General features: G+C 41.0%; 4 protein-coding genes across 7 annotated transcripts; 3 read left to right on the top strand and 1 right to left on the bottom strand.

Annotated features, from left to right (window-relative positions):
• The first annotated feature begins 21,283 nt into the window (after nt 1-21,283).
• slc35c1 (solute carrier family 35 member C1) lies at nt 21,284-25,346 on the top strand. 2 transcript variants are annotated; one of them, XM_084008092.1, is made up of 3 exons: nt 21,284-21,408; nt 22,385-22,899; nt 23,481-25,346. In XM_084008092.1, the coding sequence occupies exons 2-3, from the start codon at nt 22,416-22,418 to the stop codon at nt 24,059-24,061; spliced, it is 1,065 nt and encodes a 354-aa protein (XP_083864218.1). In that variant the 5' UTR covers nt 21,284-21,408; nt 22,385-22,415; the 3' UTR covers nt 24,062-25,346. The 2 variants fall into 2 exon arrangements, with proteins under 2 accessions (XP_083864218.1, XP_083864217.1); XM_084008091.1 differs by lacking the exon at nt 21,284-21,408 and having other exon boundaries at nt 22,219-22,899.
• A 4,024-nt stretch (nt 25,347-29,370) lies between these two features.
• Nucleotides 29,371-36,983, top strand: pamr1a (peptidase domain containing associated with muscle regeneration 1a; the record flags this gene model as incomplete). The annotated part of the gene is made up of 10 exons (XM_084012350.1): nt 29,371-29,557; nt 29,650-29,775; nt 30,931-31,045; nt 31,604-31,821; nt 33,216-33,413; nt 33,517-33,708; nt 34,090-34,156; nt 34,803-35,059; nt 35,366-35,706; nt 36,295-36,983. 10 exons carry the CDS (start codon nt 29,371-29,373, stop codon nt 36,862-36,864), a joined length of 2,271 nt encoding a protein of 756 aa, XP_083868476.1. The 3' UTR covers nt 36,865-36,983.
• A 10,347-nt stretch (nt 36,984-47,330) lies between these two features.
• On the top strand, nt 47,331-58,934 carry LOC311017931 (excitatory amino acid transporter 2-like). Its single transcript, XM_084016599.1, has 11 exons — nt 47,331-47,602; nt 49,842-49,981; nt 51,241-51,393; nt 52,618-52,868; nt 52,959-53,067; nt 53,335-53,461; nt 53,571-53,804; nt 54,433-54,627; nt 55,234-55,368; nt 56,423-56,630; nt 57,570-58,934. Exons 2-11 carry the CDS (start codon nt 49,852-49,854, stop codon nt 57,633-57,635), a joined length of 1,608 nt encoding a protein of 535 aa, XP_083872725.1. The 5' UTR covers nt 47,331-47,602; nt 49,842-49,851; the 3' UTR covers nt 57,636-58,934.
• Nucleotides 58,935-61,637: 2,703 nt separating this feature from the next.
• On the bottom strand, nt 61,638-65,650 carry LOC311017938 (uncharacterized protein). 3 transcript variants are annotated; one of them, XR_014597664.1, is made up of 5 exons: nt 65,484-65,650; nt 62,733-63,911; nt 62,550-62,628; nt 62,069-62,458; nt 61,638-62,035 (listed from the first exon to the last, which is right to left on the bottom strand). XR_014597664.1 is itself a non-coding variant. In XM_084016609.1 (4 exons), the coding sequence occupies exons 1-4, from the start codon at nt 65,548-65,550 to the stop codon at nt 62,281-62,283; spliced, it is 1,503 nt and encodes a 500-aa protein (XP_083872735.1). In that variant the 5' UTR covers nt 65,551-65,650; the 3' UTR covers nt 61,638-62,280. The 3 variants fall into 3 exon arrangements, 1 of the variants encoding a protein (XP_083872735.1); XR_014597665.1 differs by having other exon boundaries at nt 61,638-62,068; nt 62,122-62,458; XM_084016609.1 differs by having other exon boundaries at nt 61,638-62,458.
• Between the last annotated feature and the right edge of the window lie 6,096 nt (nt 65,651-71,746).

Here is a 71,746-nt window from a genome sequence, read left to right as displayed (position 1 = left end):
TATATATAATAGCATTGGTAAGAGAAAAAAACTGTATGACAAATACCCCTTTTGTTATTTCTTTATAGGATATATTATCTATTTAAGGATATATAATAGTAAAAATCTACATAGTATGTGTTTTGGTTTTATATTGGACCTCCAGTTCTAATTATATCTTTTTGCACGGCATGCTAAACGCAGTGAATGATCTACATCACTCTTTGCTATCTTACATAGACAGACAGAAAATAAATGATCTCCTTTTGAATGAACCTCATCCTGGACGACGGCTCAGCTGCAGCTGGCGATAGATTGATTCTGGCTCTGCTGGAACACCTCCAGGAACTCGCTGTACTGGGCCCGAGCCATATTTTGGCGTGCTCCATGCCTCCGCCTGCCAAGAATGTGTCATAAAAAAGAAAAAAAAAGAAATATGTATAGTACGGGTGTCGCTTGTTTGCATACTGCATGTTGAATACGCTGCTAGGACACACGCAGGGTGATATCAAGCCTGATTTCACAAGCCACTCAACACGCATCGCTCCTCCCAGTAGCTTGCAAGCCGACCCCCCTCATCTCAGGTCAGATTATAAATCACAAACCACAGTCATCACAGTTTAGTTTATCAGCAATCCCGCTAATGAAACCGCCGAATGGCTGCAAGCTTTTACTCAGCAAACAATTAGAGCCACTTAATGCGAAGAGCATAAAACATAAAAATGTCTGTAGGAATCTACAAAGGTATCTGCTCATAACGGCAATAAACCATGGGCGTCCTGAACTCGGTGATTTATAATGGTGGAGAGGAAAGTTAATTCCTATCGACTCTGAACCTGAGGGAAAGAGGGGAGAAAGTGATTAAAGCTAGCAGTATGCTGAGTTCATTTAAACCAGAGTAATGTACCAAAGGAAACCCTCAGCTGCAAAGGTACTCATATCACTTTTAACTGTTCTCACTCTTTTTTTTATAATAACTGGATATGACCCGGACCTGGGTAGGATTATTAATATCTAATATAAAAATGCTCGAACTACAAATCAAATAAATGTATGCTCTCCACTTTCCAACACCCATGATGGATTTGTTTTTCTTTTGGTCTGAATGCATTTTCTTATGTTCGAGAAGAAATAGGAGGAGGTGCATTGAAGTGTCAGTTAAAAGCTCCTGACAAAACAGCATCCGTAAAAAATATCTAATTCCCACATTACACATTCTAGTTCTTATGAAGTCAACAGGAAATATTGTAAGAACTTATGGATTTCGTGAGAAGGAAGGACAGGCAGGAAATGCAGCATTTCAACGGGCTTTTAAAATGAGTGCTGTCAACTCAGTAATGTATTATCCCATACTTAATCAATAACTACTTCATACTGTATGCTCCGAGAGCACCGAGAAGCTCAGATAACAACACACACAGAGGGAAAGCAACCGCATTCTCCGCTCATGCAGACATTGCTCCGCTTTATCTGTGCATAGTAACGATTGATTCCTGCAATGTTAATGCTCTGAATCAAAAATGTCTTTCTACAATGACAAATAACATGTGTTTAAATGTGTTTACACACAAATAAACAACATGAGAAAAGCTGCAAAAATGCTAATTTGTGACAGTTGCTGCATTTTTCAATACATTTTTTTTTCAACAACTACCAGGATCTTTCATTGAGTATATATTTACGTGCAATAAAAACTTAAAAAAAATTCCCCCGTGGTATAAAGGCCTCGGTTTTCTTACCCATCCATACAAATGCCGTTCCTAACACTGAGACCAGACTGAACACTGTGACACTGTGAGTTCTCCTGACTCACAGAATTCAATACAGTCCATATGACAGAATTGATTGAAGATTTGTACTGATGTACACAGAGCTGCCGGCTGCATGGCGGTTAAAATGAAATTAGTCCAGAGTCCCCCACCCCCCTCTGCTCTCAGTCAAGAGCCCATTAGTAAACCAGTGACAGACTCCATTCTGTTCCAGAAATATATGGCCCTTCACCGACCTTGTTTGATTGCATCTCTGCTCGCCATTTCTCTTGTGTGTCCAAAGAAGGAACCCTTCCTTAGTCGAGTTACTTACCCGAGTATCTGCTCCGGGATTGATTTCTGGGGTCGCTTCACTCGTCATTAGCATCGAGTGTGAGAGGATCGTGTGAGAAAAGCCATCAAAATGGATGGGCTCTTTGCATGTACTTCCCTACAATTTACCAGGACAATGAAGACCTTTTTTTTTTTACTGCCCCAAATAGCACAGAGTGACTACAATGCAGCTGTCAGTTGTGTTATTGATCGATGACACCGTTAAAATCCCCCCTGGGATTGAGAGACAGTGATTTGGTGTTAATTATGCAGCAGAAAGTGTGATGCAGATGTGAGGAACCATGACAGGGCTTTTCTTTTTACCTCTTAAGAAACTTTTTTTTTTTAAAAGATGGATTTAGATATAGTCGTATTCCTATTTGTAAAATCTATAAATTTGACTATATCTAATGGCAGAAAACTAGAACAGAAGATCAGCAGTAGAGTTAGGGGGATAATATGAATAAGAAAGCAGAAAATAGAAGCATAAGAATAACAGAAGTGGGACTGATAGAAGTAGCAGTGGGTGTGGAGCCGGCCAGGCAGCATGTCTGACCACGGTCCAGCTGCTACTGCGAGGCGAGAAAAGCACAAAGACTCCTGGGTAAGAAGTCCAGTTAGTAACAAGCATCAATGTGACATGAATGCATACAGATGGAGAGGAGGAGGAGACGAGCTCCGTATATCAGAGAGTCCACTGGCAGACCAGGCCTGTTTAACAAGGCAGAGTGTAGTACACGCTGACTGACTATGCAGTACTCCAGTATGCAGTACTTTAGTAGGCAGTAGGCTACTTTAGTATGAAGTACTTTAGCATGCAGTAGGCCACTTTAGTATGACGTACTTTAGTATGCAGTAGGCTACTTTATTATGCAATCATTTATTATGCAGTAGTCTACTTTAGTATGAAGTACTTTAGTATGAAGTAGGCTACTTTAGTATGCAGTACTTTAGTATGCAGTACTTTAGCGTGCAGTGGGCTACTTGAGTATGCAGTACTTTAGTGTGCAGTAGGCTACTTTAGTATGCAGTACTTTAGTGTGCAATAGGCTACTTTAGTATGCAGTACTTTAGTGTGCAATAGGCTACTTTAGTATGCAGTAATTTAGTGTGCAGTAGGCTACTTTAGTATGCAGTACTTAAGTATGCATTACTTTAGTATGCAGTACTTTAGTATGCAGTACTTTATTATGCAATTAGGAATGGGGCCTTCCCCTAGCCTCGGTTGCCCTTTCCCCGGCCCACGATCTTCAAGCTTGGCCTTTATCTCAACCAACTACATGCCTGTTTTGGATCTGCATGTAATTCACCAGTTAATTCCTGTCTAACAAGGTGAAAATGTCAGTGTTGGTGTCTCCGGCTGGGAAATATAAAAAAAGGACAGAGAATCTTCAGCATGGCAAGATGTGAGATACGTCCACTAATCTTGTCTCCTCGGTGACACCCCCCCCCCCCCCCCCCACCCCCCCGAATGGCAAAGTGGTGGAAAACAGGATAAAAGCAGAGGCTGTGATATCGCCGTTTGCTGCTCAGTCATCAGTGTCACATTTCACCAGAATAAAAGGAGGATCCCCGGCAGTTCACTCGAGCCAGCACCCTCGGCTCTCAGTGCTCAGCGGCGATAACAAAGGGCCGAGTTAAAACTGGCCATTTTGTCTGGCGACAGGTGGCTGAGTGGCGTGTTTGATTTATTTACGCCACACTTCATTGTGCTTGAGGGGGTTGAAGCCGAAAGACGGGAGACCATGTTTGCATCACCCACCCTTTTTTCTTTTGATGCTACATATCAAAGTTGATGACAGGATCACAGTACGTGTCTGTACCGAAAAGGAAGACATCTACTTCTATAAGAGTCGTATCGCTCCACCTTTTCTGGAGGCGCTTTGGGAAATTTGCCCAAAAGTGAATCTGCATGCACCTCAAACAGTTTGTCGTGTGTTTGTTTATCCCATTAAAAAAAAGCACCTTGACACCGACATCATCAACATAAGTGCAGGCCCCTGACAATCTATACAACATCAAATTATACTCATGCAAATATTTGCACATCTTTCCAATCTAAACGATTTAAAATGCACGGCGATTGTAATCATCTACAGCACCAGGAAACCATCATCTGGTAAACATGAGCTGCCAAATATTCACTCATCCTTCAGACTAAACATTAAACAAGAGCCCTCAAACCTTTTTCTCATCACCAATAACTGAAGCAACATTGTAGCCTTGAGTCGCACATGCGGCTCTGGAAACTTTGTGAAAAAAAGGGTCATTCAATTACTTTTTCTTCTTTTTTTCAACTCCTAAAGTAATGACCCACCGCTGCAAACAAACAGACGGATCCCAACGACAAACAAACAGCGCCCATGTTTGCCCCGCAAGCTGAGCGGCTGTGATAATTCTCCTCTCTCGGCTTGTTATCTAAACGGGTGACAGCATATGCATACATTACCGGTTTATAGCCCCCCGAAGTGTGCGGGTTGATACCGCAACGATAACAGCGGCGTGATGACAGACATTTTTTTTTTTTTTTGTCTCCTTCGCGTGAAGCCAGAGGTCGGCTGCAGACGTCGGCCCCATCCGACTAATATAATATTTTTATTTCAGAGCTAAACTGCGAATGCTTACATGCTGTCTTGAGTTAAGTAGCTCCACCGTTTACTCTGAGATGGATGGAGGCATCCTCGGATTAGCTGTAAATCCGTGTTCGCTCCGACATTAGCGATGCATGGAAAAAACGCTGCATCCTCAATCATTTTGATGAGAGCAGTCCGTTAAGAAGAAAAAAATATATATAAATCATTTAAAGACACTCTATTCACGTTATATAATGTCGACTTTTGCACTTTTATTGTTAGTGACCAAATCACTAAGACACATTTCTTTGCAAATGTGCAAAACTCAATTGAGCTGGAAGATCATCCGAGACCTCTGATCTGATTGGATCTAGCACCTCGTTCGTCACCATCGAAATCTGTGAATACATTTTGAGTAATATTACATTTTCTGTCAATCTTTTTCTTTTGAAAAAGAAGAGAAAAACGCCAGTCGCTCCGAGGAGTTTTGTGCACATGAGATACGGCTATAATTACCAAATACTTTGAAGCTTCATTATTAAGTTCTCTTATCTCACAAAAACGTCAATTTAATTCATATTTGTTGGCATTTAGCCTTTCCAAAAAATGACATTTTCACTACGATCAAGTAGCAGTTCTCTCTTCCAGTTGCCCCCATGTGTTAAAGGGGCAGTCACATAAATATAACCACAATAACACAAAATCATTTTTACACACATTCAACACTTCATTTGAAAATGTCAATAGAATCTTAAAATATTAAAAAAAGGAATTTGATGCATGTAAGGGCAGGAGATGCAACAATATTTTATATTATTAGTATTATTTATGATGTCAATGTGTTTAGTTTCAGCACAGAAACACAGTTTCTTGTCTTTGGGTCAGACACTGTGGTTTCTTGATGATGTCCGAACGTTTTCCTCCTCTTACTCTACGTCTTTGATTTGTGGTAAATTCTTGTCACGCATCAGTATAAACTGCTGTGTTTTTGCAATTCAAAAGCTTTCAAAAGCTTTCAAACTCATGACTTTGCTACTGCAACCGACCTTCGTGGATCATCATCGCTCGTGTTAGCCACATATGCTAATGTTAGCATTTATCTTACTAGCCGGTTGGTTTGGTTGGGAGAGAAGAGACACATGAATCCATTTATCTCGAACGTGTCTCATCGAGGATCATAAATGGAACGAGGCTAAATTGCATTTAGCAGCAGTATTGTCAGTTTTGTCCTCAAACATGAAAGAGAGCGATAAGGACATCTCATGAGGAGAGGCTTGAACTGTCTCGAGATCATGGCTGTATAAAGAGAGCTGGATGCATAGCAGCCAGCAAGCTTCTATTTCTTACTCTTTATATTTATTACATTTATAAAAAATTGGAGAAAAAAAAACCTTGTGCAGTGGGATCGAATATATGGAAGCAAACCAAGCGGAAAAACCTTTTTGGTGTATGCAGCTTTCATTAAATGGTTTTTGAGTCCAATGTCAAGTTCTTCTAATGCGTTGGAGATAGATGTGACCTCACCTTGCTGTTCCTTTTCCCCGTTCATCATTTGGTTTTATGCATAAGTGATGAAATAGTCACTAATTTTCCTCAGGTGCTGCTTCGTCAGCAGAGTGTATTCGTAAAAATGTTGAACTAATCAAATTGAATTGAAAACTGCTGACAGAAAATGAAATTGGATACTGGTTTTTGTAAGCAGTAGAAGAGCTTGATGTACGTTGGAAACTTAAAACAATACAATGGTAGCATATTTTATCTTAGCGTAACTTGTAAAGCATCTTTGAGAAAAATGCAAAACAAATGGTTTCCAATATGTCAACATGAGTGAAATGATGTATTTTATGATTGAACTTTGCAACCAGACAGGCTGTTTTCAAATACATTTCAGTCAAATTCCTATAGACGTTGGTTTTCAGCCGATGTCATCAAAAATACCACTTTATTATTTTTAGGTCTTTTTTATCTCTTTTTTTTGGACCCCTTCCGTCTTTATTTATCAATCATCCACATTTTATGTCTCTGTTTGTTTATATTGCATATATTATAGTCATTTTTGGTTTATTGTTGTATGTTTGTGTACAATGTTATTCACCAAGACAAATTCCTCGTTTGTGTAAAATCCTTTTTGGTAATGAATATGATTCTGATTCTAAATATGTATGCTGAATCTCAGTTAACTTAAATCTCTGTGGTTCCTCCAGCAAATACACCTTCCATCTAAATAGTAGGCCGCTTGTTAAAGTAGTCTACCCATCTTCTAATGGCTCATTGTTTAGGTTGCCGTGGCGATCTTTGGTGGTTAATGCCCTTATATAGTTTGACGTCTGTTTGCTTAGTGTAAGAGGGTCGATACTGTATGTGTGAGAGTCTATGCATCTACTTTTTCAACAATACTTAAGTCCAAACTCATAAATCGCTGCAGCGACTGCCATCTTTACTCCCCTCATCCCACTCATTGCTGATCGGCTGATGACAGTAGGGCAGATTGTTTTTTTGTCCGTCTCATCAATCAATCGCCCGCCGATACTGTGAGTTTGCACATTAAAGGCATACACGCTCGGGTGATGTTGACGTGCGACATAATTCACGAGTAGTCGGTGTTATCTGAGATTATCGCTTGACACAATGATGCATTTCCCCGATTCGTGCAAAGGTAATTTTAAATGTTGTGCCTCGCAGTGTGTGCAATGGATATATTTAAATCCAAAGGTGTTCTTTATCCTGCTAATCTGTTCCATCTTGTCTTTTTTTTCTCCATAATTTCATGTTGAGCGACATGTTGCCTCCGTGAATCATCCGTGAGGGTTCATCACGGATTTCTGCTACAGATACGGTGCTGATATATTGTGCACCTTTAGATTGACACCGCTTGTATTCTGAAATAAGTTTGCAGCTGAACTTTCGGTCTCTAAAATATCTCCATGTACTCAGGGACATTTCATTGGTGGAATGAAAAGGATTAAATTACACTTGATACGTCCATGGCAGAGAAATAATACGTTGCTTGGACATTATGCCTCTCCTCTGGGTTTGTAATTGTTTTTTTGAATGTTCTCTTGCAGAGGTGTCCTTGAACTAAACAACTCTTTTTATATAACTTTAAAAAAAGAAAGCACTGTCTGTCGGTTTGGTCTGTCACTCAGTTCGCCACTTTGGTCCAGTCTGAAATATCACAGTTAAATTCACATTTTAACAACAATTAAATTTCGATAGCGCCATCATGACATTTACATTTTATTTGCTTTTTAGTGAAAAGTCTTGACTAAATTTATATTGCCGTGACATTTGGTACACTTTTTTGATGGCTAGACATTTCATTTAGCACCACAAGCAGTTTATTCACATATTCTAGTGGAATATCACTTTAAATATGGATTGATGCAGATTTCCCCATTTTTACATTCATGGTGCCCAGACGATGTACTCTTATGACTTTGATGATCCTCTGGTTCCCCCCCAGCACCTCCATGTCTATGTTAGCTATTTTTATACTTATTTGACATTGCTTGGCATTCTGTGAACATCAAACGAAGAATTTCATTATAGAGGTAAACATATTTATTTACTGTGCATATGATATTAAACTCTTTGAATCTTGAATGTGGTTTAAAAATGTGGTTTTTAAGTTAAATGTGTCCATAACAATTGGATGTCATGAAAGGATAAATTCTGGATAAATTGTAATTATTCTGGTGATCCCTTAAGTTTCCGTCTATCATCAGGTCAAATTTTAAATGTGTCCTATACTTTGATCGATGACCAAATATCTATGTATATCAATTTATGTATGCTCTATGCATTAGCTCTTATTATTCTTGAATCTTAACTGGAAGCAACTGAAGTGGATAGAACTAGTTTTTGAAATAAACATCAACTAGTTAGAAATATTCCAGGCAGCGATAACTTTCCAGTATAAAAATAACAGGACATAGTATTCAAAATACCACATGTAATGCCATTACAAGTATTTCATAATACCCAGGTCTATTACAATATCCCCCCTGACACCAAAAGGCTCAATTTCATTGAAGCTTCCAACAAAAAAGGAATTCATGTTTTAAAAGCCTGTGAACCGCGGCATCATCAGAGGGAGCAGCCATATGGCTCGAATCAAAACCTCCCCTCGACCGGAAAGAAAACTCTGCTAATTAAACGCTTCCCGATTAATTCAGCCACTCTAATTAGACAGGAATTTATTCCACATCGATATTTCACCATGTCAGCTGAAACTCCGCCTTGGCCAGACAGTGGAGGATACGGAGGCCCCCACCTCGCCATCACACTATACACACACACACACACACACACACACACTATAACTGTGCACACGCATCTCTACCCACTTATTTAAACATGTGTCTTCACACTGATGAGTTATTTTCCCCGATGACCGATGTTGAGGGATGAGGCTGATGCAAGAGATGAAAAGTCAAAAGTTGATCAAGTATTCGAAGCCCAGACTGCAAACCGAGGATCCTCCAAAATTAAATTCACACCATCTGAGTAATTGCCAACATGGAATTAAGAACTTTATGATTTATAATTTAAACTGTGAATAACCTAACATCTCTTGGCTTACAAAGTACGGCTTTTGAGGTTGAAATCATTGATATTTTAAAGCAAAATATTGTCTGATTCATTTTTTCTATTATATAGTGTCTGAACAGACCCGTCTGCTGCTGGGTGACGGCCCCCGTTGAAAGGTCATTAACACATGTTGAGTACACGTGAATTGATTAACAGTCTTCTTCATTTCATTTTTCTGACACTAAGTGAATGTCTGTGACAACGTTCCAACAGCTGTTATTCCTCCGATGCTGGAGGCCCACAAAATAAAACTTTAATGAGTTTGGGCTTCAGTCCATTTAGGAAAGAAGAAAAAAAGACTTTAAGGTAAAGCTGATTTAGGTTTATTTAAGACTTCTTTCAAGTGAGTTGGAATTGTGCGTGGCACTACATTTGGCCCTATAGGCATTTATTAACTCTGTCTTTCTGCCCATCTGTGGTCAAAGACCCTTAAATCCCGAAGAAGCAAGGAACAAAGTGAATTTGAAAGGTTTGGTTTTGCTGTTGATGTGATCATCCAGGACTGAATGGGAATGAAAATTTGACTCTGGCTACAACAACCATCAACCATGATGTCCCGCCCCCTCCAGACTGTGATTGGTCGTTGAACTTTTTGGAAAAATGTTTCAACAAACAAAACGAAAAACAAAAATCGAGGTTATGATGACATCTCTTAAACGAATTTCCATGTGTGGTCATGTGATGTCGACTGAACCGTCTCCATGACAACTGAGAGCCGTAGGATGCCGCTGAAGAAAATGTTACTGGACGGTCACCATCAAAATGACTACTTCAAATATAAATAGCTGTGAAGAAAAGATTACAAATAGATCCGTTGAGGCTTAGACATTAATATATTCCTACTGAAGGCTAAAAAAGAAGAAAATATTGCAACTTTTTTGTATGTGTAATTTTTGTCTCATTTTACTTAAAGTCCTATTGAGTTGTTCAATTTCAGTTTTTTAAATTCTTCCTATACCTTTTGAACATGAACTTTATTATTTGAGTCATGTATTTGTTACTTAGAATAAAGGATCCCATTTGCTTGTTTTTCTTTTTTTGCTTTCCTTTTAACTGCTCATACACTTTATTTAGTTTGTATTATTATTATTATTATTAGGCTATTATTATTATTTTTAACATTTTCAATAAAGAATTTGCCCTGCGATAGACTGACGACCTGTCCAGGGTGTACCCTGCCTTCGCCCAATGATAGCTGGGATCGGCTCCAGCCCCCCCGCGACCCTGAATACAGGATAAGCGGTAGACAACGGATGGATGGATGGAATAAAGAATAAAAAAAAAACGTTATGGTGTTGTTGTAATGGTGCTGTATATTGAATTAACATGCATTCACATAATATTCAACATTCATGTTCATGGTACAAACATATTTCTACCCCTCCCAGAGGGACTCCGTATTATTCAAGGTTTTACCATAGAAGTGGTATGATTATCCTGCTAATCATGTCTCCGTGTGAGAACTTTGCTATAAGAAGGAAAACGTTGGTTTAATTTGCTCTTTTTTCAAGCTACAGCCTGAAAGTCAGAAAAGCCAATAAAACCTGTGTTTTTTTATTATGTGCGTTGGTCCCTTGTCAAAGAATGACAAGTAATTGGAGCCGGTTGGTTTTTACTGTAAAACCATATTTAAATTTGACAAGTTTGAGCTTTTTCTGCTTTTAGTAAGACAGCCACTGTTTGAATGTTGAATTATTTTATACAATATTCACTTTTGTACCAGATTACCAATGTTTTATGTTACAGTACTGCAACCGGGCGCTCAGTATAATCGGCTCCCTCTCTCCACGCCACCCACTCCCTCCCTGAGAGGCATTGATGTGATTATGGCGGCCAGCACTAATAATCACAAACCTCCCTGTATGGCACTTTACAAACAAGACCACAGACGATGCCCTCCAGTTCCTTAAAAACAACACAGCAACACAATAACACAATATCCATCCTTGGTAACACTCTATAATAACCATCATTAATACATTGATAATTGGGAGTTAATTAAACTAAGTAAATCATTGTTTTGCTTTTGACAAACAATTCAATGCTAATGACTTTATTGTTGCACATATTATAAAAGTTTCTGTAAATGATTACCAAATAAGTTCTAAACGGTTAACAAATGTTTTTTAAAACATTTTTAAACATGACATATATAGATGCATCACATATTTCTTGCACTTTTTTAATGGTTGTAAACCATCTATACACATTTGGATTATTGTTATAATGGCTGTTAAAATGATTTATGATTACTTTGTGAAATATTGATGTTATTTATTAAGGCTAAAACCTTGACAATGGTTAATAATTACTTTATGGTCCCTGTGTCTATGTAATGTGTATAGATGTTCATTTGGTAATCATTACTTAATATAGTATATATAAATATTGAATAAAGTATATACAATGTCACATTGTAAAAACAATAAACTGTTTAAATAACAATAAATATAGCATTACGAATGATTAGTTAACATTAATAATTATAAGTTCATTGTAAGCAGTAAAAATAACTACTAAGTAATGTTTAATAAACTATCAAATTGCCATTTATTAAGGGTGGTTGTTATGAAGTGTTCCCCAACTGAGTGATGTAAATCTATAAAATGATCTATTCTATTCCATTCATGTCAAACAAACCTAACAGCTGTGTAAATTGCCATCACCTGGACTTGAAATTGGGTTTTTCACAGAAACGAAAGCAGGAGAAGATTAAGCAGCAACGTGTCGAAGGGAAAAAGGAACACAAGAGATAAACAGCAAAGAAAGGGAGATTGGATAAGAAAAAAAAACAGGTGGGAGAAAGTAGGATTTGCTTCCTGCCACACAGGAGTCCTATTATTGATCAAGCACAAACCACTCACTCACCCCCGCTAACAGCACATTCAAGGCTGGTGTGAGAACAATTTTAAACAAAGGAGATAATTAACTAAGCCCTTGGGCAGCAGTGCAGGGGAATGGAAACACAAGCGTGTAGCACACAGCCACTTTAGCTTCATTAGCGCCGTTGTAGCCAGTGAGTTACTCGCTGAGGTGTAGTCCGCTGGTGACCTCTGTAGCTCAAAGCAATGCTGGGTTCCATTCTGCAGCATGAACTCGCCAAACACGACTGAAATGACGGTATGAGAGTTAGAAAAATAGCCATACGTCGTGCGTGAGTATTTTTCATTTCCACTTGAAAAGCCTAAACATAAATTAATGACAAGAAAATGTGAAATACTTGTCTGTAAATAGAATGTCTCAAGCTTTTATTGTGAAAGGGACTAACATAAGGCCTTAAAGTCCAGGCTGAAACGCCATCTAGCTTCCGTACGTATGTGATGTATCATCTCACAACTTTAAAAGGTGCAGATTGATTGATAGATGGATATCATATTATTAAATGATTAAATGAGTTGGTCATGATGTAAGCATGCATCATATCCAGGAAGAAAAAAGCATTGGATTTTAATAGAAAACTAGGAAATAATTTATATTTTGTCATTTTCCCCCCTGCATTTATTGTGACATAGCTTTTAATCCACATATCGATTCCGACTTTCCACAAAATCAACATATTTTCCGTCCAAGAGGAAGACATTTCATAGATGTTATTTTGAAATATTGCATGGTGTTGCAGCATAGCAACAAACTCCTTTCCTGTGGCGACTAATTCCTGTGGAGAAACCTTTAAACAACGACAAACACAGAACTAGTTGTCTTAGTGACTTGAAACCTGCAATAACAGATTTTTTTTTCTTGGCACTTGGGAGTAGCTGCAAACACAACACTGATACTGTATATCAGTACTTGATGTCTTTTCCCAAATCCATTGTCAGTGAATGTCACTGTTCCTCAGAGTTGATTGGAGGGTTATTCAGATCACCTGTTGTGCCGGGTGTGGGGGACCGGCTCCTGATTAGGAATTGAGGGCAGCTTGCTGCATGTCCCCTCTCGGCCAATGAGGGTGTGATGGCGATGACGCCCCTTTCTTCTGGGTTTAATAAAAGGTGGGGAATTGCACTTCCAGGGTGTTTTTTTCTTTTCTTATTCTTCTTTAAAGTGATGCAGACCTCCTTTTAGCACATTCAGCAAGAAGCTCTGGTGTTGAGGCCCCTGTTTGAGACTTCTTTGCTGGCTTTTGCCTTTCTGATTGAGGATGATTTTGTCCTTTCTTAATGAAATTAAGAAATATCTTTCCACTCGGTTACCTGCGCTCCCTGGTGCTAGGTAGTAACGACGGGCCGTGGTCCATGCTAGGAATGTAGTTTATTTCGGATCTCCTGCTTCTTTATGAACCCTCCAGACTCCTCATGTCTGCTTTCTTGGTCCAAACTAAACTTCTCTGTTAATACATCATATCTGGAACAAACTCGGCTGCAACTTCCATCTCTTTCCAATCAAGGCTGAAGACTTTTCTGTTTGGTTTTTATAAATAATATCTGTTAACTCTTGGATTTCAACTGCTTTTATGTGTAAAGATTTAAAATAGATAGATAAAGGTTTCTTTTGGGTGTTTTCTGCAAAGGACTGAAAATGGGTTATATAAATAAACGTGGCTTGCCATTCAGAGTGGATTTCCCATCTTTGTTCCTGTGGCTTTTGCTTCACTTTACCCTCCTTGCTCCCAGGACATTAAGTCGAGTGTTGTCTGACTCTGTCATGTTGTTTGACTGCCGACCGACCAGAGTGTTTTTTTTTTCCTGTTATCGCTGCATGCTGGGATACATTCTTGCCCTCGACATGAATGGAAAAGGAGAGTACACGAGTGGATGGATGGATGGATGGATGGATGCGGGGGGGGGGCTTTACTGAACAAAATGGCAGCATCATTGCCATTATGTCGCTCCACACTACGACTGCTGCTCCTGAGTGAACGATGAGTCATTGCGCTGGTCTCGTACTCTGATGACAGGGGCTCGGAGTCTGCCAGCGCGCCGGACAAAGCCAACATGTCAGCCTGACAGTGACAAATAGTACATCTGCACACCGCAGCTGTATTTCATGTTGCAGAGCGGCGAGGACGATGACCAGATGAATAGTTAAAGGGATCCTTAATGGCTCTAAGGTGCTATTTAATTCTGAGAGGATAGCTCATTCATGTTTTATGGTCTTAGTTCTTTAGGAGGACGTCCTTCTTTCTTGGCTCTAAAAGTCGTACAAGGATGAGATGTTTTATGTGCCGTAATGGACGAAGAAGTGTCCCCTCAATTATACGTCTTTCACTTAACTTCTCACCACAGGAAGTGGCTTCAGACCCACTAGGGGGGAAATAATTAAATAAAGAAATTACAGTGAAAAAATCAGCAGCATGAACACTTAAAAAGCTCAAACATGCATAATGACATGTTTGGCTTAGATTGTTTCTAATTAATATATTGGTATATTGTGTGACAGGGAAGAAAATCAAATTTAATATTTAGTGTCTTGGCAACAAATGAATAGCTTTACTAAGTCAAACATTTTATACTCAATATGCCAAACTACAGCGATTCAGTGCTTTTGCATGTATGTGTCTTTTCGGACGTGCTGAACTGTAAGAACCACATCACTTCCTGAGAGCCTCCTATGTGCGGTGCAACCATGGTAACCCATGCCAACCCAAATGATTATTTGTGAGAATAAATGTCTGAATTTAAAAAAAATAGATTACACTTTAGTGAAGTGAAATCTTATCATTTTCTCATTATTATTTTTATTAATTTATTATTAATATTATTATACTTTTAGTCACATACAGTTTAAAGGTTGTATCAGCGATTCTGGTTGCCCTCACTTCTGTTGCGAGATCCAAAACAAACGGAGCCAGCTAGCCCCTCCCTCCCGTGTTTTGAAAATGATCATGGACGTGCATTTTCATGAACGTGCCACCCACCCCTTGTCTGTGATTGGTTGGAACACTGTTTATTTTGCTTTTAAGGTGTTGGTAGTACCATTTGTTTTTGTGTGCGATCTCGGAGCCTAGGCTGCCGAGAGAGACGCGTTTTTTTAACGGCCTGCTTATGGGGCGGGCAGCTAGCGGATCGTGAGGTAAAAACAGATGAATGTGATAATTTATGTTTCGGCCCAGAATCGCTGATACAACCTTTAAGTGTACTAAATAGCACGTTGGTTGGAATTTATGACTCAAAGAACCAAGAAGCAAGGGTTATTAGGAGACCAGAAACAAGGAAAAAAACACATTTATTATTAATTTAGTTGAACAAAAAAAAACATTAACTACATTTTTTTAATGGAAGCATGTTTCTGTCAAAAAGGTGAAACAACAGATGTGATGGTTTTTACTGGGATTGACCATTAACTTTAAGATAAAACTGGCACTAATGCAAAATTCTAATGTTTTTGACCAAAACGTTCACGGCTCTGTCTGCAGCTGCATACAGCTCAATTGAAGATAGCTACATCATGATACATGACCAAAGTACCTTCACTGATGAGACTGCAATTATAACAAGAGCAATTTGTTAATGGCTCAGATTATAACTGGCTGGACTTAATGATATGGTCGGTCCGAGACTTGACCGTGTGCTAATGCCTTGCAGTTTGCCTCAATGATTTACATTGGTGCTAATCATCTATCCTATATCATTAGCTAGCGCACACAAGACATGACGGTGATTAAGCTCGAGACGCTGCAGCATTCAGAATCAGCTTTATTTAGCCATACACGGAATTTCACTCGGTTCTTATTATTTTTGCTTCTCTCTCAATGTTCCCTCCAGAAAAGGAAGTAAAAGATGCTATAAATAAGATGTCTATGTTCTGGAAGTTGTAAACAAAACGACTAGTGCAAAGAAATAAACAGTGACCATGGCTATATAGTCTGGATGATTATAATCAGTATGAACATGGAAACATGTCTATATACTGTATCCTACAGTGTGTAGGATTCTTATCGACAGTGACAGATAATCTGTGCATGTTAAAAATCAAATTCTGCATGAACAACTGTAAACTGTATAATCTGCAGCGGGAGCATTGTGTGACTGATTAGCAGTGATGGCTTGTGGGGAAGAAACTGTTCTTGTATCTGGTTGTTTTTGCCATTCTGTGTTCTGTAGCGCCCCCCAGAGGGTAGAAGCTGAAACAGGCTTATGTCCCGGGTGGAAAGCGTCTGCAGTGATGTTTCCTGACTCTCGAGGTGTGTCGGTCTTGGATTGAGGGCAGGCTCGCATCAAGAAGAAGAGAAGACGTGAAGAACAGCCTGGATAATTGCAGCGTTGATCCCTGAGGCTGAGTGAACTTCCTGAACTGGAGCAGGAAGCGTATATCCTCTGCTGGGCCTTTTTTTCCTGTTTGTGTCTATGTTGGCAGTCCACTTGGGGTCCTGGGAGAGGGCGGATCCCAGCAACGTGAAGGCTCGGGTCTCCTCCTGAAGTCCACTTTCATCTCTGCAGGTTTTATCATCATCCGGCTCCAGGTTGATCTGAACCGGACCATTGAGTTCAGTTACATACCCTTCAGCCTTTTTATCACTTCCTTGTTGTAGTGTATCAGCTGACAGGAAGTAAACGTGGACTCAAGGTGTTGCCTAGCAATGGCATTCTGTTGAAATGGTCTATAATGAGAACGGCAACAGGACTGGTTGGGGTTCCTGGTCTTGCTAGTTTTGTCCCAATTCAGCGTCCACCCTTGGTGGATTTGAAGACCAAATGCGTCCCATTTCGAAGACTCCTTTCAAAATGCGATCTTCTTTTCCCAGATTCGAGGGAATCCAGCTGATGGATCCTTCGTGGCCCAACCCTTATTCAAGATTCATTGCATGGCGGTGCCAATTTGGACTTTAATCATCATGGCAACGAGCAACGCAGGCAGATCAGCAGCGGGAGATGTGGCAGAAATTGCACTCTTACATGAAATATATCACACAGCGGTGCCACATCCTTCATCATGATATATAATAAAAAGAATAAAATACGATCGCTGGCTCCATTTTAATCATACAACATAAGTTACTACTACTATGCTCCTTCCTGTCAACCAGCTGTCAAAGCTGGTTGCTAGGCAATCAAAGGTGATTGGGACACAGCTTTAGTGTTGTAAAAAGATAAACAATAAGTCACATCTGACTTAAAAGTAAGGGTGTTTTTGTCTTTCATAACATGACATATAAGAGAAAAAACACATCTTTACGAGTCTGAATGCTAGCTGACTCTCTTGCGTGAACAACAGTGACGATCACTGAGATTTGTGTCTCAGACAAACGGTCTGTTTTTAAATATTCATGCGACTAAGTCTTTGGCACATTATCTGTACATCAGACGATCCTGCTTCAACCCATAGAATATATAAATGGAGGCACCAGTTGTAGCCTACTGTTTAAGAGATGCTATCTTTGGACCGTTTTGTCACACAACAAAGGTCAAAATGTGTGTCACTGGGGCCATAATTCATATTCACATTCTATTTAAGTGTTTCACAGACATTCCAGTGAGTCAACATGCACAATACCGGGCCCTTGCCCAACTAAATGGAACAGTACACCTGGTGTCAAAATGACTTCTGCATGAAAAAGGGCCTATTGTTCATGAAATCCAGGGCACAAACTCACTACTGTGCGACTGTGTACTTACTGCTGCCGTTCCAACCCTTCAGTCAAACAACATACATAACAGGGCCAATTTATAACTCAGTGTTACATTTTTATGTTTTGTCCTTTTTTTTCTGTCTTTCCTTCAGGCCGGCTTTAACACTCCGATCGTAGGGGAAGTATTCTTGAGGAGGGGACCTCCTGCTCTTTCTTTTCACTCGGCGATAAATAAGAGGTTCTTACAACCGCGGGGAAATGAAAGTCTTAACAATCAGTATAGCTGAGAGGAAAAACCCAACTTTGGTCCACAAAGTAGGATTATGTGTTTTAAATGAAGCCGCCCTGCGGACTGTACCACGCAGCTCACCCTCGTGACCTAATATCCGTTCACTCTCACTTGCCAGAAAATTAATTACGAACAGCAATTACCTGTAGACCAGCACAACACAGGCGTGGGGTTAGCCACGCGGTATCACCGCCGCTGTAGCCACGGCAGGCTCGTTTAACGATACCGCCGTCTTTAATCATAAAAACCAGTGGTTCCAGTAGAAGGCAGCTCTGTTGTGTTTGGTCTGGGAGAAAGGCTGCTTCCTCGACTTCACTGAGCCCTGTACACATTAATAATGCATCAGCCAATTCTTACAAAATAGCTGGTTTTCACTGTTTTGACGCTGCTCTACAGAGCAGATTTGTTGAAAGGTGAAAAGTATGATTGGATGCCTTTTTGTTATGTTGCTGCACAGTGGGAACAGGTGTGCGTCATTGTAGACCGGGCACTGTTAAATGGTTGGAGGAAGATGGGGGGAATTATTCCAATTTTCTGCACAAAATTGTGTTGGACTTGGTATGTTTGCACCTGTTGAACTCACTGCTGTGCTATTATGAACAGCTGGTCCAGTTTAGGTGTGTGTGTGTGGCTTCTTGGCTTTCCCTCTGCTTTGTTTGCTGGATTTACTTGTTTGTTTTTGCCTCTATTCCAGTTGTTGCACTGCTCATGACGCCTTTCAAACATTGACTACTGGATTAACCTTTTCATGGGTTGATTTAATGTGTTTTTTTCCCCATTTCACAATGTTTTTAGGGTGTTTTTTTCCTTATCCAATCAAGGGTCTAAGGATAGAGGCTCTAAAGCCCCACGATGCAAATTTGTGATTTTTGTATGAATAAAACTGACGTGATTTGACTCGACATTTACCGTGTCTCATGTTAGGAAACTAGAGCAAAAAGCAGCAGAGGAGTCTTTGGGGGGGTATTCGTCATGTGGATTATCAAGTGGCTGTCAGCACGGATGTTTGTTTTAACGAGATGTTCACATCTGTAGAAGGGTTGAGAGATACGTCTGCCAATTATACCCGTGATGCTTACGTTGAGTCAGTACATATACCGTGGTGACTTTCAATGAATATCTTTTTGTCATTAAAGAATTCAACATTATGCTCACAATAATTGTTCTGTATATTGAAAGGTCACGGAAGGACACGGTGGAGGGACCCGTATTGCATATTGTATAAAATTGTGTTGCTCATTAAACCGGGCCAATAATAATATGGAGTGCAGCCTAAAGTGCTATGAATTAAAGTACTTTGTAATGTATACAATGCTAAGACATTTAAAAGAATAATTGTTGACAGATTTATATATTTATAGAACATATTCTAATTCTTTATTGGCGATTGTACATCACAATTTCACAACATAACATTAAACAAATAGCAAGATTTATACTTGCTTATGAAAGGTTGTATACAGTATATGGATAACTGTGTATTTTTGGAAGAAAATCAGGGACCCCCTGATGAAGATCACTGGTCTAGGGGCTATAACATAGCATCTTTGAAGCTTGTAATTCATTATTTTATGAATCACACGTGCTTTTTTCCCCCGAGACATGAGCATTTCACTAAAATGATGTGCAGTGTCGATGCTGCAGAGCATCCGTGATCCATTATTCCACCAGGGGTATCTTCCCTCCCATTATTTTTTTTTTGTGCTTCCTAATAAAGTGCAGACAATCTCCCCAGCTCACAGGGGTCATGGAGTCAGACCTCCTTACGAGAAAGCTCCGGCGGGGCATTTCTCCCCTTTCCAAAGCCCGAGCAAAAAGGGAGCACGACGAGGGGTCAGACATCCCCTGATGGATGTGCTGGACGGACTGAGTCAGACTGCACAAATACGATGATGGAGTTTTACATCCTTGCTGAGAGCAAGTCCACGGGCGTTGCTGCGTTCTGTTGCAGAAAACGTAACCCCAAAAGACAGACCTTCGCTTTCGGCAATTTCCCAGCAACTGAGCAGGCTTTGCAACTGAGGGATGGCAGCAGGAAGATGGCGTTTGTTACAAGGTTTGGAAAGGAAATCCAAATACACACGGGAATACTGAACGTTAACATAAATATATACAAAACAAACAAAAAATAAAGAATTTAGCATTAAAGCAAGCAGGCAGCTAAATAGTGTATAAATGTGTGGTAAGTCAGTTCACAGATGGATGAAAAGATTGGTTTATTAAAAACAGCAATATGTCATACAGGAAAGTGTTGTTTTGAGTTGTTTTTGATTTTTGAAAAATACTAATTTCCCATTATGTAATGTTTCATTCACTACTCAAAACAAATTATGCTCATCATCAACAGCAACTACAATATGTCTGCAGGACTTTGGTGACTGAGTTCATAATCCTGCAGCCACATAATCAACATTGATTATCTGCTGCCACCTGCTGCCTTGAGGCTTCAGTACAGTTATTGGTGAATCGTGAATGCCTGCTGCTGCTGTCCAGGATAGGAAGATTAAACAGGCAGAAAAAAAAAAAAAAATTCATAGTGAAAACATTTTGGTTTTTTTTTGTTGTTGAGGTACATCTAGGTGTAATTTAATTAATTTAGGAGTTTTTACATTGGATGAATTAAAACTACAATAATGAATCGCGTATTCAAACATCTTAATTTATTTAAAATTAAACCCTAAAGTTGATACTTGACATTTTTCAAGATAATTTTTTTTAAACATCCACTCATTGCAGTATTAGGGCTGCAGGGATAATGTGAAAACCTGGATAATAAATGCTCAACTGCAAGTTTTTGTAGTGGTAACAGATACATTTACTCATATCACGTGGATAGGATAAATTTGAGTTATTTTACCTTGTAATTTAAATAATTTATTAAATCAAATGTATTATTTATTATTATTATTATTATTATTATTATTATTATTATTATTATTATTATTATTATTATATGTGCCAGACATGTTCTCAGATCATGCGTATACAGTGAAATGTTATTAAAATCATGGTTTACATATATCTATTTAAGCTTTTGTATTAGTGTGGATATTTTATTAAATGTAAATACATACTTTTATTTCCTTTACCTTTCCTTCACCCTTCTGTAAACAGATGCACAGTCACAGCTACATTGATGGTGTTATATCAACAGTTGTCGGTCAGACAGATGGATGTGGACCTGCTGGACCTGAAAAACTGGCATAACCGCAGCCCGTGCTCTGTCTCCTTTGTGTCCCCTCCTATTCTGCTTCTAGAGGCGAGGCTTTATTCTAATTAAACATTCACTGTTCGGTGTAAGCCACATAGGTTGTAAGGTTTAATACTCTTGTTTCCTTGGCTTGGATTACTTCCTGGATTTGTTCGCTCAAGTTTAGAGCAGATCATCAGGTAGACTTCCTCCTCTCCTGACAGGTTTCTATGGCTATTGCATTGGATTGTATTGCATTATATCAGTGATATATTATGTTATGATGTCCCTCCATGCACTGTGGTTAGGCATGTTGTGTGTGGGGTTCATGAGGGGTAGGACAAGCTTAAAACAACAAGATTTGTTTATCATATACAGAGCAATCTACGACGACTAAAGGTAAAGCCCTTATTAAACAGTTATTCATAAAGGCCGATCTAATCCAGAGAAATGACAAGGCGAGGTGTTAATACTTTTTGGCAGGGAAAACGTATTAGTTACTAGAAGCGGTGGGGGGGATACATAATTATAAGAATCGTGTATAATATGTGGACAATAGTGTTATCATTGATTATATTTTTCTCGAGGACACTATCTCTTTTAAAAAAAAAAAAAGTTTGTTCAAACAAGGAAGTAGTCACGCTTAAGGAGATTCCGGCTGGAGCGTCTACCTTCAATATAAAAGTCGGGAATTTTAAAACAAATGAGTTCGACGGCAACAACACACGCACAGTGGACGAACTTATTAATAATAACTGTTGTCAGCATAATGACGGCATTATGTTGAAATAGTGTCATGTTTTAACTGTAGAAGCCACGAGACTTAGTGGTCGAAAAAGTGTGAATTTTGATCACGCCTCGTCTTGCTAGCCGCTAAACCGCCTAAGTTCATGAATATTGAGTCTCCAAATGTGAAAGTATGGTTTGATTGATTTGTTGTTTTGTTTTGTATGCGTGTGCAAACTAGTTTTAGCCGGTGTTAGATATGCGTAGATGTACTTTTATTCTGGAAAAACAAGACCGGATGTGGCGTTGACGTCGCTGTTGGCGGAAGAGGGTCGTCATGTTTGTATCGTATAGTTAGCCGGTGGCCTGTAGCTACACGTTAGCTCGTGTAAATGCTACAGTCTTTAACCTCGGCTGTTTGTTCTTTTCTTTCCCCGTAATCATGAACAGGACGCAGCTGAAGCGGTCCGTCATCTTGAGGATGGCTCTAGCCGGCTCGGACGCGTTGGGCCAGGGGGAACATGGCGGCGAGACCTTCATATACCGGGCTGTCAAAATAGGAGCCGTGGTCGCGATTTACTGGTTCGTCTCGATAACAATGGTGTTCCTCAACAACTACCTGCTGGACAACCGGGACCTGGACGCGCCGCTGTTCGTCACCTTCTACCAGTGCGTGGTGACGGTCCTGCTGTGCTGGCTCATGCAGCTGCTGTCCAGACTGTGCCCGGGACTCATCGACTTCCCGTCGGTCAAATTCGACCTGAAGACGTCGCGCGAGGTGCTGCCGCTGTCCGTCGTCTTCATCGGCATGATCACCTTCAACAACCTGTGCCTGAAACACGTCGGCGTGGCTTTCTACACGGTGGGCCGATCGCTCAGCACGGTCTTCAACGTGCTGTTGTCGTACGTCATCCTGAAGCAGACCACGTCTTTGCAAGCCATTCTGTGCTGTGGGATCATCCTGGGTATGTTGACATGTCTTTATCTCCAATGCTGCTGTGTGAATTATTTATGTGTCACTTTGCATTTGGACGGACTCTTGATAGAAGCTGAAAAAAATGTAGAAATATTAAAAAATGTATATTATACAACATATATGACATTATAACAAACATCATTCATAAAGTTGATATTTTTATGGTGAGACATGACAAGCATTTTTTTGGTAATTTTATTAACCACACATTAAGTATCTCTTAACGTGCCAATTTGCTGTTTCTCTGCTTTTATTAAATTGTAATAATTCAGGTATACATGTAATGTGAGATACATGTAGGCCTAATGTGATTTTTTTCTCTTTTTATAAACAAAACAACAAAACAATTGCAGGATATGCCCTTTGACTCTGGGAACTTGGTAAAAAAGTGACATTTTGCTCCTGAATTTATAACATATTTAAATTCTTGGCTTAAAACTGTGGCACAAATCCAATAAATATAACATGTACGCAACATTGGCATATTTGGAAGTCTGGAAGTCTGTTGTTAAACATGCGTTATTGTGTATTTCTGGTAACACAGTCCTGCTTGTGTCCATGTATTCTCAGGTGGATTCTGGCTCGGTGTGGACCAGGAAGGTGTAGCAGGGTCCCTCTCCTGGTCCGGCGTCTTTTTTGGTGTCCTGGCCAGCGCTTGTGTCTCTCTGAACGCCATCTACACTAAGAAGGTGATGCCAGCAGTGGACGGAAACATCTGGAAGCTCTCCTACTACAACAACATCAATGCCTGCGTCCTGTTCACCCCGCTCATTCTCATGTTCGGGGACTTGAACCGTCTCTCGAGCTTCAGCCGCCTCACCGACTTGGGATTTTGGGGCATGATGACGCTGGGAGGAGTGTTCGGTTTCGCCATTGGCTACGTCACAGGCCTCCAGATTAAGTTCACCAGTCCGCTCACGCACAACGTCTCAGGGACGGCGAAGGCCTGCGCGCAGACTGTCATCGCGGTGATGTACAACTCCTCCAGTAAAAGCCTGCTGTGGTGGACCAGTAACATGATGGTTCTCGGCGGCTCGTCGGCTTACACTTGGGTCAAAAGTCTGGAAATGAAGAAAACTCCCCACAGAGAGCCTCAGGACTCAGCGAAGGAAAAACTGCTGCCAGGGGAGAAAGGCAATATGGGAGTGTAACCATGGTAACGAAGCTGGGAAACTTTTATATACATGGTGTGAGAATGTGAAATGATTTTTCATGACTTATGAATGATTGAAGTGATGCACACATGGAATCAGTGGTTTTATACAGTTTGATTTTGAGGCCTGAAGGAATTTGTATATATATTTTATTTGAAACTATTCACATGCAGTGGGGCCTTTTTTATTTTTTACAATTATTTAGAAAATGAAATGACTGAAAAATGCATTCATGTGGCTTTTATGGTGCAAAATCATGTTTTTATTCACAGATTAGGGGTGTTTGGAGTCATAGTGACTTTTATTTTATTTTTTTACACCTGTTTTAAATGCGATTTGAAAAACATATGAGCAGGAATGTGAAACATACAAGTGCATGTCACTTGTTAAAGTTTTAGCCTCTGGCTAAGGACACGTCTGCTTTCTAAAATGTGCACTAAGTCAAGAAGGGAGGATCTGGAAACCTTGCCTAGGTAATCAAATCCTTGTGTCAGTGGGACAGAAGGACAATAGGCCTTATCTCCAAAGAAAACACTCCTCCTGCATTTTAAACTGTCGCAGTCATAAACTCGTACATTATCTGCTGTAGCATATGGTGTTTCTGAGCTGGTGGACATTTTAAATCGCAAACCCAGATGATGGTTTATGAAAATATATTTGCAGGTTTATGAAAATATATTTGCATTTAAAAAAACACCAACTCAGTGGTCTCTCACATCTCATGTGTTGTTTGTACATTTCCATGTGTCGGTATATTTACACGCCACGTCAACGTACGACTGCACCCCGACTGAGAAGTCTCTGTTTGCGCGTCATTCACTCTCTAAACTTGTGCTGTGAGATTCCAGGTATCTTCTTTACCAGTCGGAAAATTGTCTGTCTTCAAAACCAGCTTTTTAAAATGTTTTTGAGTCTCTGTAACATTTACATTTGACAAAAGCAGAGGAAGCTTACTTTCAAAATAAAACATTGATGATGGTGTCCATCTGGTTTCAAGGGTTCTTATTCATAAGGAACATTGTGATTTCACTGTTAAATAATATCATGAAGAGGTTTTTTTATCTTGTCAAAATAAGTACAGTTTACATATTTTATATGCAATGCAAATTTTGCATTTGAGAGGGTGAAATAATGTGTTCATTTAACTGATTTAATTATTAAAAAATGAGAATATATTGTCTTAATGTAAAATATGGCAAATTGAAGAATATGTTTTCATGAAAAGTTATTCAGTCAATCGTTTTCTTTAACATTTCATTTAAAAGGTCCTGTATATCTCTCATCTGTGGCTTTAAACTGGGCGTGATTCTTCATGTTTGACGTTGGAGCTAGCAGTTTACCACCAGTCCAATTTACTGTTAAAGAAATGTAACTTAAAGCTGCAGAAATGGATCATATGCTTCAGATATTTGTCATTACTTTGAATAGCTTGTTTGGATTGGATGAGATGCAGCAGATGAATTTCAACATATTTTATATTTGAGGATTTACCATTTAGAGAAAATCCCTAACGCAGGTTAAAAAGATTACATGGGTGTGATTTTCCTCATTTTATTTAATATTCAGCCACTGTACTTAATTCTAGCTTATGTCTGCAGGCAAAGACACTGATGAGTGGGTGTAACTGCTGCGAAGCTGAATATCTATCTGTCCTTGTAATGATTGCTGCTTCTGGAGGCTTATTTAAGATGATGAGTCGCGTTTCAGTGAGACGTCCCCTCCATATGTCACTGTTGCTAATGTCGTTTGGTTATTGACAACACAGGATGGAGGTGAGGAAGGTTAGTGGATGTCAGAGGGGAGTCGCTGGGCTCCAAATGGAGTATTTCTCTAAGCAACAGGGGAGCTAAAAATAGCTGACGGAGCACCACAGGCAATTACAAGTACCAAAAAAAAAAAAAAGACCCACTGGCGTCTGATGTCAAGAACTCATTTCGACAGTAAACGTGGCCTTGTGACACCAATGAAAGTTTGATAACTTTGTCATAATGTGGACTACATAATCTCTCCGCTCCCCATCTGTCTCTCTCTCTCCATCTCTCTCTATCTCTCTCTCTCTCTCGTCTGCTTGGGTCAGGTTCAAAATGATCGACAGTTCAAAGGCTGCAAGTATCATAAGCAGTCTGTCATTAATCTTTACATGTGTCAGCTCAAAGCGGTGGTCAGAACGAGGTTGTCACTTGAGTTGATGCGGACGTTAATTACTGCTGTCACATTTTCAGTCAGAAAGCGTGACTTCCTTCTCTTCCTGCTGCGTGTGGAGACATGCGGAGTCCATGCAGACGCAGTGAGTCACATACTTTGTTTCTAAAGACCCGTTAAGTATAATTTTCATGTAGTTCAATATCTTCAGCCTTGTGATTGAATGCATTTTCAACCTGCATCTGCTGATTTTTTTTTTCTTGGCCACTTGAGGGCAGCAAAGCAAGCTGTAAACAACTCCCTGGTACAATGTTGCCTCATACGGTTGATGCACCTAATGCTTTAGCAAACAGTTGCTCATATGGAGCAATGTAAAACATTAATTTGTAGTCGTGTTTGTGGCCAAAAGACTGATCCAAGTGCAGTATTCACTCTCCTTCTTGCTCTGTTTTGGTCTCCACCAACTGCAACCGCTAAACGCTCCATAATGTTCACCAGTTCATTACATTGAAAGGAATTATTGGAGGTCTATGTACTTGATTTTTTTCCCTTATGCAATAAAATATTATCGGCCAATCTGGGGTATCCACATTTTTTTGCCCAAATATATATTCTTTAATATGATTTTAAAACTTGATTGTCAGTCCTGTATGTGTTCAGGCTAAATCATTATATATGTTGACTTCTGGACTTGAAAGTGCAAACTTTCATTCATTTTTTTGCGAAAATTATGGCGTTCATGCTAGAACTTCAAAATGAAAGGGTGATCTGACAATTATTTCTAAATAAATTCCAATTGGTATGCAGCTTATATCTACCTTGTACAAGCGCCAGTGGCACTAATTACAGCTTTCATTTTCTCTGACACATCTGTTATTTTCACATATTTTCCTCCTGCATGTTTGTTCACACTCAGTTGAGCTGGACAGTTTTCACATCAGCTGCCAGGCAACAAACGGCATTTAGAGAAAGAGAATGAAAGCTTGCGAAGGAAAAATCCAAACATCAAAAATCCAAACATCCAGCAAACGAGTGACCAAATGTTCTATGTCGTGAATATTGACCTTTTGGTTGTTTTGTTCCACATATTCTATTTGTGTAAATTATTAACTAATATTAGCCTTAAAGGTGCTAAATTTTAAATTCATAGCATATCTAGTGCCTCAGCATGGCAATGGCTGAACCGGCGGCTCTCAGCTAACGGTGCTAGCAAAGCAATCAAAGGCAACGGTGCTGACAGAGCTAACAGTGTTGAGATGTGTTAACAAAGCACAGAGAAGCTCGGATTACAACACACACAGAGGGAGAGGGATTTCATAGACACCACATGGGGTCCAAATACTCTTCTCTGATGGCCTCAAGAGACTTTGACACCGAACAGAGAAAATCCCCATCATCATCTCTTATGATTACAGTTTACAATTCACACCCATCTTTAGTCATACCAGAAAACTGCAGGATAATGATGATATCACAGCTGCAGCCTTTGTAAACAGCAAAGAAGTCGTGTTATATTAGCAGCCCACAACCGGCTCTAATGGAAAGGATGAGAACAGATATGAATACATGGAAAGTCCTAGGTAACGGCTGAGGTAATGGAAAAGCAACCTTGGACATGAAATGGGCTGTGACGATCCCGTCAGCCCCTGTTGCTCGCAAATCTATACGGCCCGACATCACGAACGTTTCATAGAGGGTGGACATCTGTTATCCGTCTTGCAAATTGTAATTTCCTGGCGTGACAGCTGGTGTATGATGAAGCATCAGTAAACACATTTGTCTTGACGCACCTGCAGATCTGTATTTTTTTTCGCAACCTTTGAAGCATTTGGAAAAAGATTTCCTTGAAACCTCTCGGTCAACAGATTTTTTTTTTTTTTCTTTCTTCCTTCCCTCTGGACCTCCTTCATCGCTTCTCCACTGTTTTCCTCATTAGCATGTCTTTATTCCCCTCAAATGAACTTTCCATTTCGTTTGCCAACAAGTATTTTCCTCCCCCTGTTACATTCAGCAAGCAGCACTCCTTCTGGACTCACGCCGAAGAGCAGAGAAACAGGGAGTAGTTGTAGACCTGCCGCTTTATTTGGAGCTGAAGTTCAAAGCAAAATACAAATGACAGCGTGGAAGTAATGGGTTAATCCGGAACCCTGTCCTTTATGGCCCGAGATGGGAGAATCCATCATCCATAACTGTGTTGCATGTCTAGCAGCCTAGATAACAAAGCCGGTGCTACTTTCTTTGGACGTCTTTGGAAGTTTATTGCTGCGCGTTTGGCCGCCAACATGCTGCCTTTCCTCACAAGGAAAGTGTCCGCGTCAACACATCTGGAACCTAAACTCTACCTCCTCCTAAATCTCTGTCTTTGTCTGACAGCTTGGCCACATGGTAAGTAGTAAGGACATTTCTTGCAGGTTTTTTTTATTAAATAGCGTACTTACTGTACAATATCAGCTAGTCTTTAAATGATATGCCCTCTTCTTTGTGGCAATGTTAACTTCACTAAATGCTGACTAACTGTGGAGTTATTTCATGACGATGAGTCACTTCTGCTGCTACAACTACTCAGTTTGCGCTACAGCACTCTGTGTCTCACTGAAATATGAATAACACATGATTTATCTTCTGATAGCTCGCAAACAAGCATTTCCATCGCCAATTAATGTAGATATTGGACATAGTGAGGGTTCGATATCGGGGGAGGCTTTTACATTTCATTTAGTGCAGAAATCCATAACTATTGAGGGGTAGAATTAGGATGGAAATTGGCTGTAGCCCCCGGTGAGCTTCATGAGTCACTTTGCCTTTCCTGCTTCGTTAACTGTTCATTCAAGATTGGCTTCACTTTTCACAACCGGAGGTTGCCGCCTGGTCAAAGTTTGCATGGCGGCTTCAGGTCTGACAACTGGTTCACAGTTGAGTTTGGTAGCGTCATCTGCCACAGAACCACATGCAGAGACGGAAAGTCTGTCCAGTCATCATGAAATGTTTCCCCTGTGCAAGAAAGTCTGATCTGCATCATGAGATAAAAGGGAAAATATGCCAAAAGGACATGTTTTGCACTTCTACATGTCTATAAGCACACGTAGAAAATTGCTGGGCTGAATCAGTTATATGGATAGAAATATCCTAAATGTTATTTCCTCGCTGTTATCCTTCATATTTTCATGTGGACTGCCTCCTTAGAGACGGGGGACAACTGCCCGAGCTCTAAGTGGAACGTCATGTGTCGTCCATGTTGTGAGTACCATCTGATCCAGTGTCGGTGTCCCTCAAAGGGGTCAAAGGTCGGCTACACTGTCCCCTGCTGCCGCAACGCTCTGGATGAATGTGACCCCTGCATCTTTCACCCTGGTACTACTCTCATTATCTACGTAGATATTCCTTTTAATCTGTAATAATCCGCTACAGGAAATACACCAGTTTCTGCTCGTTGTCATCGACAGGCTGCAGTCTGTTCGAGAACTGTAAAACCTGCCACAACGGAACGTGGAAAGCCAACGACGACTTCTTCGTCAACGGACAGTTTTGTACGGAGTGTCGCCATGGCTGGAGTGGAGGGGACTGTAGAAGTGAGTTTGATGTGTTGCCGAACTTTCATGTTTGACTGAACATTTGGAAATATTCAGTCAAGTAGCATTACATTTCACAAATGATCTAGGATCACCTTTCTGGGCCAGAACAACAAATTCATAAGCAATGGGTATTTGGTGCAAATCTTTTTCGATTTAAAAAAGAAAAGAGAAACCCTAACCCCAAATTTTTGAGCAGCAGTGTAAGTTAAGGCAACATTTTCAGCTAAAGATAAACCTCGTTAGTATCTATGCCTGTTATACAGTCACAAGCTTCACATTGCTGCGCTTATTTGCAATACACCATGAGGACATGTGGTGGCGACACCGCGTTTTTGTTTGGTTTATACTTAATCAACTGCTAGTATAGTTCATGTCCACTAAAAATGTTTTATAATGATTGAAAACATATTTGTCACTGTGCCATACAGCAGCCACCAACTAAGTTATATCAAGCGTGTAAATCCCAGGGCAACATGATGCTATTAATAGAGGCAAGCAAAACAAGTTTACCTGCTCTCCTCTGCTGTTATTCACACTCCGGATATTTTCCTATTGTTATTTTTTCATGGCCCGAGGGGAAATTGCCACATTCTGTCATGTACTATCAGTTTGACGTACACAAGGGAAGGCATGAAGCCAGCAGCTCCTGTCGTCCAATATAACCTGTCTTTTAGAGACTGCATAGGTCCAAGTGGCCGAGCACTTACATTTAAATATATCTGCCCACATGATTTTAATAAAGCTTTGCTAAGGGGTGTGTACAAAAACTGTTGACACTCATTTGATGAAAGTAAATAATAATAATAATAATAATAATAATAATAATAATAATAATAATAATAATCCATCCATCGTCTACCTCTTATCCTGTATTCAGGGTCACGGGTGGGCTGGAGCTGATCCCAGCTAACATTGGGTGAAGGCAGGGTTCACCCTGGACAGGTCGCCAGTCTATCACTTAGTAATAATAATAATAATAATAATAATAACTTTATTTATATAGCATCTTTAAAAACAGAAGTTTACAAAGTGCTTTTGACAAAGCAAAGCAGAGCACATAAAAATCCATACACATCAAAAGGGAAACAATGAGCTGAAAATACATACATTTATATAAATACATAAATAAAAATACGGTTGTGTCGTGGGCAGCATGCGGAGGCGTCATTCAGCGGGCTCAGGGCCACATAGCCATGGAGAGTTACCCGACGAACGCCCGATGTGAATGGACACTGCAAGTGACGAGGGACAGCAGCATTGAGCTGAGGTGGGTCACTTGTTTTCAAACGCTTTGAGCAAACATGGAAAAGGTAATCAATGGCCTGAAACAGAAGAGAAGAGAGGTCAGTCTTTATCTGCAAATAGTGATTAGTCTGTGTTCGGATGAATGAAAGGGCCGGCGATCGGTTAATAGTGGAGTTAGGATTTATATTGGGCTAGTCTCGCATAGTCAGACCTATTTCCAGAGAAAAGGTCTGGCTCTATTATCATTCTGTTATAGGCTCGTTTCTATTTCTTTAAACATGTGACAGGTTTTATTCACAGCAGTTAACTCAGAATCCTACTTTTATTTATAGACCAGGAGTTAATGGCTAGGTTTCATTCATGTGCAATGGATACTCTTTACTCAATTTGCAATTGGCCTCACAGTCGACCAGCTCTGTATCACTGTTAGCCGAAGGGGTTTGTACCTTCAAATCGAAAAGGCTTTTGAGAAAATAGTTGAGGACAAAGAAAACTCTCATAGAATATGGAAAAAAAGTCATAGAACCACCATCAACTCAGCTGATGCAAATCTATTGAACACAACATCTGTTTGTTTTAGGTTTTCACGTCTCAGTTTGGAGTCTGACCATAACTGTCGCTATGACTATGTTGAGGTGCGTGACGGCAGCGATCTGAGCTCCTCCGTGATTGGCCGCTTTTGTGGGGATCAGCTGCCTGCTCCGATCAAAAGCTCGGGGAACGTCTTGCACATCCTGTTCGTCTCAGACGGCTACAACAACTTTGACGGCTTTGTTCTAACCTATCAGGAAAGTTCAGGCAGGTACAATCATTGTCTGTAATGTCAACTCTTCTTACACATACGCCTTGGTGTGTCCTACTGTATTGCACTGTAATGTGCGGTGTTGCTCTTATTTTGTCCACCACGCGCTCAGCTGATGCGTTTTATGAGGTGGTCTCGCCTCTGGAATCCACATAAAATAGATTAAGAATGTTTCAGTCTGATATATTCTCATTCATGATATACTGAAGGTATTTACCTCAGACACCGTTATCATGAATAAATGATGCAGATCATAGTCCTTCCATGCATGCAGCGCCTCGTTTTGATTGCATGCAGCATATTTGTGTGTGTGTGTGTGTGTGTGTGTGTATGTGTGTGTGTGTGCAGCCTCTCCTATACAGAGCAGCCATGTGAGACGGACAGTCAGCACAGACACAGATTAATCGTACTCATCCCTCTCCGTTTGCTCTCTTTGATGTAAATTATGCATCTAACTTTTAGATCCCATTTATCCAGCTTGAACCCGTCCTTGGAAATGAACTCTTGCAAGCAAAACGTACCATATCATAGAGGTACTGCCACAGTTGCACTGTTAGCCACCCTTGAGCAACATTTCTGTAAAGAATATGGTCACAAAAGGGTTAGTTGAGCATATAAACAATTAGCAACCACATATTTAGAGTCACAAGTTAACATACAGGAGGACACAGCTGTAAATCACACAGTTACCACGATTATTATTACGCTGGCTCACTACGACCGCTGGATGGTGGAAAACACAAAGTGGTCACCAGATTTGTCTATTGGGAAGCTCTCCAAATAACCTGGAACTTGTGGGGTCTCCCAGGGCAGTGTCCTGGGACCATTATTCTTTCATACTATGTGCATTAATGATTTCAAAGGTTATTTTAAAGCAGGTGAAACTGCAGTACTAGTATCACCTGAAAGACATCAACAACAACAACTTGACAACAAACAACAACTCCCCTTGACTCATTAAAACCACACTCATTACCTCCCCATCATACATCTAAACATTTTTTAATTCTTAGGAACGGAACAAAGAGATGTCTCTCTTAGAGAACTGTAAATAATACACTTTCTGGTTCCATAAATCTTTAGATCTCATAAGGGATTGTTTTATTTATGCACCAAGAGGGGACTCAACTAATATGTTTACTATTTAGGTCCAGCCAACGCTTGACTTTTGCACCTCCAGGTGCTACACAAAGAGTGGTCGGGGTGGCTGCCTGCAGAATGCACTGAGAGAAACCTTGCGATTGTATTCCTCGACCAACCAAGTACTAACAGGACTAACAGCAAACTATTACAAAATGTAGTTAAACCTATAGTTTAATTAACAGCAGAACAATATCTGAATCTGACTCTTGAGTTTGCTTGTCTTTCATCCATCAAAATGTATCAACAGTTTCAGCCGTCAAGAATCAAGTGTGCGCTCTACCAGAGAAACTGCTGAATGGCTATTTGATGCCTTTATATGGAATGAAGGAGGAGCTTGTGTCGGTGAACTACCGCTGCCACACGTCTTTCACGCTGATCGGCTCCAAGCAGAGAATCTGTCTGCCTAATAACGCATGGAGCGGCACACATCCCACATGTGTAAAAGGTACTTTTATCCACCAGGACTTCGTCAGGGTTTGTACAGTATGAAAGCCACATGATGTATTTATTTTGTGAAGTTCATTCCTTTTTCTCTCAAACACATACAGAGCAACCCAGAGTCTGGTGTTCCCCTCCACACAAATTGCTCAATGGATACCACAGAACTGTTCCGGATACAGCCGGAGGTGCAGAGACTGTTGAGTTTTTCTGCAAAAATACGTACATTCTGAGTGGAAGCCACCAGAGTGCCTGCCTCTCTAATGGATCCTGGAGTGGCAGGCCTCCCAAGTGTGTGAGAGGTTAGCCCATTTTCAAAAATGCATTAGGGCTGGGGACACTGTCACATAGACAAAGTTACCTATTTCCCCACGTCTTTTCAACGTACATTTAGCCTCACTGTTTGTTTTTCTGGCAGCCAAAAGTAGTTGGGAACTTAAAATTATAACACCATGATGAATGTATAGTAAACAATCTGTTGTGAAGATTAAGCAGTCATTCATCTTAATAATTAATTGTTTTGTCCCTTTTTATATTTTATGCATGGACCTATTTACTCTGAATAACTCCCCGTTCTGCTCACAATTAGTCATGTTGCTTAAATCGAACTGTTGATGCAATGGAGTATCAGAAAGTGATTCTTGTGCATTTATAGTCACCTGCTTGATTTCCTCCCATTACAGCATGTCGAGAGCCCAAAGTTTCCGAACTTGTGCGACAAAATGTTGTGATGCCAAATCTGATATCAAGGTAGCCCACTCAGTTATTGTGTCATGTGTATTTAGTCAACTTAATTCCTAGCCACGCTAGCAGCGTTTTTAGTTTGTGTTTAGTTCATTATTCATCTAGGTCAGCGTTGACATTCACCATTTGAGTTTAGTGTGTTAGCATGCTAACATTTCTGATTAGAAGCTTATGAGAATATGGGCTGTTTTCGAAATTGCATACTAACAAACTAGTCATACTAAGAATGACATACCATTGAATATGAGGCATATTCCAACTGCGCAGCATCTGGATTTTATGCACTCAAGAAAGGTCCAGATGATAGTCAGAAATGCTTGCTAATCTTGTATGAGCTTACTCGACACACTCAATCGCCCCAAATGCAGGCAGACTGTCCAATGACTGTGAGGAAGACACTAAAAAGAATGTGAGGCAATGCATACAGATTGAGTATGTAGTATGCAATACGTTTAGTATGCAATTTTTGATCGCAACCCTAGTAGCCTAGAATGCTCAGTATCAGCATGTTAGCATTGTCATTAAGCGCATGTTTTTACGAATTATTCAGTACAGTGAATATGCAATACAGGTGGATAAGGAAGCAACTTATATAACCATAAATATGTGAAACTGAACAACCGATTCAAACAAACCTTTTTCTCGTCCACAGAGAGAATCCAGACCAGAGAATCCTCCTCTCATCCAGGTTTAGCGTGCAAGGTTTGTTGTCGGCGGGTTTTACTCCACTCTCGTTGGATAAACAGTCAAATGAAGACAATGCCGTGGAGCTTCCTCGTGGCTTCCACCCGGTCCACACCAGCATTGAGTATAAGTGTGCCTCAGCACTATACCGCCACACGGGGAGCTCCCGGCGCACCTGTCTCAAGTCTGGCAGGTGGAGCGGGCGCCATGTTTCCTGCAAGCCAGGTGAGAGCAGCATAGGCCCAGCTTCAGACCTCAAATTTACCCCACAATTTGATCTCACTTGTGGCCAGTGGCTGCTGCAGCAAAAGTAACACCAACATAATTTGACATTTGGGGAATTCGTCGAGTTAGACCGAAAAGATCGATTTCACTCTATCAGAAAAATCAGATCTTCTGGGCCTTGAAGTGTTTCAGAACATTTTCCATGCAGAAAAAAGAATTGTTTTCACTAGGTGACATGTTTGAACCAATAATGTGTACACCTTTTTAGTAGTTGATGAAGCTAAACTCTTTTTTCCCTTCACACAGTTTGTGGCAAATTCAACACTTCCCGCCTCAACAACCTCACAGACGCACCGTGGCCGTGGCACGCAGCCATCTATATCCGCTCACCTCCCCACCACACTGCCACCACCCACAGGCCCCGTGGAGTAACGTCGTACAGCCAGCAGGGGGCCTCAGAGGAGTCCACATTCTGGTACCTGGCCTGCAGCGGGGCTCTGCTCAGCCAGCGTAGCGTCCTGGTGGCAGCTCGGTGTGTGGTAGACAAGGACAGGCAGCAGACCCTTCACCCGGCACACGTGAAGGTTGTCATAGGCAAGAAGTACCAGACCGCCAAGGACCGGCAGAAAGGCCCGCACCACCTCAGGGTACAACACTAGTCTGCTAACACCTAGTTTTGTGTGAAATTCCATCATTCGTTTCATATGTGTCCTTTTGTTCGGTCACTTTGTAGAAAAATGCCCTGAATACGTTTAAAAACTGAAAGATTTCTTAGGTTTTTAGGTTCCTATAGTTAATTACGTATATATATTTCAATGTGTGAGGTCTAAACTCATTTATTAATTTAAACGGTGGTTTTATGGAGGTTGGAGTATGGAGTCTTTTTTATTTTCCCGGTCATACTGTACACAAAAGTTTCCTTTCACTGAAAAAGCTACCAGACAGCAGATGCAGTGATAATATCAAGCAAGGAGTCCTCATTAAATAAGTCTAATCTTTCGGATGGGTTTCTTGTTTGTCGAGGCAACAGGAAGGAATCCTTCAGCATTTAGTGCACTTTAAGCTTTACTGGGATGTTTGGTTTGGATTTTCAAATCTTGACGCATCTTGATGCACGTTCTCCAATTTCTGACAAATACTACAAAAATAAAAAAACCAAACCCAACAACAGTTGGCACATTTTTTCTCAGGTGTTCTAACTTCCTGTCTAACTTCTCTCTCACTTGCCTCGACAGGTTTTAGACATTTCAGTCCACCCACGTTTTTCCTCTGCGCCGGACTCTGTCGTGGCCGTGCTCAAGCTGAGAGACAAGGCCAGGATCAGTGAGCGTGTGCTGCCAGTGTGTCTACCCAAAGTGCAAGGTGGAGAGGTGACGCCGCCGGAGGCTTACGCCGCCAGGTGGATTTTACCGAGTCGCAGCCACCTGAGCCGCGACGCTCCCTTGAGTCGGACGAGACTTGTTAAGTTGGGCGACGTTGCTCAGTGCGAAAGAGACTTTGCTCGCGGAGGAGCAGATCCCGCTTTGATCAGAGACAAGACGCTGTGTGTCATTAGGAAGCCGTCCAGTCCTCAAAGCCCTTGTCCCGGGGTTATTCCGGGTATCACCACCGTGCCAGCCGCGTCTTCATCCACGAGTGGTGTCTGGTCGGGTCACGAGGAGACTCGGGGAGACTACAGCGGAGGCTGGCAGCTTCTTGGTTTAGAGAGTTTCAGCCATAAGGAAGAGAACTGCTACCAACAGACTTACACAGTTCACACACGAATAGCCAGCTTTCGAGACTGGATAGAGAAAAACACAAAGTAGATTTTTTTTTTCACTCTATCTCTTGTCAAGCTGATTTCCACTGACTTAAATCTTAAATGGTCATTTCTTTCCAGTTTTGTAAGACAGATAACCTTGCTAACCTAGCTGTCAAAGATAATCTACTCTTCTTAGTCTTTCCAAAAAAAAAAAAAAAACTAATAGATATTCTAAAATGTTGAGTCTTTCAGGGTTTCAGAACTTTAAAAAAGGAATGAGAATTATTTCACTCGAGTGTTTCAAATGAAAGGTTTTAAGCATTTTTTTTTTTTTTTTTTTGGATCAGCCAATATTTGCTGAGATATATGTACCTGCTATCTGCGGCAACATCATGTAAGGTGAGAACTTGTTTCCTGGCCCTCGGTTTGTATCGCTCATGTGTGCGTGTTATTGTTCTGAATTTGGGCCACCTCCATTTTAAACACAAACACACACACACACACACATACTTGTGATCCTTGAATGTTACCTTTTTATGATTCTGCGAGGTGCATGTGCCCAAATTCTAAAAGATAAAGTCTGCTCTTAATCTAAAAATAAAAGCAATCCACCAGATGACATTTTGGGTCTTTGATGAATTGCACTCCGCCAAGCTTGAACATCAAGGAAATGACATTATCGCTGGCAAGAAAGAAGTTCTTCTTAAATGTACTGATTATCTTTTAAGCACTGTGCGCATCTGGCTATCTCTAGATCCAGGCTGACAATGCAAAGTGAGTTGACCATCAGTCATCAGCAGTCTGATTCTTATTGTATTTATTTTGTATTTTCTTTTTTATCTGCTGTATTACTTCTATCTGCTTTACTCTGTGCTTATCTCCTGATTTCGCTTAGTTCCAGTCCATTTTTATGGTACTGTGTAACTTTTATTTAGAAAAAAATCAAATGTACCATTCCCGTCATGAACTAAAAAAATACAGTATCATATAATAAAAACGATAAACTAATTTTAAAAGTTTCACATCCAAAAACTGCTTTAAAGCTGAGTTTCTCTCTCCCTCCTGCCGCAGTTCCCTTGAGCAAGTCACTGAATCATCGGCAGGCTCCAGGCCTCTGACCTCTGACTATCTTGGAGATAAATACTTTCCATGAAGGATAAGTCATTAAGTATGTTTATCTTATGCTCAGTCAATACAAGGACACTTTTTAAAAATCAGTTTCCATGCTTAGTTTCCAATTCCAAATAAAACATTTGCATATATTAAATGGATTTCTCTGTTTAAAAAAAATCATGAATAATTTAGAAAGCACCGCCGGCTCATTTCCCCTTATATGCATGGTTTTTGTGTGTGCATGTGCTTCGGCAGAACACCGTGTACGGGACTGCATGTCCGTCCGTCACGGTAAAATAACGTGCATGCTGGTACCCGGTGAGTCTGCGGGGGTGTTTGCATGTGAGGCTCTGCCTTCGTGAGGTTCTCCGTAGACTCTCCGACATGTGCTTGTCATTGAGAAACACACTGAGAGGATTTGCTAAACTTAGCTCTTACTCCTGAGATGCAGACGCCCGCTGTGCTCCCCCCGCGGCTTTGTGCAGGACACCTTTTAAGCTCGGCTAATTAAACAATGAGTGGCTCTGGTAGTCTGCCTCTGCAAACTTGCAAACTGATTGTAACGTAGCAACTGATGATCGGGTTTGCTATGAACTAAATGACAGAACAACAAGTCAAGACTAAAACACGGATTAGACGGTGACTGTAAACGCATTAGTGACTCTATCGCACGTTGAAAAAATCCTAATTAGAGCCACATGAGTAAACACAAATGATTACTAATGCAAATACATTCTCAACTTTTTTCATCTGAATTGATGTGACAGTCTCGGGCCTTTTAATTTTTTTTTTCTTGCGCTAGCAGAGGTCTCCATTTTATTCGATGATGTCACGCTGCTAAAAATGGGGGGAAAGTCTGCTAATCTATAACTCATTAACTGAGAGAACACCAAGCCCACGCCTTAGAAGGGATACTGCGCGTCGCTGTGCACACTGTGCATGTGCAGGGTGTTTGTTTACGTCGGCGAGTGGGAGGGGGAGGGGGGTGTGAGGATTTTCTATACCTGGATCAGGAGACGAGGAATATGCTGCAACACCTGTATGATATCGCCTCCCAAAAACTCAAATCTTCCCGCCACTTTTAATTCAACCGCACACTTGAAGACACTTTAACGTTACTTCCTTCACAAATTTAGCGAAGACACGACCTCCAAAGGTGAGCATTGTAATTTATAGATGCAAGAGGCTGATTCTTATACTATTTTGCATGTAGCGAAAGGGGAAAAAATGCTAAGGGGGAAAACTTCATGCTGCGATTTCCCTCAAGGTGACCCCCGGCTTCATCGTCTGGATTCAGCATGTTGATGTTATGTAGCTATAAGGGAGGAGGTGCTACATTTCTTCTAGCGCTGTGACCCAGTTCTACCTGAATGTAATGGCTGGTGCTGCCTGTGGTTGTTTTGCCATTCCTACTCCTGAGTGAATGGCTCATTGTAGGTCAACTCAGGATACTGGCAAAATGCCTTGAGTGAAAATCATCAGTGCACAAAGTCTTGAAACAAGCCGCATTGGTCCTCATCCGCCTAATAATGCTAGAAAACACACTGTTAGTGAATTTAAAGATAAATGGCTTCACGTCTTGGGACAGGAACAAGTCAAACTGTGCTTTTTTTTATTTATGGAAGTGACAGTTTCTTAAAGCAATGCAAAAAAACTGCTGGCCTTGGGCCACATGTGCATCATTAGAGATACGGCGCTCTGTGAGATTCACTCCCACCACACTCCCCAACTCGAGACAAGCCTGCAAGAAGGATGAAGTTCAAAAGAACAGCCCGAAGGGTTACGCTGTAAATTCTGAGTAGATGGGTTGCACAACAGACAGTTCCTTCTTTTTTTGTTGTGACTCCAGACATAATCACATCGACATAGTATAAATCAAAACAAAGTGTTTTTTTGCACATTTTAATTTGCGGCATAGCATTATACGGAGAAGTCTTATGAGTTTTACTTTGAGAGTTGGAGGCTCTGGAGAATAAAGTGGACATCTGTGGCACCACAAAGGTTATCGCTGACTAACTCACTCATTCCATCCCTTCGTTATCCATGTTTTTTTCTATGCACACAAACTAGAATTTCAGCCAGACAAACAAATGTAAACAACTTAACCCCTTTGGGACATGAGCATTGGTCTGCGGGTTGAAAGTCACCTTGAAACACCCCCTCTCCTCTCCCCTGTGAGGGTTTTTCCAATCTTTCTACAAAGTCATCACACTCCCGGAGCATTTTATTCAGAGCGTCGAATTATGATGAGAAACCAGCAAAACTAAGCTGGATTTTAAAAGTTATCAAACCAAAAAACCCAACAACCCACCTAGTGTTGCCAACTCTAGTGTTGCCAACTCTTTTCAAATGAAAGTATCCATCAACCCTAGTCCTTAAATCTAGTGAGAAAGTCTGAAATTGTGACACGACAAAATTAGCACTATATCGTCTGCATACAATGATCGTAAACAAGAAAATGGGCTGTTGTTAGTACTCACAGCAGTCAAGAAAGTAAGCTTGTGAAAGACTCCAATTATTTGCAATGAGTGCACAGGCAGAATGCATGCAGGAAGGCACTCGGGTAGCTGGTCCTATCATTAGAAGATGAAACAATTAGACAGCCTTATTACAGCCCTCCAACAGCCAAAAATAGATTCTTTATTTATTTTTTTTATTTTTTTTGTCAGAGCATTCGATTCAGTGATTGCTGTCAGACTGTGAAGTTGATTTGATCAAAACTACCAAAAAATGTTGCTGCAATAAATTACCCAGCCACAGCTTTAAAAGGAACCCCGGCTATGAAGACTTGTAGGCCCTAATACGCCACAATTGTTCTCTTGTACTAAAATATGTTGTTAGAACCACACAAAATGTTGCCATTGCTTTAAAAATATATAATATTTAGTACATATTTTTACCTACGTAGGACGCCATGTTTTCCGTGCGCAATGCACTCTGGGGGCGATGACGTAGAATGGTTGCACTCGGTAGAATAGCTGTTGACGCTAGTGTTTGTTTACGTGCGTTTGAAAGTAATTTCAAGTAAAATGCCACATTGTACTGCTTTTGGATGCGATTTCCAGTCAAAAGGCAACAAGGGGAGTGATGTGAGTTTACACTGCTTTCCTACTGACAAGAAGAGGAGAAAGGAGTGGGAAGATGCCTGTGGACGGACACAACTTCCCAAAGATCCGTGGCTGTGTTCTCGACATTTTTCTCCTGATGCATTTGAGGCTTTAAGTCGACCACTACTGCTGAAAGAGCTCACCGGAGCGGCTGGCTATAAACGAAGACTAAAATCAAATGCTTTTACGACAATTTTCCCACATAAGGAGCCTAAACGCCCTCGGGGAGCGAGTGAAATGCGCGTTAAACATCGATAAGTACCGCTCCGCCGTAAAGCGGTACAAAGCGATAAGCGGAGTTAGCGTGCTCGTGGGACTAAACGAAGTGGCTACTTTTGTTCGTTGGACTCTTACCTTTCTCTGGATATCGGGATTATCATGCTACATGTTGTTTTTGGACTTCCAGACAGCTCGAAAGGTAGGGAACGCTGTGTTTGCTTTTGATGTGTCTCCGTGATCCTAAAACGGCTTGCTTTGTTCGATTCACGAGGTTCTCAGCTTCCAAATGATGTATAATATGACGCAGACGCATTGAAAATAATATGCGATTAAACGGAATGAATGCGAAACTAGTGCAAAACGGCCCGCGGGCGGCCCGTGGCCACGCAACAAGCTAATTATCTATAAAGCACACGACAGCTCTGGATGCTAATAATCTCCACAATTATTGATATTGGAATAAGTTTGATCACACAATAGCTTACCGTGAACATCTGCTGACAAAAATTGGACAACAACTAACAAACACTCTCCCTCTCGGTGGAGATGCAGTTGCCGCACATACACCACCGGTTTTGTCCCACTCTCGCCTCATCCCGTCTTTCTTGCTCTTCATTTTGATGCTCGTTTTGTGAAACATTGTCAGTGCTGTCCTCCTCATTCATGTTTCGCTCGGGTTCAAATTGAAAAGGCTGAACAGATGACATGTTTATGTCGCTGAACAGTTACAACAGGGTCCCGAAGCCGGCCAGTGCAACCATTTGACGTCACTACCCAGAGTGCATTGCGACGTTAACAACAATGGCGACCTACGAGTTAAACTATTTTTACAAATTTTATAAAAACGAAGACATCAAGAAGGTTTTTTTATATCACTTTATTATAACTGATACTAACATTTATCTTTTAAGAACTACAAGTCTTCATAGCCAGGGGTTCCTTTTAAGTTCCTAAGATATAGTATTTTTGAATTTAAAGGACCCTTTTCATTCAACTGAGAAGCCTTCCTTTACTTCTGTTAGGTCTGATGTCCTCTTGTAACCAAAAGGTCATTGTAACCATTTTAAATTTAAAGTATTTTCCTCAGTTTAAAAATACACCACATCTATGAAATCCTTTTAATACCATACTGTATTTCAGCTAGAGCTCAAGAACAGTTATTATTATTTTGATACGATTTTGTTTTCTGTGACCAAAAACGGTATGATTCAATGGTTGTATGACTCATTGGATTTAGTTTTCCTATAAAATGCATGTTTTTTTATATTAATAATTATGTTAATGTGTATGATCTAATTGAATAGAGAGATAGCATGCATCATCTTAGAGGTTCTATCCACATTGTGAAGTTGCCATCTTTTCAGGTTTTGTAAACTAAACAACACCAAGGGAATAACATTGTATGGAGTTGTTGAAATATGGATTTTTTTGTTTTGGATCAATGGTAGCTGGTTTCCACTGCTTCAACCTGGGCTAGGCTAAAGACCTTCTGGAACAATCTTTTGAATGTACTGAGGTGGAACTTGATATAAATGTGCTCACCTAATATTTCAGCTTTAATTTGCTTGGCTCAGTTAAAGGAAGGGCAAGTTTTCACTTTGTGAAATGAGTCTGAGTGGAAACGGTACTTCCCTTTCAACTTCATTCTCGAGTGGAGGGAATGATGGCAGAGCATGTCAAGAGCTCCTTATCCATCTGAATTTGTTAATTGTACATTTCCTGCATAAGTAAGAGCAGTTAACTCTCACAATCAGGAGCTGGCACAGAGCTCTGGCTCCGATCCAGCTGAAACCCTGCTCTTACAAGACGTGATTAAAAATCATCAGTGAATCAAGATCATCAGCCGTGCATCGAGCCTCTATGATGCAAAACCGGGTCACTGTTAGCTAGTGAGTGACAACACTAAGTGTAGAAAGCCTCCCTTGGTGTTGCATTTCTACAAGCTGTATTGTGTTCACCTTCTCAGTCTGGGCATATGTGTGTGTGTGAGTGTGTGTGTGTCATCATGGCAAAATGTGGAAGATACCGTACGGATAGTTTGTTCAGGTCTGTAACTGCGATAGCAACCATGCAAGATGCAGTCACGAAACATTGCGCCCCCTGGCCCAATTTGATGTCACTAAAATGCACAAGGGTATAGTTGAGATCAACATAAAGGGCCAATTTCCAAGATGAGTGCTTCTAGGTGGCAAAGTCTGGTTGTGAAAAGTGAAGCCAATGCAGAAGTGCCTTAAACGTACATTCTCTCTACTGACTCCTCTGGAGGCAAAAATAAGTCTGATTGCTTAGGTTCATGAAAAAATGACCCTCTTTCAAGTCTTCTTCAATACAACACGATGTTCATTTAGTAAATGATTGTCCATTTAGAGTCAAATAGACCGTAAAGCAGGATATGCTTTAGGGCGGAGCTACCCTGTGATTGTCATGTTGCTACCACAATAACAATACAATTAGCTACTAAGCTGACTTCATCACTTAAAGTAAAGTTCACCTTGAATTATGAAGCTAACTTTGTTAGCAGTTTCACAACAGAAGCCAGATGGATCCAGACCCAGTAAGGTTACAGCTTGGGATGTCGCTCTGCCGCTTGTGTTTGTCAGATCCACCTGTCACTCCTCCACGGTCCAAATGTGCTCTTTACCATTCACATTCATTACAGGAAGCTGCCCAGTGAACCACCACAGTTGGATCTGTTGACCACTGATCAGCTCCTCTGGATCGGTTCGGTTTAAGGGCACGTTACTAGTAGTTAAATCCACCCATCCATTTTTCCTCCACTTATCAAGGGCCGGGTCGCGGGGGGCCAGCAGGCTTAGGAGGCTTTCCAGAGGCCCCTCTCCCTAGCAACGCTTTTCTCTGCTCCTCCAGGGGGGACCCCGAGGCGTTCCCGGGCTAGTCGAGATATATAATCCCTCCAGTGTGTTCAGGGTCTACCCTGGGGCCGGTAATTTCCCCACTCGCATATATCCCGCCAGTCCGGGGGGTTGAACCGATGACCACAAACTCACTTCTTTAAGCTTTCGGACAATTAAACAGGCGACGGCCAACAACGGAGGTCCGCAAACCGGCGGGTGAAGTCACGAGTCCGACTATGTCCACTTCTTAAATACAGTCCATGGAAAATAACCAGAATCAAAATAAAATAGAAATAAAAAAAATGTATGTCTTTACATGAGATGAAAATCACAATATCACATGTAACGGCACTTCTGGGAAAAATCACATCTTTTTTTTTTTTTTTTTACTAAATCAGGCTCTATTTTTCTCAACCATGATAATGAGCGAGAGAGCTTTTATAGTCACTCGTGATCCATGATGAAATCCTCGAGAGAAGAGATTAGCTCTGCACTAAACTCCAACTAACTTAAAAATCTTGAAACAATTTGATTAAAATTCTCTCCCCTTATTTGCAACTTCTCGCTCACCTTGAGAGAGGAGCTGAATTAATAAGTTCAGTGTTTCGATGTAAACTAGGAATATTTTACATTTACTTGCACTTATTGTTCATAATGTCATGACACTCCGAGCTGAACGCCCTGTGTGTGGGTTGCATCATGTGCTTGCCAAAATAAATTACTTTTCAAGTGGAAACAGAGGTGAAGATTGTTAAATAAAAAGCGAATGGCAACTTTCCTTATTGTCAAAGTTTTGTTCTCAGTTTGCTCTCCACAGATTCTAGCTTTTTAAAAGATGTCTTTCCGCTACAGCAGATGGAGATTAATAGAGCAGACGTGTGCAACAATTAAGTATGAGGGGGGGAAAGCATCACCAACACGAACGCACACCCTGAATCAAAGATCAACCACTGCTGGCTCATTTCTGATTATCTCTATGATGGTTAAACTAATATAATAATACTAATATATATATTGATTGCCAGTATCAATATCACCATATAAGCAAATCACTGGACGAGAAATGTATGTTTCACGATTTGTGGGAAATATATATGTTCCTCACTTGGGGACTCGTTCCCTGAGTGCGTCTGATCCATCTCAGTGTGTGTATGTGTGCTGGATTAGGATGGCTCAGAACAGATTAGGTAATTATAGACACCTGCTGTCTAAGCGTGGCGTGCGTTGTCAGGTGTTGCAGCATGAGGTCGGCTCGGTGCTGCGGGGAGAGGAAGGTGGGGCGAGGTGTGGAGTTGCATGCACGAATGCTTTGCCATGTGCTCTCGGATTGTCTCTTACTTTCCCCCTTCTGTCCGAGCTCAGCGACGGGGGGGGGTTTCACACTTCAGGGATAAAAAAAGTGTGACACACTCAATGCACTTTCACCAAGCATAACTGCAAGAGAGAATATATGCTGATTTCCTAACGCGGCTATTTGTTCTTAGTCGATCACTCTGCAATCAGATGGCTTTTATTTAATTCTCCTTTTGATTCACACGGTGCAATTCTTTGATTCCCACGTCGAGGGATAAAGCAGTAACACAGTGAAACTGTCACAGCCCCCCATTTTAAAGACAAAATTATGAGGCTTAATGACTCCGTGAGAGGCCGCACATCATCATGACTGATCCATAATAAGGGACAAAATGGGAGCATGACAACTGTCGAAATGGCTCCAATGACCACACACACACACACACCCCAGTAATCATCTTGTCCACATAAAAAGTCCCAACATAACATTAAAGAATGAATGCTGCCATGGCAACGCTTTCACAATGACTGCATATGCAATGGCCGTGTCGCCCCGTGAAAAGCAAAAAGGAGCCAGAAAGAGTAGAATCCGGCTGTAATAATGCGACTACAAAACTGAGATCTAGTGCTGGCAAGAGTTCACGGTGGAAAACATTCAGGGTGAAATTATCTGGAATAATAAGACAAACACACAATTGATTAAATCTGATATTTGGCTTGATTTCATCCAAATTATCAAGCCGTCTCAAGGAGGAACAGAACTGACGAGCCACTTGCATGCCAAACCTCCCATTAAAGCCAGTAATAAATACAACAACAACACAAAAAACAAATATAAGTCATAATTGATGTCTGATTAAATACTCAAAAATGTGTTGAGGAAACAGCTGCAATCAGTATTTCTTGTATTGCTCTCATAATCAGCTTCTATTCTGCTAAATGAGTCCTCCTTGAAGCTTTTCGCCGCCTAATTTGGATGTTATTGTTTACTGTGAACTTAATCTCCATAAACAGCTTCTGTATTCAATTCTATTTTCTGAGAAGTATTGACCAATCCCCGTTTGGGTGGGACGACGAACAAAAGAGGCGGAATGCATCGACAGAAGTGCAACGGCACCATGAGTCAGTGTGTTATTGGTATAAAACTAGCTTGTAAACTGTCTATTTGTGAAAAACTAAATCGTCTCTCGACTCCAACTCGAGTCTCGCAACGAGCAGCTCGCAGAGAAAAAAAAGGAAATATTGGATATTCACTGACTACCCCAGAACCCCAGAAAGATTAGCCCCCCTTTGCCTTCAGAGGCTTTACGAGTTGTCAGACCTGATGGGCTCCGAGATCGCTGTGAACTTTTTAATTGAGAAGCTGACATTCAGCCTTAAATTTGTGCTTTTTCTCGCTCGTGGCTCACATATTAATGAAGTGTGGGCCCATTTAACATCGCAAAGAAAATCAATTGATTTGCAGGGAAGCTTAGTCGTGTTTTTGAAATCCATTCGTCATTTGTGGATTGCACACATGGTGCCCCGTGTGAGGCTGTTGTCGAGTGTGTTACTAAGACGTAACACTAAAAAAGTAAGCATTGGAGGAATACACACTGTATATGTATAGCCAAGGTGGTTAAACTCCTGGAAACTTTTCTGAAAGGCTTGTACTAAATCAAATCTCTGCAGACCAGGCACTTACAAGAATTGCTTTGCTTGCTTTGGCCTGTTTTTTCTCTAATTTCTGAAATCTAATTAAATAAGCATATTCAAATACCCCAACACAATGTGTTTCAATGGTAATCACTCTCTGTGAAAGGGGAAGTAAACAAATAAACCCAAGCAACAGGGATCTCGTCCTCCCTCCTCCCCTTGCTAATCTTAGCAGGTTGACTCCACCCTTCTAGTCTGGGAGACTCCTGTCAGACCTCCAGGATCGCCAGTTTACCTTTAACACACCTCCCTGATGCTGAAGGAGTCATCTGTGATTGGGGATATACATCGAGCACCCGAGAAAGAAGTGATTTGCAGTTTATCTTAAAAAATCGTGACAAGCCCTCTCTGAAGAGATAAAATACTTCTTCTTCTTCTTCTTCTTCTTTTGGAGGTTCTGACTGGATTTACTAATGCAAGAGTCATGACTTTGTTATTCTTTTCACTGACGTGGATGGCTGTGCAGTAGCTCTCCACAAAATACCCTTTCAATCCAGAAGCGACATACAAAAAACAACTGGTAAGCACCATTGGCGGCGCGTGGTGATGTGTGGTAGGTGTGTATGAGATGAGTCATCGGAACATTGCTATTGTGGGAAAAAAAGGGCTTTGCTTTCCAGCAAAAAGAAGGCGAATGATGTTTGCAATAATGGCCGTGGTCTTTTGTGTCCAGAAGTAACTGTTGGTGATATATTGAAGTATGAGGTTTTTTAGAAACTCTTTGACGTTGCAGCACGTACTCTCTCTCTCTTCTTCTGCCCTTTGACCCCTTTTTCCGCATTAGCCTGAAATGTACTTTTATGTGTTTAACAATTATCAGCTTGCTTTGGAAAAAAAATAGAAAGTATGTCCTTCGTTTGGTACAATACCAACAACTTAGATGTAGAAAAACATGGTCGCTTAAAGGTTTGGTATTGAGATTAGTAATCTGTTGTCAAGCTTTGTGGTGGTGACACCTTGACTTTCATTGTTGCGTAACCCAATCAGTGGTGTGCTGGAGGTGCTAATTTTATCTGCTTTTAAAAGGCTTAAGTCTCATTAACGCTAGAGCAAAGGGTATCAGACGGGTGTGATTGACTTGGCAGTTTTTCTGTCCTCACTTCATATGTTCCCCATTACCTTTGACGACTGCAGAAGATGAATCCACTATTCAATTATCAAAACATTTCATTGAATGTGGGATGAAGTAGCACATTGTGTTTCTATAGTGCCTGTAATGAAAGCTTTGTCGACCCCTCTGTAGGGACGTGCTTATTCTGGAGGAAACATTTTTCCGTTTAATCCATTGCCTTTGCTGCACATGTTTGTTGTTTTTTTCCCCCCTGTGGCGTTTGCTGCCAGCGTTAGTATTCCAGGTGTTAAAGTCATGAAGGTCAAGAGGGTCCAAACGACACAGGCAGTTTACTGTTGCATAACCGTGCACGTCTGTGCTCTGCAGAGGATTTAGCGGCTGCACAGGGGAAAGCTGATCTTTAAGTCAAAGAGGCTTTACGGCGGACCACAACAAACCTGAGATAACGTGAGACGATGAAGCGGCGAGATGAAGGGCCGCAATCCAACAATGGACGGGATTGCTGTCCGACAAGAACGCCTCTAAGCGATGAAAGTCCCTGAAACTCACAGAATCACAGACCACATAACAAACACGTATACAGTATTTGCCTGTGAGAAATAACATCAAATTACCATAAATGACTATGCATAGACATCCAGCAGGAGAAGAGTAACAGCTGGTGTTCTGTTTATTCAAATCGAGTAAAACTGGGATCATTTCTATAAAAATGCAGATTAGAAACAGGCTCTTTATTGATTCTGTGCTAATGTTTGAGGATGTCAGTCGCCAATTATAAAAATCCATCTGCAAACCTTTCTATAACATGCACTTCATAAAATGGAATTAATTGCAGTGTGTATGCATGTCCCCTTATTAATTACTTAATGACAAAAAGTTGACACCTTTATTTATATTGCATGTACTGTCATTAATAACCTTTGTGTTGCCGTTACTGCTGGGCTGTTGGCTGGGTGAGATTATTAGTCTTTTCTGGTGCACACGGTGTCACCACTCAACCTAGGGTCTAATGTGTGGGAAGTTATCCCACCCCTACCTGTGCCGGCGCCCCAACCAACCAGCATGAGGTGATATTGCAGTTCATATCTATGAATTATAAAGGTGGTCTCAGCAACAGGTGACTGTGCATAAAGCTTTCTATTACTTCTAGTGATAATGGGATACTTCTTCTAGAAGGTGGATCTTAAACCAGGCGGCAACCTACGGTTCTGACAAGTGAAGCCAAAGCGGAAGTGCCTTAAACTTCCATTCTCTCTGCTGGTCAACAGGGAAGAAGACTCTTCTGGTTGCAGAAAAAATAAGTCCGACTGCATGGAAGTCTATAAGAAAACGACCCTTCTTCTCACTTCATTAATTACCTCAGTAAATATAGTAAATATGAGTTTATGGTCTCGATCGGGTCGCTACTATGGTGTCTACCAGATGGAGCCAAATGCAGTAAGATTTCTTCACTAGTTGGAAAAAAATCCAACATGGCGATATGGCCAAAATGCCAAACTCGAGGCTTCAAACCCAGAGTCCACAATCCAATGGGTGCCTTCACAATGATAACATCCACTTCTTATAAACAGTCTATGGCTTTTAACCTCTGTTTTTAACCTCCATCAACTTTTGTTCTTGTTTCTCTGAGCTTAAATATTCGCTGGTGATTAATACAAGCATTGTTTTCCTTCTTTACTTCTTTCAGTGCCAACAAAATGCAGAAGCAAGTGGAGGTCAGGATGGACGAGAACCACCTGGAGCCCGTCGTGGACACGGGCCCCAGCGCATGTAGCACTCTGTGTGATAAAATCATGAAGAACATGGTTCTCACTCTCACAATCCTGGGTAAAAAAAAAAAACGTTTTCCCTCCATTTACTTCCATCCATTTTCTACTCTACAGAGCTTTTTCCCAGCATGCATGTAACAAAGATGCAGGATAGGTCATTCAGTCCATCGTCGTGCTTAAGCACTTAAGCTTTGTGTGTCCTCACACGGGGCACCGCAGCACAGGCACAGACGCCGCACGAGCAAAGAGCACGTACAAAAGGCATTTCTGCTCAATGCCATCCGCCGCATTATTTTCTGAAACTTCAGAAGGCATAAAGGCAAAATATACAGTCAAGAAGCAAGAATTCAACAAGCATTTCTGGCCACACCAAGCAACCCCCTCAGTGAAGAGGAGGTATTGTGATTAACTTGTAAACTCACATCTCACATTCATGGACGTACTTTGCCGGCTTTAAACAACGCCTGAAATGAAACGGACTCAAGTATCAAACACATTATAATAAAAAAAGAATCATTTATAGCTCAAGATTGATGTTGTCAGGTAATAAAGTATATAAAGATGTAGGTGGAAATTAAGATTCAAAACACTCAATTTGACGAGGTTGGCTAAATATTACTCAAATGTTAATTTATTTTTAAGGCAGCCTGTTTCTTAAGGATCCAAACAAAACATGCTTTGTACAAATCTTCATGACATGTTAATTGCAAACTAGTTGTAACAGTCAGAAGAGTGCACATAAACTGAATATTTTTATCAAATACCATTAAAACATGATTTTAAAAGCAATCAAGACAGAATTAATTTAGTGTTGTTTGCGCTGCATTTAAATTAGATCCTCTAAAGTGAGGAGCTTATTTTTAATTTCAATGTAATATAAACAAAGAAAATATGTCTAGGTAGGAGAATCTGGGATGTGATTACAGAGCCTAGTGATCCGGTGTATAATGAGAACAGAAGTGGTCCTAGAACTGAGCCTTGACAGTGTTATTTTCTAATTTTTAAAGCAAATTTTTTTATCCGAAATTTGTTGACAGTAATTGGAATTAATTTGTATATTTTTGCCGTCATCATTTTTATGATGGTGAAAAATATCTGAACTTTTCTGAAGTCAAAAAGTTTTTCCCGTCACATATGTACACAATTATTGCAGCGCTTTCATAAGTGACCCCATGACACCATAACTGAAGACTTTAATGAGCGGAAGGTGTTGATATAATTAAATCCGCACATTTTCTTTCAGCATTAGCGGTTAGTGTCTGTTAGCTCAGAGTCACCTGGCTTTGTGTTTGATTTTTTCCCCCTCTGCCGGCTCAGGTGTATTCCTGGGCTCCATCGCTGGAATGCTGCTGCGGCACATATCGCCTCTCCACCCCGATGTCATCATGATCATCGCCTTCCCCGGAGAGATCCTAATGAGGATGCTGAAGATGCTTATTTTGCCTCTCGTTGTTTCCAGTCTGGTCACAGGTGGGTGAGGTGTTACAGTGGAGCTGCTGCTGCTGCTGCAAAAATGTTCCACTCAATTTGCTGACAACTGTCCTGAAATGAGGTCGCCGCGGTGCAACTTGTTGCCGCCTGAGATGTGAGCTGCAACAGGAGAGATGAGAGAGTAGGCGGGCGGGGTTTTTGTTTTGTTCCAGGCGTTTTAGTGGATAAACAAGACTTGTGTGAGGACGGGAGGCACGCTTCTTTCACACAAGCGAACAGATGTTGTTTTTCGCCACACTGAGAAATTATTTTTGGTGAAAACATAATCATTATACTAGTTCTGCACATTAAACCAGAACTACAACACGTATTGCTATACAGTAGATAGAGTGAACTACCAGTAAGAATAAACTATTGTAAGAAACATACCAAAATATTATCATGTATAGTTTCATTATAACATTACATGTTATATTTAAAGCACTAATTAAAAGAAAGAATCCAATGATATTAAACGATTTGGCACAAATGGATGATTGTCCCAACACGTTATCACACCAATGCATAAAAATCACGCAGCTTGGTCCGTGGCGGACAGGAAGTTGGGTTTAGGCAACAAAACCTCTTAGTCAGGTTTAGGAATGTAGTGTGGTTCCACTACCATTGTAGATTTCACATTCAGATGCACATGTGATGTTTGCAGTGTTGTGTACAGCAGCCTACAGAGTGCTGCCACATTTACATTAACACCTCTTCACAACCTTGAGAGTGCAACACAAGCCTTTCCTTCCTGAACTCGGTTACACTCGGTAAACAGATGGCTGCTATTCATTAAGTGCCGATCACAAAGTCGAGGTGACAGCGAATCACTTGCTGACACGATGGATTATTAAACCAAGAGAGTTCAAAAGATAAATCCGTACAAATGTGAAATTAAAGTGTGTTTGTAGACATGTTATTCTTATGTGCTCTGAGTCATCACAAATGGAGTTGTGAATTTAATCGGGTACAGAAGTTAGTGTTTCCAGTGTATTTGAGAGTGAGAGAAAAAAGGGAATAAAAACAGCACTATTTGTGATTTATCAGAATAATAACTTTTGAATTGTGTGATTTTTAGATGATCACTGCTTAGATTTACTTTAAAGATGCATATTTGTCACTTGTCTCAAACAACATTTAACTTCAATATCTGTTAAAGAGGCAAAAGTTATCTTTTTTAATATCCGACACTTACTTTCCTGTGAAACATCCTCCGCCAAACAGGACTCGCCGGCTTGGACGCCAAATCCAGCGGGCGCTTGGGCACCAGGGCCATGGTGTACTACATGTCGACGACGGTGATCGCCGCCGTCCTGGGCGTGATCCTGGTGCTGGTCATTCACCCGGGAAACCCCAAGCTGAAGGCCAACCTCGGCCAGGGACGGAAGAACGACGACGTGTCCAGCGTGGACGCGTTCTTCGATCTCATCCGAAACCTCTTCCCGGAGAACTTGGTGCAGGCCTGCTTCCAGCAGGTAGGAGGCTCGCAGAAAGGAATCCACCCACCAACGTAGCCTGACGTCTGATTCATTCGTTTGTTCTTTTTTTCTCTGCTTCTCGTTCAGATCCAAACAGTCACCACCAAAGTCCAAGTGCCCACGAATAGAACCAAAGCTCCTCCACAGTTCACAGTGAAACGGTCGCTTCAGTTCAAGGGTGGGATGAACGTCCTGGGTGAGTGAAACGTCTGAAAACATCTGAAAAGTTGTTGTATTAACTTTTTAAATTCAGTTACATAACAAATAGATAAAACTCCACCAAAAGAGAGCCAAAAAAAGAATGGCACATTATTATGTTTTTTTGTATTATTGCAAACGCATACCAAAAAAAAAAGTGCATCTCCAAGGCTTTCAATGAAGGATTAGCCCTCATTCCATGCATTTCATTTTTACAGAAGACAGGTTCATCGGAGACTAAATCAACATTCTTGTGTTCTTACAGGCTTGATTGGATTCTTTGTGGCGTTCGGAGTCATTATGGGGAAAATGGGAGAGAAGGCCAAGCTGATGTTGGAGTTTTTCAACGTCCTGAACGAGATTGTCATGAGGCTCGTCGGCGCAATCATGTGGTAAGTGCCGTCTACGACAGACAGTGCCAAACCATTCCCATCTCCAAATACTAATAATATATATTATACAAAATATAAAAGCAATCAGATGAGCCGTGTCTGTCTGCAGGTACTCCCCTATCGGTATCGCATGCCTTATCTGCGGGAAGATCATCTCCATCGCGGACTTGGAGATGGTGGCGAGGCAGCTGGGGATGTACATGGTCACCGTGATCGTGGGCCTCATCATCCATGGAGGCATCTTCCTCCCGCTCATATATTTTGTGATAGTGAAAGAAAACCCCTTCACGTTCTTCATGGGGATCTTCCAAGCCTGGGTCACGGCCCTCGGAACGGCATCCAGGTACGACTTCTGACCTCATGATTTCGTCTTTTATGAATACTCTGATTTTCCCCCCTTTTTCCTTCGTGGTAAATAACATGTCAGCTTTAGTCTTGCCAGCATTGGCTTCTCACTTTCCCCTTCCATATGGGATCGTTTTCCTCTACTCTATGTTTTATGAATGGCATAGATACGCTCTCTTCCCTTCCTGAGGTGAGCTCAGCCCTCTCACGTCCTCGCTGCTCCGCCATCTGTGAGGAAACACGGATTAATTATCTGAGAAAAACAAACAAAACAACCGCTGAGCCACAACTGCTGTTTTTCTCCACGAGATCCGCCCTCAAAGTGGATTCAAACTAGAATAACTTTTTTTTTTGTTGTTTCTCTAGTAAAGTGAAACTTTAAAACTCCTGAAAGCCTTGGCCTATATATCAGTTCCTTTTTTATGTAACAAATTAAAAATGAATAATTCACCATAGTTCAGAATGGATTTTTGTTAGAAGAATAGTGTAAATAATTTAATTATTGCAAGTATGACCCAGGCAGATTAATTCCAAACAATCATTTTATTTCCCTGTTTTATTTTTGGTTTGCCAACTTGAACGTTATCATGACGAAGCATTTTCTCCCCGTTTTGTTTCCCCTGCAGCGCCGGTACTCTGCCCGTCACCTTCCGCTGCTTAGAGGAGAACCTGGGCATCGACAAGCGAGTGACCCGATTCGTCCTCCCGGTGGGTGCCACCATCAACATGGACGGCACGGCTCTCTATGAGGCCGTGGCGGCCATCTTCATCGCTCAGATGAACGGGATTAACCTCGACTGGGGACAGATTATTACCGTCAGGTGAGCGTGCCGGCCACGGATATCACAACATGTGTGCAGGTCAACATTCTGGTAAATGGTAAATGGAATGGACCTGCATTTATATAGCACTTTTCTAGCTAACTAGCTACTCAAGGCACTTCACATACTAAATTCAGTCACTTTTACCCGTTCATACATTCATACACTGATGATACTTGGGCATGCAGAGTGGAGGAGCCGGGATTCGAACCGCCAACCTTCTGATTGAAGGAAGACTCACTCTACCTCTGAGCCACAGCCGCCAAATAAAAAAAAAATTGTCACTCAAGTGTTGTTCTTTAAGTTTTTATTTTTTTAAATCTCATTGATTTGTCCATGTTTATTTCACATAACTTAAATTAAACGTATCGCACACACATTTTTTACAATTAATCTCACAATATATTTAATACAAATCATTTTCCTTATTAAAGTTAGGCCCTGTAGATCCTCATACATTCCAGAATTTGATTGATTAGCAATTTTAAGAATTGTATTCATTTTTTATTAAAAATACAGTGACTGCATGATAAAAGTGTTTTAGTAGCACCTTTGCAGCCTGTGGTCTGTCCTCCTGCTGAGAGTTTGAATTTGCTCCGCGTTTAGTATGACAGCCACCCTGGCCAGCGTGGGAGCGGCCAGCATCCCCAGTGCCGGGCTTGTCACCATGCTGCTGATCCTCACGGCGGTGGGGCTGCCCACCCAGGACATCAGCCTCCTGGTCGCCGTCGACTGGCTCCTGTAAGTTCAACATCAACACGAATGCTTTAATGAAGCAAAACACACTCCACCCCGTGGTTGAACCTTTAATCATTTACTTCTGTACTACTTTTGATGTGCACATTTAAAGTTTCATTTTTAGAGGGAAAAAAAACAAATACATTTTTTCTTTCTTTCCAATGTGCCGTCATCTCAGCAAAAAAAATTGACATTTGAGAAAATGAGAAACCTGTCATTCTCACAGGGTTTTTTAAATGAATAACAGTTATAAGTCCACCCATTATGTTGTCGCAACTTTCCCCAACAATCCATTGGTCTCCATTGGAATCTCACTTTTATACACTTTTTTTGTAACATTATGTAACAATTGTAAAGTCTACATTTTATTTGGGGTTTGTTTGACCCATCGACCACCTGCCCCCTTTCCTTGCAACTCATTATTATACGACGTAAATTTCATTAACAGTCGCTCATATCCAATCAAATCCTTTTTTTTTTTTTTTATAGAGCACATTTAAAAACAACAAAGTTGACCAAAGTGCTGTACAGGTTAAACAACAAATCACACAGAGATAAAAACACAATAAAATATACACAGTATGTCACATAAAAAAGACAAGTCTCTCAAGCTATGTCAAAAGTCAAAGAAAATATCAACTGCAGAGTGGAGGTCTGCCTTAACATGCATATATAGGATGTTACTCGACCAAATGATGAAATCGTCCAGATTCACTGCATTTGGTAATTTGCAGAAAAGTACGATGTAAACATTTGTTCGTGGTCGAGTGGGCTGATGGTGCTAAACCACCCACTTTAATGTGTTAATATGCTTTTTAGTAGTGAGCAGTGATCATGTTCTTCCATACATATTTTTTGTGGGTGTATAAAAAAACATGATAACTTTTCTGTAGAGTTTCTACGCGCCCACTCATTCATTCGCTGACATTTTGATCCAGAACGAACAACTTAAAACCATCATTTAAACAAAAACAAAAAGATGGTGTTCTCTTTTTTATTATTATTATTAATTCTTCTTCCCATATCGATCCACGCCACCTTCCTCTCCAACGCGCAGCGACCGTTTCCGTACCTCCGTGAACGTGGTCGGGGACTCCTACGGGGCCGGCATCGTCTACCACCTCTCCAAGCACGAGCTGGACTCCTTCGACCAGCAGGCCCGGATGGAGGACTTCCAGATGGCAAAGACACAATCCTTCTTTGAAAATAACAGCAACCAGAATGTTTACGCTCACCACAACTCAATCTTGATAGACGACTGCAAGGTACATTTCACGTTAACGGACATAGAGACGTGTATGTAGAGAACCCCTCCTCCTCCCAGCTGTGTTTGTGTTTCTACGTGACTTCTTAAATCTGTGTATTTGTGTCTATGTGAATAGTAAATGTCAGATTTTATTTTTTGAAAAGGGTGAAACCGATAAATATCTCTATATTTATTTATTCGCCTATTGCTCGTATGAAAAAGCAGTTTTTGTGGTACCAGGTTCAACAAAAGGCAAAGTTTGGTCCTTTTTTATATTATACTTTTAGATTTTTATCATCTTCAAAAACTCCTGCGTAAAGATTCAAGCATCACGATGTGTTTCTCGTTTATTTTTGTTGTGCTATGTTTTGATTTTATGAAGAAGATGTTCTTTATTTGCTTTTGTCTACTTAATTGGACATGTATTTATGGCAGCCCTGACCTAATTACACTTTTCTATCATTGGCCAGTCACTTTTTGGATTTTTTTTGGTAGCCAGTGGTATACATAAAGACTGCTATTTCACCACGTCTCACCCAAAGTGATGCATTCATTCATCAAATGCCTATTAAAGTTATTTTTTTAAGGAATCTCACTCATACAGTAGACTTTTGTTGATAGTTCATTGTCTGTACCATGCAATTTTTTTGCATGCTGATTATTCTGATGACTGATTCTTGTAATTCGGTTGGGCAGAGAATCCATAAAATACATGGCCAACTCTGGGAAAAACTTGAATTATCCTTGTTTTTATATCATCTTGTAACTGACAAACCCATTCATTGTAAACAGCATCACTTTGTATCAGTGGATGATGAGATGATGTTTTGATGTCGTTAATTCGGCCCCCCAAAGGTCAAAGGCCCAAATGGCTTCTCTGCTCCCAACCGTTTGACCGGCTTGTAAAATGATGGTGCCTTGGCCTCCATAGTTAGATGTTCTCGACAATTGCTTTCAGGTCACCAATAATGGCAAGACTGCAGGGTTCACTCTTGTTGAGGAGGGGCCGTGGAAATGCGAGTAAAAGCAGATCCAGATGCTGCTGCGCCTTACCCCTGAGTTCCAACAGCTTTTACTTTCTGCCGACACAACTGTTAAAAAAAATCAACAAAACATTTAAAAAAAAAGGATAAAAAAAAAAAAACACTTAGAAAAAGAAGGAGAAGAAAAAGGTGAACTGGAGCAAGACTCACCCAACTTGTATTAGATCTCGCATTTGCACTAACTGGACACATGAACTGGTGCATTCTGTGCACTTTCGTACAGAAGAATACATCCTGCGGTTGACTCCACTCAGGGCCTTACTTGGTGCTGCTGCAAGCTTCCTTGTTCTGTCAATGAAAAGAATTCTTCAACCTTGTGCAACATCTCCTTTATTCTTTTTTTTTTTATCAAAGCATTTACTTTGTAGCTTAAAGGGCACCGATGATACATGGACGATGGCCTTGATGCATTCAATACAAGGACCGAGTACAAAAAAAATGTGTTTGTTGTAACTGACTCAGAACGACTGTTACAGACTTTCCTAACTGAATGGTGGATATTGGAAAACAGTGCTTCGTGTGGCATCATGATGTAAGCGATGGTTAAACACTGTGTTACCTTTTGACTGTTTGACTTATGGGATTACGCCTTGATGTCACACACACACATAGCCAAGTCTAAGCAGCAGAGCTTTAGGGGCTTAGACCATAAGAGCAGGAGGGTATGACCTCTGCATTTGGCAACAAAAACAGCACAGTGTTGGGGAAAGCTGTCGAGCAGGTGATAGAGTATTAAGGGTACCGTCACTGTTATTTCTTTACTTTTTGTATAATTGTTCTGTACGAGGGGACACACGAGTTTCCATTTGTAGTCAAAAGTTCTACTCGTGTACTGTACTATGTGTGTTTCTGAGAGCAAGAGGAAGATTAATGAGGAAAGAAAGTTGGAGGTTGAAGAGAAAACAAGAAAAAGCCTCTCAGAGTGCATTGCTCCGTGTTTTTATTTCAAACTGTTTTTTTTTTCTTTGCTATATGACAACCTTGCCTTGACGACGTCAACTGCAGAGTGCAGTCAGAGTGTGATGACTTAACTCGTTTCCAGATGAAAGTTACAACTATTCATTTCAATAGGATATTGGCACTCTGTTTTTTTGGGGGGGAGAAGACAATCCGTCCTCGCTCACCGACTCGTCAAATGATCCCTCGGCATCGGAGATCAAGATAATCCATTTAGCGTAGGTTTTAAAACTAGCTCTAATGTTAACCCTGTGTGGCGAGAAGAGCATGTGATGTAGTACAAAGTCTGCTTTGGGCAGGTGGGAGGGGTCAAACACAGGACTTTCACCCAAGAGACCGCTGTGCAAAACTAAAAGTAAATATTGACTTATTTCAAACAACGATTGTTTCCTTAACCTTTCCAAAGTTTATTTTGAAAGGACACTTTGTCACAAGCATATATTAACAGGCCATCCTGACACATGCTAGAGGGTTAGCTAGCGTGTTGCTCTCCGATGCCGAGGTGTATTTGATGAGTTGGTTGTGAGAATGCGTCGTGGAAGAAGTGAACTCGACCTCCCAGCTTTACGGTCACAGCGAGGACGGCCGGCCTTCCCCTGACCACATATCACTTAGGGGTTTTATTTTTAAGATGGAGTTTCCACACAGCTGATTTTTAATTACAAACAACGAGCTTGTTGATGGAGTTAATTAGCTGCGGTCACACCTGTTGGTCGGCAAAGTGCACACTGTGTTCTGCCTCCAGCACCAGTAACAACAGGGTCGTTGGACGTCGGCCGAACGTGTCCAACTTTAATTCTAGTTTAACTCCGGGTAGCAACTCTGTTTAAAAACCAAGGTGAAAACGGGATTCTTTTATTTCTGCTTTCGTATGAGCGATGGCTAATACAATCATGTTAAAGTGCCTCCTTGCACTTTGTGTATATACTCTCTTTAGATAAAGTGTATAAATCAAATGTATAGAATATGACATGTCATGTCATTTATCAGAATTGTTTTTTGCTATGCTAAAAGTTTCTATAACTATATAATATATATATGCAACGATGTTAGTGGGCCACTAGTTGCCCCGGTAGTTTGTGAATTTTAGGGTTCTTTATGTACAAATGATGCATTGATGTTTTTAAAAGAAACTGCTGAGCCTCAAATGTTTGTCAGGGGGGCAAAAAAGCCCAATATTTCTTACCTCTTCAATTATTGAACGTTGTTACTGATCATTTAAAGGTTATTTCTCAGTAATAGCATGTCTGTCTACATGCTGGGAAACCTCTGCAAGCCACACAAGCAACTTCCTTCCAGAGTCAGTAATGATCAAAACACCTTTTGCTTCCAAGTAAAAACATCTATTAATTCACCACACCGATTTTTTTCATATATTTAATTTGTAATTGGGCCTTGATTTAAATAAGACCGGCCTCGTGTAGCGAGTGTTTTCTATGAACATGTGAAATCGTACAATCTTTAGATGAAAAAAAAAACATATATTTTCTATCATTTCTTTTTCGATTCTCTACACACACATCGGTCCAAGAATGTATTCAACGTTCCCCCTTGTGTCTGGCATTCATTGTGATGCAAATCGTCTCTTTTGGGTGGGGATTGAATGCGGTATGAAAATGCACTCGCAACCAAACAAACAGGGTATTTGTCAGGCAAGAAGACTGAACGTGTGTAAATGTTTTAATACTTGTGTGTAAATATTAATGGAAACAAATAAATGTTTATTGATGAGCTGCCGTTGTGTTTATTTCAAATGAGAGCGGGGTTTAGTGCAACGTTAATGTCCAATAGACAGTTGGTCCTTTTTTGGATGAGTTTGGATGGAAAAAAGTTTTATTTTTACTGCTGTGGTTGCGTTCTGTCGCCTAAATACAAGTTACTCATAATTGGTAAACTTAGTCCTAATTAAATCACCATCATCATCCAAGCTGTAGCCGGGTCATTTCCCCGGTGTAGCCCTGAATATCATTTTAAATGCCTTTTTAAAGCATGAGCAAACGCGTAATGTGTGTAAATGAGTGATAGGGTGTAAAATTCACAATATGAAATACACGACTCTTCATCATTGTACATGTTTTATTTTATTCTACAAACCTCATGTCGGTTGTTCTGCTGTTGGATGAGAAGGAGGGGGAAAGCAGGTTTGTGGATTAATATAAAGTTCATCGTAATTTAAAAAAACACTAAGGTAACCTTTCGTCTGCAATCACCATTGTCCGTTAGCCAAGCCCACCTTGCTGGATTTGATTGGCTGTCTGGGTGACATCACTGAAAAGTTGAGAATATTTTTCACTTTCACAAGCGTCTAAAAACCGTGAGAATAACGCTTCGCCAGGCTTGCCATGCACGCCATTCGCTGCCGACATCCAATAGGAGAACAGTGACTGTGGTTTTATTGGCGACAGGTTAGACTGGTTTGGTTTAGACTGGCCTACTTTAAGGTGTGGCTCCACAGCAAACTTAAATGGTTAATGACTCATTGAATGACGATTAAACATTCCAATAACCTCATCAAATACAGTGGTGGGAAAAGTACTCCGAGCTCTACTTTGGTAAAAGTAAAATATATGTAAAAGCCCTGCTTTAAAAATAGTGGTAAAAGTACAAAATAGTATCAAAATATAAAGGTTTTCATTTGACAGAATGGCCTCTTTCAGAATAATATATATTATATGTGTTGGGCTGTTTAGACTACAATATTACATGACCATTTATTAGTTGATGATATTGTGTATCTCTACATGTCGGCCCTGCGATAGACTGGCGTCCTGTCCAGGGTGTACCCTGCCTTCGCCCAATGACAGCTGGGATCGGCTCCAGCCCCCCCGTGACCCTAAATACAGGATAAGCGGTAGAAAATGGATGGATGGATGGATGGATATTGTGTATCATCATTCTGAATCTACAATGTAACTCAATGTATTTAATAAATGTAGGGGAGGAAAAAAGTACAATGTTAACATCTGAGACGTAGTGGAGTAGAAGAACAAACTAGCATAAAATGAAAATACTCAAGTACAAGTACATCAAAATTGCCCATATCTTCTTTAATGAATTTGGGGAAAACAACAGAACAGCTTAATATAAGTTACACTCCACAACACAATGATGTCATCATATCATCAATAATGTTACAACAAAGAGATTTCATAATAATATTAAGACCATTACAAACCAGACTGGACACAGGACCGTTTTCCTCGTGTCCACGAACAAACCTGTGAATGTGAATATATTAAACTGAAATAAAACACTTTGAAATAAAAGGCGTTTGTGCATCTTATACCCACAAAAGTTTTATAATTTACAGTTAATATGAGATTTGATACAGCAATGAAGGCAACCAAAAATTTGATATGATATGATAAGAGTTTTTCCAAAGTCAGCAGAAAAATTCCAGACCTTGTTCAGACCCAGTTCAGACCTGGTTCAGACCCGGTTCAGACCCGGTTCAGACCTGGTTCAGTCGGTTCAGGCCTGGTTCAGACCCGGTCCAGACCTGGTTCAGACTGGGTTCAGAGCCGCAAAAGTCAGCAGAAATCTTTTTTTTTTGCTCGACAGCCCCCCCTCCCTCAATTGTGTTCTGCTCCAAATCCTTCTGCTTCAAACACAGTCTTGTGGTTCTGTTTATGAGTCTCGTGGGGCTCCCGAGGGTCTTGTTTCCGAACCTCAGTGTGACGAATAATTCTCAGAAAGCTCGTCCAGGGGGATGACCGTGTACTCCGTCGCCTTTCCGTTCTCCAAGGGCCTGTCTTTGTGCAGGAACGTCTCCATCTCTATCTCCCTCTGCTGGTTGGAAGCGTTAACTTTGTCCTCCAGCTGGGGTGCCTCCGTCGGACCGTTCCACCTTCACAAAAAAAGGGGAGGAGAATTTTTAATACTATGCTAAAAAAACCCATATATGTTCTGTTTCTTTGTCTGATTTGTGAAAGTCTTACTTGTCTCTTGTAGCGATGGCAACGAAGAGCATTACCAGCGCCGCCATGCCGACGACGAAGCCAACGATGATGATCCAACCTGGAAATATTAGAGAGCAGGAGTCAATAAGGTGAACTTTCTGAAGCCGGCGTTTGATCATGCAGAAATGTAGTTTATTGTATGGATCTTTTTTTTTTACTCACTTGGTGTTCTGCCTTCTGTGGAGGCTGGCAAAGCAGTTTCACCGCTAACTTTATCAAATTCGGCTGCCACAGAACTGGAATCTCTTGATTGTTTAATTTCTACTATATCTACTTTTCTGATGATATCAGTCCGTTGTGCGGTGCTGGTTTCTGTGTCGGAGGTCAAGGTTGTGGTCTCTCCATCTCCAGACCCCGATTCAGAGCCCTGGGTGCTCATGTAGTCGAAGATTGAGACGGCGGGGTCGGTGGTTTGGGAGGCCGAGATGTGGTCTTGGGTGACGCTCGACTGGGCTTCATTTGATGTGGAAAGGCGCGTGTGAGGGCTTTGGGTGGTGGATGATTCTGAACTGTCCTCCGCTGTGGAGTCATAGCTGCGAGCATGGGGGACACCCGGAGTTGTGGTTGTAAACTGGATGGTCGTGGGCTCGGAGGTCGTGGACCCAGAGGTCGTGTCCTCAGAGGGTGTGGACTCGGAGGTCGTGGACTCAGATGTTGTGGACTCAGAGGCCATGGAAGATTCTGAACTGTCCTCTGGCAGCGCTGTGGAGTCAGTGCTGTGAGCATGGAGGACACCCGGAGTTGTGGTTGAAAACTGGATGGGCACGGAGGTCGTGGACTCGGAGGTCGTGGACTCAAAGGTCGTGTCCTCAGAGGGTGTGGACTCGGAGGTCGTGGACTCAGAGGTCATGGACGATTCTGAACTGTCCTCTGGCAGCGCTGTGGAGTCAGTGCTGTGAGCATGGAGGACACCCGGAGTTGTGGTTGAAAACTGGATGGGCACGGAGGTCGTGGACTCGGAGGTCGTGGACTCAAAGGTCGTGTCCTCAGAGGGTGTGGACTCGGAGGTCGTGGACTCAGAGGTCGTGACCTCAAAGGGCGGGGACCCAGAAGTTGTGGATCTGAAGGTCGACGGCCCAGAGGTTGTGGATTCGGAGGTTGTGGTTTCGGAGGTCCTGGGCCCAGAGGTCGTGGACACATCGCTGCTTCCCAGCGCGCTGCCCTCGAACACGTATCCCTCTGTGGAGTCGGGGGACAGCAGCCGGGATGCTTCGACGGTTGCGTTTGTTTTGGGCGATTCAGTCGTGCGTGAGGGGAGGAAGAAGGGCTCGACGAGGAAGCCGTCCGTCACGGCCTCTCTGATGACGTCATCTTCGGTTTTGACCGGGATCTGGGTCACAGCTAGGAGGAGCAGAAACAGGTCACGTTGAGTGTTTACGTACCAGTCTTAACATGAGGGGAAGGAAAGTTACCAAGGTTTTTGTGCATTACAAAATCACACCCCAGAGGGATTAAGTGTTTCTCCACAAATACTTGTATAAACTTGTGTTGCGTTCTCCTTTCATGAGCAGTGTAATGATTAACCTGGGTGACTAATTGTCTGTTAGTTGGTGAACAAAAGAGAGGCAGCCCCATCAAAGCGTCACTTTATCAAGAGCATACCGCACGTTTGACACACCCAGCACAACTGAGTAAACCATGACGCTTCCTTTTCTCTGTTGGAGTTGGAAGGAAGCCATCGTCACGGGTTTTTATCGGGTCGGACGGGCGGTGAAAGCAAGAGGTCGAGTTAGGCGGTGATAAGAGGTCGAGTTAGGCAGTGACATTTTGCTGCGTTTGTTTTATATTTCATAGCATCCCATAATCAGTGATGAAATTAAAGGTGTTTCAGCATTTATTTTTCAGAACAGGATTTAACATTTTTAAAAAGGATTTAATCAGACTGCAAAATATAACACGGAATAATGAATAAAGTGTGTGTGACTCACTTCTCAGGTAGTTACATTTCAATTACTCTTCAGGGCCCAAAGAGGAAAATGATCAAACTTGTTGGGACCAGACCCACCCTGGTATGGGAACCACTGGCCTAAATATGTACTTGTATATGAAGTATATAATACTAATTGCATGCGACCATCTACAGTAAAATACTAATTACACATTGATAAAACATGCAAAATATTATCAAAGGGATTATATTGAATTTGCTGATAATATTTCTGTACTTTTACTCTATTTTAAACAGCTGTTTTGTATTTGTAATGGAGTATTTTTATTATTGGTACCATGACTTATTGGTACTATCTCCCATATTTGGTCATAATAAGCAGGATCTAAGAAGACGTAAAGGAAGAATAAAGTTAAAAAATAGAATTGAATACAAATTGATGAACAAAAAGGGGCCACAAATCAAGTCACACATCTCCCATCTCCATTTCTGCCCGGTCACGTTCGGCTCCGATGTTCCAGATGAAGTTACCCGTTTGCCCAAACTTGTGCAAAAGCTCTTTGCTAGTCTTTGGTTTCACCTTTCTCCAGACACGCTCATTAATGCACCTCCTGGATCAGCTCAGGACATCTTACAAAGATCTCTGTGTGTAATTCGAAATGTGCCGCTGAAACCTCTGAGCCGACGACGAAATACTACTCTGGAATTCTCTCAGAGAGGAGTTTGACCCGAAACACGAAGAGCATCTTAGGGAGTGCTGACTCACGAGTAAGGACACCGGAGCAATTATTGAAATTCCAGAGGTCTGTATGGAAGGCTGTATGTGTCAGGTGGGGGAAAAAAACATGTCTGAGACCTCCAGACCTCCTGAGGTGAAAGAATGTCCTTTATGCCAAAGAATTCCATTCATAAGGATATAAGCAGAGACCTGGATGTTAATTTCCCAATTTAATTCTACAATTCGATAATTAAATCACACAAATAGTCTGCTAAACGATGAAACATATAAAGAGACTTTCACTTACTGTCAACTGGCGTTGAGTGGACAACAGCGAGAAGTGCAAGGGCAACGGCGAAAAGAAGATTCCTCATCTTGAGAGCAGGAAAGTTGTGACGCAGTGCAGGGACTGAAGTTGATTGTTGGCGAGCCGGAACTATTTTGGCTCCCTGATCGGATAATGAAGCAGGGTGAATCACTCGTCTGCCTTTTATACAGCAGTGGCAGGTAGGTGTCACAATGGGCTGGCACACCTGTGAGCACACACCCTCTTCCCCACACACACTTTCCCACGCTTTCACCCCCCTCCCCCCATCCTTTCCAAATAATCCAGTTGTTAAGGAAGTTAATGACATTGTTTTTTTATGGATGCATCACACTGGAAGAGGATCAACAGCAGTAACAGGGCATCCTTTCTTTCCCTTTAATTTGAAATACTTCCTCTTGTATTGCAGCTGAATGTTCACCCTAAAACAATACATGGCAACCAAAAAAAATACAAAAACTTCAAATCAATCAGTGTGTCCTTAGATTGCAATCACAATCTGTATCATCTATAAGTCCTGAGATAATGTTCCTGACCATATTTACTGCTATTTTCTATGTCACTTTATATTATCTGGAATAAACCAGCCCTTCTGAAGATATAAACGTTTGATAAAAACGACTTTGTTTTATGTTTGTGACATCCTCTCATCAATAAAACAAACAGAACGTACACATTCATTTTAGATTCAAAAAGTAGTTCAGAGGTTTCAGAACGATATGGCTCCTTATGTGGCAAAAAGGGAAGAATAGGTATTTGTGGCATGTGACCCGCCTGTGGGTCATGACCCAGTCTTTGGGAATGACTACCTCAGATAAATGCTCTTCTTGACCAGACTTGACAAAATAATACAAAATAAGTGAGTTAATTGGTGGTAATCGTTTCAGCATGACAATAAGAAACGGTACATTCATCTCTGTATTTATACACAGTAAGCAAACATACAAATACACTTGACCTAGTACAGTCAGTACATTATTTACGGAACATTCAATTCAATTAATAATTGTGGCAGAATTGTTTCTGACATAATTTTCATCAAGTTTCTCACTCATTAATGTCAAATTTTTAAAAAAGGAAGAAGAAAGTGTCACATGTTTGCCTATAACGTCTAAGCAGCCTTTTAGTTAGAGTTAAGTGTATCATCACATAACTCTAAAGCCCAAGTTATGCTTCCGCGTCGACACAACGCAAGGGGGCTTGCGGACCCCTTACGTCCTTGCGGACCCCCTTACGTCCAACGCAAGGGCCTGACGTGAACCTCCCAAAAATCCTAGACGCGCGTCGAGGCGACGCAACACCAACGCAACACCAACGCAGCGGCTTTGGCTGTGATTGGTCCGCTAACTACATCCGCTGGAGACCGCTATCCGGTTTCCACTCATAAACACCGCCATTTAAACTTTTAAAAGGCTACTTTTATTGTTTGCACCTCGTTTTATTGTTTGCACCTTGTCGCTTTTGCACAAAGAAATAAAACACCAAGTTCTGAAAAAATGTGGACGTTTAAAGCCGGAAAGTAAACAAATACGCTATAACGAGGCTAACGACGATATACGTCAAGAGTCTCGGTCGGTCGGTCAGTCTTTACAAAAAACATAGCGCCCTTTCCCGGTGTGGCATTGAATTGCATTTCGACACGTAAACCCAACGCAGAACCATCACGGTCTCCAAGCAACTGCGTGGCCGTTGCGTTGCCGTTGCGTTATCACTACGCGGAAGCATAATCAGGGCTTTACTGTGTAATCATCTCATCCTAATGCAATTAAAACAGTTGAGGCTGAAAAACACCACAAATAAAGTTCAACCAGAAAGTTTCATGACGTGCTCGGCGTATAAATCAGTGCTCACGGAAGTGTCAAATCCATTCGGGGGAAATACCCCGGAAAGATCTCAATTACAGATAGATGTGATATATGAGACAGAAAAACACACCTTTAAAAAAAAAAGAAAAAGGTTTAATCAGTCTCTTATCATTGCCAAGTCTCAGGAACCGAACCGGGCTTCAACAGAACAAGGATCTTAGGCCTCGTTTCTAAATGTCTGACATCACCAGAACCTCAGTATCGTCTCTCGGCAGGCAGTGTGTGTGTGTGTGTGTGTGAACAGTAAACAGTGACTGTTGTGAAATGCCGGTATTTGAGGGAAGTCGATGCGTGTCACAGCAGACTCTCTTCCCCGAGGTTATCTGGCACGTTTTGTGAATTTGAGACAGTCGTCATGAATTACTCAGAATGCGTGGGTGAGAGCTAGTCTGGTCTTGTGCTACACACACCCACAAAAAAAATAAATAAAAAAAAAATCCTCTTTTCTGTTACTGTTGAGAGTGGAAGCTGCCGTGTGTTAGCGGTGATGCGTAACAGGAGGCTCATACCCAAATATGGCATCAGCGGATACGCAATACGTTGCGTTGACTGGCGAGACACCTCCAATGATTCAGGCTTTTCAGTGAGTGTGGTTGTCTAGGCAACAGAAGTGACTCATGTTATATTGAGTTAAAACCTGATGAGGCAAATCATTTTTGATCAAACAGTAAAAAAAAATGGGTCCAAAAAGTCAAAGCTTTTATATTATTATTCCTTATAGAATATTGCAGTTTGGATAATTATATAACAAACAATGTGTTTATTTCGATTGGATAGGATTTTGGTTCAGTGTAATTGTACAGTCGTTTTTTGGGGGAAAGTTTTATGAAGACTAACGGGCTGTGTGTTTCATCATCCTGCAAAACTTCAATGGCTTTTCAACATGAGTGGGATTCAGTAATGACTGGATTCTCATTTTGAACATTTTTCTTTTACCTTTTGACATATTTGGTCTGAGCAGTATTTCACTTTGGTTGGACGCCTTTCTTTTCTTTTTCAAAAGCAAGCCTTGATATGAAGCTGTGAACATTAGGCCCCTGGTGTACATTTTTTTTTTTTTTTTTTTCCTTCAGCATCACAAGTGCATTTAAATCTTGAAAAGTGAAACGGCCTGAAATTCATGAAGGCCAGCGTTCAAAGCATTCCCCTTTCAGAAACGGCCAAACGCTGCTGATTGCAGCTTTCTAGAAAATCACGGATACAAAACAACATCGCTGTGACTCCTTTAGGGCCCCTGAACAAAACACATGACATCCCCATCACACAGCTACTCACGGTCACAAACACTGATGAAATACACTCTGGTTCACTTAAGCAACCTTGCAGTCAACGAGCAGTGATCTGCCGGCTGTGGACCACATGCTGGACTCAGCAGAGACCCAAAGCCCCGTTCCCACTGCTTTTTCAGATTCATGTTCATAGAACTTATTTTAATTCTATATTGGCATTTCTCACTTTCGCAACATTTAATAAATAGGAAGATTCGTTTATTCAAGGTTGTATTCATGTTAATGTGTATTTTTGGACATATTTTAATTTTTAGAAGAAAAAATAGGTCCGGGATCAAATCATTTCGGGGACCCCCCTGCAGAAAGTCTGCTGACCCCCCTGTTGAAGATCTCTGCTCTGAATGATGGGATGAGCCAAGGACATACACATAGACAGACAGAGATTCCTTGAATTATAGTCGAAGAAGGCACATGTTGGAGGTCAAAGGCCTTACACCTGATTATATTTAAATGGTGTTAAAGGTCCATCTCAGCATTACCAGATTTTCCAAACTGTAAAACGTGACTCAGGATTCTCCTCCGTGTTCCTGTACAATTGAATGTTTAAATGGATAAACGCTTGCAAAGCAGCAGAGTCTTTTCAGGGCAGGTCCACTGGGCATGTGCAGGCCAATTAGCAGCCATTGTTGAGGACTCCCTCCTCGCCTCCCTCCACCTCGCTGTTATCTCCTGTTCCGAGACAGCCGCCATTATTCCATGTCTCTCTCTCGCTCTCTGTCTCTCTCTCTGTCTCTCTCTCTGCAGCTCTCTCATCTATTACCACCATGAATAATCAAGAGGAGCCAGTCAGTCTTTATCACCTCTCTTCTCCCATCGACAAATATCCGTTTCGGAGTGCTCATGATTTCAGCATCTGATTCATAAAAAAACACGTAATAACGGGAGCTCATCGCCAAAAAAACAAACTTTGTTTGTTGTTTGACCACTTTCCAATTTCAACCGTATCAGTAAAATGTGAAAGGGATTATATTACATTCGCTGGGATGTTTGGGATGTTTTATGCATCACATATCTGGATTAAAAACCCATAAATGCATACATTTATTTCAAGCCACTGAATGGATTAATCTTTATTTGTTCACACAACTGAAACATCATGGTAGAAGACATACACTTATAAAGCTTAATGTTCAGGGGAGGAGAAAAGCCAAAGGGCTTAAATACAAAGTCAAACCATTTAATTGCAACGTGAGTGAACATGTTTTCATATCGGTCGCACAAATAAAGAGGCTTCACAAAACTTAAGTAAAAGTAAAGAGCCTCTCCTCTCCCCTGCCACCTTTCTTTAGAAATAAAAAATCTGTGGTTTTGACTAAAATTAGTGAAGTTAACTAACCCTCCTGTTACCCTCAAATGTTCTCACAGCTGTAATCCTTCGAGTCAAGACAATAATCCAAAATTCAGGTTTATGCTTCAGGAAATTCATGTTTCTTTGTTGACAACCTAAATAATCCATTAAATGAAACATGACCCTCCCTCCTGTTTATACGTTTGCATCGAAAAAATAGGCAAATCCCCAAAAATCTCTATATATATTACTAAATCTAAGATGTTAAACTGGACCGTGAGACTTAACATTTCTGGTAATTAACATTTTCTTTTTGTAAATGCGTGTTCAGGACATTGAAAACATTATCATGTTCATTTTATGTTTACCAATTTGCCCCCATTCCATTAGGAAAAGTCACTGAATGCCAAGCAAAAAAACATAATGTTAACCCTTTTTAAACATTAAACATTGAATGGGGTCAAATTGACTCCCAAGTAAAACAGGAGGGTCAAATGAATTATTTGAGTTATTGTTTTACCATATAGCTGCTCGTGCTGTTGGAAGGCTAAGTGGTTCTTTTGTTTCCATGCTGTCCTATATTTCAATAGAACACTGTCTTCTATGAAGCTGGCACACCCAATAAATTACAGTAGATGGCTTCCTGTGCAGTCCTGCACGTTCTGAACTGGAAATTATTTTAAGACACACCCAATGTTTCAGGTGATGAAGGAGAATAGATTTACTCACTTTATGACATCACTGATGGCAAAACATGAAACAAAAATGGTGGGCAGCTACTTTAAAAGGTGCCTTTCCTTTTCATCTGCAGGTTAATTAAGCCCCACAGGTACAAATGTTACCAGTTCTTTGTTTGGTGTAATGTTTAATGTGTGTGCAGATTTTCCCAGTCCCATGTTATTATCCTATCTCATTACTATAATATCATATATAATAGCATCTGGATTGTTAGTTTGCTTGAATTATTCTATTTATTTATTCTGTTCTAATGTTCTTCGTTCTTCTTTAATAAATCTCTCTTTTATTTGCACTTTTCAAGGAGGAATCATACACACACACACACACACACACACACACACACACACACACACACACACACACACACACACAGAAGAACAGTGAGAGTAAATTGGAACAAATTGTGCAGTTTTAATAAAAGTGTATTATTTTAACCCCTGGCCCTGCACACAATTAAAGTTGAGCAGCATTCCAGAAAGCATTAAGATGTACACACAGAAGCGTCATAAAAGGGATAAATAATTTAGCATTAAAGACTGCGTGGGCCTGTTCCAACTCTTTTGTTAACCCTATTAAGCCTGGATTTGTGCCACCCTGATGAGAGACAGATCCTAGCTGACATCTGTCAGAATCAAGATTGGCCAAAAATGTGGGGACTTCCACAGAGTACCGTCGGTTAGCCTTTTAGTATGACTTGGAGTCTTTTCAACAGGAAACAAAGCCAAACCGTGAGGAGGAGCGGCTCTGTGGAGCAACTGAGAACCAAACAATGGGCGGCGTGTTCGGACTAGATGCATCTTAGAGCTTTTTTAACATCCGTGTGCTGCTTTGGATAAAATCACATACATGGTATTTGCATCCATTTGCAACAGTGTTATGTCAGTTGGAGAGAGACAGTTAAATATGATTGTATCAATGGACAGAGATGCACTATGCTGATAAAACATCATGTCAGACATGGTGGCATTACTGCGATCGCAGTTTTTAAACTGCAATTTGAAGTAAACAGCTGACAGGGGGTGATGTGACCCCCCCCCCCCCCCCCCCCCAAAAAAGACACAGCAA

This window comes from Eutrigla gurnardus (assembly GCF_963514095.1).
Source record: "Eutrigla gurnardus genome assembly, chromosome: 1".
Classification (NCBI taxonomy): Eukaryota; Metazoa; Chordata; class Actinopteri; order Perciformes; family Triglidae; genus Eutrigla; species Eutrigla gurnardus.
The sequence above is the reverse complement of the archived record's forward strand: the minus strand, read 5'-3'. Positions and strand labels throughout refer to the sequence as shown.

What these genes read in the sequence shown, in the direction of transcription:
- slc35c1 (XM_084008091.1), top strand. Translation starts at nt 22,377, where the DNA reads ATGAACAGGACGCAGCTGAAGCGGTCCGTCATCTTGAGGATGGCTCTA. An exon ending in GTGCTGTGGGATCATCCTGG is followed by an intron (nt 22,900 to 23,480) that starts GTATGTTGACAT and finishes ATGTATTCTCAG; the next exon opens with GTGGATTCTGGCTCGGTGTG.
- LOC311017931 (XM_084016599.1), top strand. Translation starts at nt 49,852, where the DNA reads ATGCAGAAGCAAGTGGAGGTCAGGATGGACGAGAACCACCTGGAGCCC. An exon ending in CTCGTCGGCGCAATCATGTG is followed by an intron (nt 53,462 to 53,570) that starts GTAAGTGCCGTC and finishes GTCTGTCTGCAG; the next exon opens with GTACTCCCCTATCGGTATCG. An exon ending in GCCCTCGGAACGGCATCCAG is followed by an intron (nt 53,805 to 54,432) that starts GTACGACTTCTG and finishes TTTCCCCTGCAG; the next exon opens with CGCCGGTACTCTGCCCGTCA.
- LOC311017938 (XM_084016609.1), bottom strand. Translation starts at nt 65,550, where the DNA reads ATGAGGAATCTTCTTTTCGCCGTTGCCCTTGCACTTCTCGCTGTTGTC. An exon ending in CCACTCAACGCCAGTTGACA is followed by an intron (nt 63,912 to 65,483) that starts GTAAGTGAAAGT and finishes TGCTCCTCCTAG; the next exon opens with CTGTGACCCAGATCCCGGTC. An exon ending in GCCATCGCTACAAGAGACAA is followed by an intron (nt 62,459 to 62,549) that starts GTAAGACTTTCA and finishes TTTTTTGTGAAG; the next exon opens with GTGGAACGGTCCGACGGAGG.